The 72,089-nt window shown below is 37.0% G+C and overlaps 1 long non-coding RNA gene and 1 pseudogene across 1 annotated transcript; both read left to right on the forward strand.

Annotated features, from left to right (window-relative positions):
* The first annotated feature begins 14,669 nt into the window (after window positions 1-14,669).
* LOC149919894 (uncharacterized) lies at window positions 14,670-22,689 on the forward strand. Its single transcript, XR_016463744.1, has 3 exons — window positions 14,670-14,740; window positions 18,882-19,000; window positions 22,408-22,689. It is a non-coding gene; the product is annotated as an uncharacterized LOC149919894 (long non-coding RNA).
* Window positions 22,690-30,702: 8,013 nt separating this feature from the next.
* Window positions 30,703-32,139, forward strand: LOC149919895 (inositol 1,4,5-trisphosphate receptor-interacting protein-like 1; annotated as a pseudogene).
* The last annotated feature ends 39,950 nt before the right edge of the window (window positions 32,140-72,089 follow it).

The raw sequence follows: 72,089 nt of genomic DNA on the forward strand, positions 1-72,089 counted from the left end.
GTGCATTTTGCATGACGACATTAAACCAAAATTGACCAGATTATTTTGAGTGAGTGGTCTCTTTGATTCCTTGACACAAATAGCAATGATGAAACTCAAAAAAAAAATTCCCATCTAAATGGCGTTGTTGTCCAGCCATCTCTCAGTCAGGCCCTCTGAATTCGAGCTTTGCAGTAATACCAGATCCAGAGGTGCAGAAAGAAACCTGGTTCAAATCCTTTTTCCTGTTATCCACCTCCTCTTGAGTATGTCAAGACAGCCACTGTAGAGTTAGATCAAGTAAATTATCCTACATAAATATTCTGCAAGTAATACATTGGTTTTCCACATATCCCAATGGTTTCTTCATACAGGATGAGGAGACAAAAATACTGTCCTCAACATTAAGTGGAAGATAACAGAGAATATGCCATCATTTTAATGTGATAGTGCTTTGCTGCTAGCACAACAGACAAAACATGAAACAGCAAAGATATATACTCACAGATACACACAGCGATAGTCCAGCTAATTGAAAACTCAGATATTGCACATTTCCTCATTCTTTCTGTGCCCAAGTCCTGCAAATGTAGTTAACTTCAAATGCTGCAGTATTGCAGCAAGGAAAATGTGTCATACAGCTTCCAGGTAGTTTACCAGTGTAAGAGGGACAAAGGGCAAATAGAATATTTTCAAAATAAAACAAATATATGCAAGATAGTATTTCCACTACATATTTTTTCTTCTGTAAGAAAATAAATTCTCAAATATAAATTGAAAGTAACAATTAGATGAAAGCTACATAGCAGCAACACAGTAAGTTGTTCTGAAAAGAAAAAATAAATACAACATTAATTGCTTGCAGCTAAAATGTCTGTATTCCTGGATCTGCTTGAAAGAATGCTATTGAAAATAAGTCCTTTGCTTGACTTTGACTTAAGATGTATGGGCTAACAATTTTTTTTTCATTCCAAATATAGGAGTAGTTTTGTGGCTTGTGTGAATTGCCATGGGTCGCCAACTGTATAGAGCTAACACTACTTAATGCAGGTGACCTACACAATCTTTTGTTAAATTCAGGGAAATTTTATGCCTTCACTTAGTTTCATTTGGCATTTGGCAATCCCTGATTAATCTAGTTCTTACAATTTTTTCAGCCTTTTTTTTTTTTTTTTTTTTTTTTAAATACAAATATCCAGCAGAAACATTAAAAGAATGCTAGGGAAAAAAAAAAGTGTAAAGTCTGAGGGAGAAGGACACTTTTCTCCTCATGAGGTACTGCTTTGTTTGCTGTAATATGTCTGTCTTCTTGAAGAGGATCTTCAAGGATTATCTTCCTTAGGTCAGAGTAGAGGTTATCTTCACCTCCCAGTCATGAAAAGCATGGAGAAAAGGGAAAAGGTGAAAGAGAGGGGAAAGACATTTGCAAGAGGAGGAATGAGAGAAACTAACCTGAGGGATTTGTCAGGAGGGGTAATGTGATGGCCAACATGACAAGAGAGTAGCTATACAAGGATGCAGAAACAAGTGTTGAGCAATGTACATTGTACTAAGTTCATAAACAGAGTGGAAAGCATGAATGGAGTAAATTCAGAATATAAGATAGGTAGGTAGTACTAGTAGTAGTTGTTGTTTTGGAGGATGTATGGAAATCAAATTACTTGGTAAAGAGAGAAAAGGAGTAAGGCCCAAACATACAGGACAAAGGAAAGGAAAATTTGGGTTTGAGAGAAGTAGAAAACCACTAGAGGGGTCAAGAAGAAACAGTGTACTCTAAACTAAAAAGCAAAAGAAGGTATAGATCAAAGAAAGGATATGGCAGAGTTAGTGTTTCTTCTGTTTCTTGAGATGCTGCCTTTGTTCCACATGGAATTAAATAATTGCAGCCTATTATCAGAGATGTAGCTTAGTATATAGATGTATCAAACTCTAACAAGAGCCAATGTTTGTTTATAAACAGAAATGACCAAATCAAAAGATACCGATCTGTACAGCTTTCAGCATTTTTTCCTTAATTCAAGCCATCATATTAGTAACTGTGACACACTGTGTTCTCACTTCTATTCATTAATAAAAATGCTCTAAAATGAACAAAAAAAAATATTGCTATTATTTGTACATTTATGAAGTGAAAAGTACTTCCAAGAACATTTTCAGATGCCCTTTTACTTTCCATCTGCATTCTTCCATTTACACTATGAAAGATTTGAATTTCATATCATTGGAATTCTGGTTTCTGGGTTTGCAAAAATAGAAAAGTAGCATTGTATTCATAAAATTTCTTGAGCATAATGAAAAAGTTAACTTCAATGTAAATCTGAATATAAGAAAATTTTGCAGATTGCGTCTTAAGAATTGTTATTTTTAATAATTCCTATTATGCAAAATTATTTTTGTCTGCTTTATTTATGTTACTAGGAAGTATTCAGCTTTAAGGAGAACAGCACTTTATTCAAATGATTTTGGCTTTTACCTAATGATCTAATAAGTTAGCAACTGTTTGATGTGTACATATTGTGTTTCAGTGGGAAGTTGCCAAGACTTTTATTGAGTGGTAATATTTTCCTCCTGCTAGTTTTGGATTTCTCTGAGGGTCAGCAGTTAACGTAGCATTTTCTTTTACAATTAAATCGAAGTGCCAGAGATTTGTTTTTCCTTCCTTCAATTTTTTAAATTGGGTAATTCCTTAAAAGGGTATCTTAATATAGTAAATGCACTACCTCTGTGAATGAAGCATGCTAAATGATACATGGATTTTTGCCATTAAGGCTTTGTACAAAAGATTTCTTACATCAAATTCATATGCTGGCAGAAGTAGTAGAACAAACTCATCTGCTATTCACGAGTGCAAAGCTTGCCTACATAAACAGGAATATCAATCCATAACAGAAATATGTAGAAGATCTTTGATCTTTTAAACTCAGTGGACTGATCATAAGCAGCTAAGAACGGGTCCATCGTTTGATAACAAGCATTATATATGTCTATGCCAGCTAAAGGTCAGTCCTGTGCAAATATCAGTTTTAGTTTTCATTGATTTTGTTTCAGTCTCTTAACTACTGTAATAAATGGCAAGAAAAATTTGATTGGGATATTTTTATACCCTACTAACAGATTTTCAGTTATTTGAGTGTGGTGACTGTGACTTGGTGGGGCTTGTTGAAAAAAAGTTACTGGAACATTGATCTAGGTTAGCCTGAGTTGCAACTTGTGGTTAGCTTGTGTGTTGATTGTCTTCATGACTTCTCTGTCTGACAATGGAAAGAAAAACTGTAGACTGGTACCATCAGTCTTCATAGATTATCACAGAATCATAGAATCGCTAAGGTTGGAAAAGACCACTAAGATTATCTAGTCCAACCACCAACCCATGCCCATCACACCCACTAAGCCATGTCCCTCAGTGCCACATCTACACATTTCTTGTTTGTTCCAATGCCCCACTACTCTTTCTGAGAACAAATTTTTCTTAATAGCCAACTTGAACCTCCCCTTGCAAAACTTGAGTTCATTCCCTCTTGTCCTGTCACCTGGGAAAATAGGCTGACCTCACCACAATCTCCTTTCAGGTAGTTGTGAAGGGCAGTAATATCTCCCCTGAGCCTCCTCTTCTCCTGTTCTGTTTTAATACTTGTAGTCACATCTATAAAAACCAAGGTGCTAGGTGAAAATTTCAGTGTGCTACTAGGTGGTAATTAAAGGAATATTGGAAGTAATTAATATTTCTTGCTTTAAAACATGGTTATTTGTCTTGAATTTTTAATATTTTTTTTTTACACAAATCATGTAGTGTTTGTAAATAATGCCTCAAAAAACTTGCAGATAGGCACATGGAATCAATGTGATTGCTTACCAAGCAAAACTTTCATCCATAAGAAAGTGTGGCACACTTAAGTCTAAAATTATGGAAAAGGCATGTTTTTCATTTGTCTGCTTGTACAAAATTACTTTCTACTGTTAATTATGAATTGACTAAATCAGCCTTAAATATATTGATTTATTAAGCACTTCCAATTTTGAAAATCAAAAAAACTGTTGGCAGTCTTGTCAGCAAGAGGAAGCATACAGAGCAGAAATATCACTCACTCATCATCACTCCAGTGTGACCAATTAAAGCATCCTATCCAACTATTTAGTATAATTGAGGAGTCCAGATATTCAATTTATTAATGTTGCTATTAATTAGGTATCACGAATTGCAAGTGTTTTAAAATCCATTTAAGATGGAAAGGAAAGACTCAAATCCTTCTTTAAGAGCCTGTAGCATTAATGGAGACAGTTATGCAGACCCCACCAGTACCTGTCTGCAGCCCCAGAGGAGGGTGCACCTTAAAAACAGTCTGGGAATATCATTTGTTTTATTTATGTAGTGGGTATTCTGGTGACACAGAATTTGCAAGAGTACACAGGATGATTGATCATGTTGAAACCTAGGTATGTAACCTTACAAGGTTGGATGAGGCATGTATTAGAGATGGTATGCAAAGGTGTCTGAAGGAGAATTTTCTCTCTATTAAGCAGAATCCATTAGAAATTCACAGCTTCAAGAGTAAACTATGACCCACATTGTCTTTTTTATGTCACAATATTTACATAAGGGAGCTAGGAGTCTCTCCTTTCTGTAGGAGACTACAGAAACATTTGAGGCCTGTAGCTCATCACTCTTCAATGTATTCTTGCACAGCAACTGCAGTTACTTCCCCTGATTGCCATGAGTGCTTACAACAGTGAGTGCCGGAGATCAGATTCTGACTTAGTGATATTTCTCTAACTGGTACATGCACACACTGATATGTGTATGTATATTTGCTTTGCAGAGATGTTTAAGCCATGTGTATACCCAATTTAAATAAATCTACATCTATGTCTGGAAACAAGAAAAATGAAGTTTCTGAATTCCACTGAAGAAACATCTGAATTTTAAGCATAGGCTATTAATTCCAGTAAATCATTTGCCTACGGTACTGGACTTAATATTCACATTGGCAGAAGTACTTTTACTACAGGTGTTATATTCAAGTAAAACTTCTGAATTACTAGAATGCCATGCATTGAAATCTATGCAAAAGTTGTCCTTCTTCTGCACTTTCCATTACCAAATTTAGTAAACTTACTTGAGCATATATATTTTAGATATTTCTGTTCTAGCTCAAGTTTTGTGACAATAAAACATTTATTTTTAATTATATCCATCCTTCTGAATTCTTTTCAGCAATATGTATCAAAATGAAAGCAAATTACAGAGTAATACTATTTGAGATCTGTGTTACTTTAGAACAGTATAGAAAGAAATGAGAAATGGCTCTGAATGTGATAGCTGAGAGAATGCGGGATTCAAAATAAACAATCTAAACATCAGTATAAGGCTATGTTGCCTGTAATGTTACTAATTTTTACAGTTTCTAAAGATTTCACCTTATCAGGAGACCAGTAGTTGAAAGAATCTACTTAATTACTGAATATATTACTTATAGGAGAAACTATTCTTAAATGAAGACAAAGAACCAAGGGGTCTGCAAGACTATTTGGTTTTAAACAGTGTACTTAAATCATAGTAAGCAGAAAGGAGCCAAGTAAAGGAAACAGTTCTTTTAATAGCCTGAGCCTAGTGTTTCATCTTTATAGCACCAAGTATAAAAGCACCAGACCAGCAGGAGGTCGTAGTAATGTTTGATGCACGATGGAGAGTACTTTAGGGTTTACAACTATTACCAGGTAAAAATAATAACATAGTCTCTATTTATGGAAATTCCTTCTGAGATTCATTTTTCTAGGTGTATCACAGAACCACAGAATATCAGGGATTGGAAGGGACCTCAAAAGATCACTTAATCCAATTCCTCTGCCAGAGCAGGAATACCTGGACCAGGTCACAGAGGAACACATCCAGGTGGGTTTTGAATGTCTCTGTAGAAGACCACCCCACAACCTCTCTGGGCAGCCTGTTCCAGTGTTCTGTTACCCTCACCTCATGTGAAGGTTTTTTCTCATATTTATGTGGAACCTCCTATGTTCCAGCTTGCGCCCATTCCCCCTTGTCTTGTCACTGGATGTCACTGAGAAGAGCCTGGATCCATCCTCATGACACTCACCCTTTACATATTTATAAACATTAAGGAGGTCATCCCAAAGAGACCCAGCTCTGCCTTTCCTTGTAAGGAAGATGCAGCGGAGTGTACATCTTAGAATCATAGAAAGGTGTAAATCATAGAATCATGGAATCACAGAGGAAAAAGTAAGTACACTGTGGAGCATATGAGGGTATTTAAAGGATTCTTTAAAAATCCTTAAAGTCACTTGAGACTTTACAGTTCCTATAGGAAATATGGTGAGACATTATAGCAGAAGGAAAAGGTGGAGTGGTAGGTTAGCTCTTTTTATCATTATTTTCATTTCTCAGTAGTGAAGTTCAGATAGGAAATCTTTCTTTTTTGGGGTGAAAATTCCAGATCCTTTTTCTCTCTTCTCACAGAACGTACTGTGAATGTAATCAGCCTTATTTTAAAAGCTTGGTAACCTGGATGTTGGATGACCAGTTGCTGCACACTGGGAGAGGACAACAAGGATAGAGTGACAGTTTTCACAAGGAAGCTGTTAAGTATATTATAGATCATCTATATTCCTGAACTAACAAGGGGCAGGGCTCGAAAAACATGATTTAGTGGACAATATTGGTGTTAGGTGCATGGTTGGACTAGACGATCTTAGGTCTTTTCCAACCTTAATGATTCTATAATTCTATGATTCTAAGAGGTAAGACATATGATTCTAAGATGCACAGAGACCATAAAGAATGAATTAGAAACCTGAAGTATTTCTTAAGCCCGTGCATATATGGCAGTTAGAAACTCTTCCTTAGAAATTGTAAAATGAATGCAGGGTTCAGTGGAAGATACAGCATGTAAATATGAAATTACAACCTTGTAATGCATGTGCACAAGGAGGCTGAATTAAAATTACACTGATATCTTGTAGCTTTTGACTCCTTACCTTTAACATAGTTTTACAGGTCCCATTTGTGTTAGCTTAACTGTATAAGCATTCCACACTTCATTTATAAATTCTATTAGTGAGTTTTTAGATACTGTGCCTGGCAAATGATTAGGAAAAAAAAAAAAAGTAAATCCTAATAATCTTATTTCATTGTTACATGTTTTTTTTTTTCTGACACATATCACAGCAGTCATAAAAGAATGTTATGAAAATAAATTTTAAAAAGTTATATCTAAAGCTCAACATATCTTCTGAAAAAATCTGTAACCTGATTTTGTTTCTCATGTAAGATATATGAGTGCCTTCTTTTCCCAACAATGAAAACTCCTCTCTATGGAGAAAAGGATTGAAGAGCAAATCAAATACTCAAATCTGTTTAGTTTGCACAGCATGTTACACTTTATGAAGAAGAATCCACTTAAAATTCAAAATAGCACTTCATACTTAATCACCTTCCACGCTGTACAGGGTGTGCTAACATTTGTGCTTATGTAAGGAACATTTAGATACATGGGAATGAAGAATTATTTAACGCTTGCTAATATAAACTAATACCCATGTGAGTTACACAAGAATACAGACAAACGTAGGACCATCTTCTGTCTATAGGGATACTAAATTCCCGCTGAGTGCATCTGAAGACAGAACAGAGTCCCCCACTCCAAAGAGCTTAACTGACTGGCAATGTGCAAAAAAGTAGACATGATAGTTTTGTGTTGAACTGCATGTAGCTAAACTGATAATAGACACAAGAGAGAGAAAAATTAATTTGCCAACGCAATGAAGAGATAGCGATCGCTTAATTTCACTAACTTGGTCATAATATTGGATTAAGTAACTCAAAGGTTCAAAGTCTCTTTTCAGAGAAGCCCTAATGGATTCTATGGATCTCCTGAACAAAAATGAATTTGGACTGGGTTTATAAAGCAAACATTGCCTAAGCATGTGAAAAGAGTGCTTCCAACTATTTCTTATGATACGCATTTGGAAAAATAATCAGATGAATTTGTAACAATTATGTATTTTTGAATACATTTTTATAAATAAGAACACATTAATACACTTCTTTGGCAGTGGAAGATTGCCTTATATGCAGTACTTAATAGCATTTAATCAAGGTTAAATATCCAAATAATGGAATAACAGATAATTCTGTCTGTTCAAATATCTGGGCATTGTCCAGAATATCTATGTGCATTTTGTTAAGTTCCTCTCACTGTGTAGTTTTTGGTAATTCAACGAATGAATTGCATTTTCTTATATGCTTATTAAAGCCTCGGAGGAAAATATTCCTTTCATGCTGTACCTTATTGAAAGGCAAATATGATCTTGGTCTTACTGAAATCATATCTGAACTCCTTGGGATAATCTTTAACTCATTACAGATAAGAGGTTTTTTAATATAATATAGTCACTATTCTATTCTTTTTAATAGAAAATGTAAATGCTCATTCCTTATCCAATATGCCATTCATAGCATTTTCATTTAATTTTCCTGCCAATTAAATCTATTCTTTATGATTTAATATATGCAGTAATTATTTTGAGTCTTGATGCAATCATTCTGAGCATAAAGAAGTAAGAACTTCAGTTAAGTTTTTCACACATCTGTACATCTTTCTTTTTCTTGCTCTCCATGTGCATATTTCAGGTCCTGTGTGGATTCAAGGTGATAAGCCCTTGAGAAAACCATAATGTGATTATCTTGAAGAGAAGTGGTGGAATAAATAAGATTATCCATAACAAGCTTAGCCACTGATGAGTTCAAGCTGTGCTGATACAGAAAGTCCTGACACAATTGTAAGGTAATAACAGAAAAAGTATGTGTTTGCAAAGGAGAGAATACTGTTTGAACTATGAAACCTTCAATGATTAATGCAAATGCACCTTTTATAAAAACTTATAGCCCTACATTTTCTAAACCTCCTTCACAGAACATACTACATTTTCTAAACCTCCTTCACAGAACATACCACTGCAGAATGGACTTTAAGACTCTTCATGTCTATCAGCATCACTGATACTTAAAGTGTGCTAAATTTCCCTTTTTTTCTTCTTTTTCTTTTGCTAGTGGCTTTGAGGGTATTTAACATTTGTCTGAATTTACAGTTATCCCGGATTTGTGTTTGTGTGAATGAATAGTTTTGATGAATTGTGTTCATATGACCACGCAGGTCATAACAATTAACCAGAATATGCAGACTGTCTTCCTAGAGCATGAGGAGAGCTTCTACATGTTGTCCACACTAAATTTACTACAGGGACGGTCAGCATTACTTATTTTTTTTAGGAAAAAATTCATTTTTTAAAAAGGTTCTTATTTTGACTCCAATAGTTCACAAACCTTTTCCTCTCTTCCCTTCTCCAGTCCACTAAAATAAGTGGAAAAGTTGTTGCTATGAAAGGTAACCTAACTACTCAATTAACTTTTTTCTGGGGGGGGGTTGGGGGGGGGGGGGAAAGCATATTTGACTACTGTATGTAATAAACCAATGTAAAGTAATAAAGAAATTTATAATTGTTTTCTAATATTCCTCGTGAAAAACAGCATATGCAGAAATCAAAAGGAAATCTTCAGTATCAAAGGGAAGTATACAATTTTAGTCAATATAAAAATTTTATGGCAAGGTTTTCAAATTCTACGAATAGACACAGCTTGCTACAACTTGATTTCCAGAGGTTTAGTGTACAGGGTATTTTAAGACCATTGGCCATTAGGTCATGTCACAGTGTACATATGTACTAGTGTACAGATTTGGCTAAAGAATTCAGTCTTAGATACAGTTTAGAGTCTAAAAAGATATTCTAGGTCAAGATAAAATCAATTTTTTTCTAAATTATATCTGTATGGAAGCTGTATGATTTCAGGGACATTGTTGCCTTCAGCTATTCACTGTGCCAAAGAAAGAAAGCATTTCAATTAAAAGAAGCAGATTCTATAAGGCTCAGTTGAGTTGATAACAACAAATAAGCATTTATTATTAATATAATACAGATAAAGGAGCTGACAATCCTATTGTTTCTAAAGTGGTACATAAATGTAAAAGCCTTTAAAGAGTTTATAGTAGAAGACAGAACTTAACATATTCATATGTGTGTTCATATATTTTTGTTTAAAAACACATGCTGGAAATGATATGATGCAGTGATACCTTTGCAGTTAATTTTAGTGTGAGTGAGGTCAGAATCAGACTCCTCTTGTTCAAAGGAACTAACAAGTTGCTGTTAGTAGACCACTACTGAGGCTTTGGACAGCCTGTTCATTAGTGTCTGCAGAGAAATACTTGGCCATACAGATAATCGACATCCATGGTGAAGTTACATAGCTGCCACCTGGTACTCTAATGAGATTGAAGGCAATTAAAAATAATTACCACAGGAAACTCATTAAAATTCTGAAGGTTTGTTCAACTCTGGCCCCTCATAATTGGTGCCGAACATTTTAGTGTACCTAAAAAATTGCAGTGAAACTCAACTATAATATTTTAAATCAAGAACTGAAGGTTAATCACAAATATTTATTTCAAAGAAGATTAAGAAGTTTCTTAACTACAAAACACTGAATGAGAAGGTTAGCATTTACACATTATTGTAGTATTGGGGGTTTCATCACTTCACCGTATTTGAAAGTCTTTCTGTACATTTTTCCCAGGTTTAAAATTTTGGTGTGCATGTACATTCTTGTTCTTAGTGCTTTGAAAAGTAAAGCGATCAGGAACTTTTTTCAGTTTTCAAGGCAACAAACATAACAGACGTAATGAAAATGTTAAAAAAAAAAAAAAAAAGAAGAAGAAGAAGAAAAAATATGTTACTTACTATGTGATGGTTTCCATAGGATTATTTACTAGCAATGTGATGGGAGAATTCACAGCTTTTTGTGTCATCTTGTGGGAGGTCTTTAATTTCAGTTACTACAGGAAAAAAATTGCCTTTCCAGGTAGGGCCCTGCTTCTAAACAGCTAAGCAGTAATTGGTGTCACTTACATGTCAGGAATTTTCTGAGATCACTACATCTCTCTGGGGGTATCAGCCTTACACCCTTTTACAAATAATGCAATGGTGCGTTTATGAGGCTGTAACTGATTGGATTCTTTAAAAGCATGTAAAGTCATGTACAGGATCCCACTTTTATCAGCCAAAGTCACTCCTATACTCCATGTAAGTTAAACTAAGTAAACATAGTGTTTCTTTCTGATCTGAAAGAGATCGCCAAGTCTTAATTAATGATTTAGACTAAGCGAGCTACTTGTTTAGATTTTTCTGTATTCTTGTTCTAAATATTTTAGCCAGACAGGAAATAGAATACAGCATGCTTTATATAAAATACATATAGCATACCATGCATACAGGGTGAGCTATTAGAATCTTGCTTATGAACAGTACAAACCTTGTAACACTTACATAATCACAGTTTTGTAAACATGAATCATATCTGAAGACTTAGAAAAACAAACAATGAATTCATCCTCACAGTCAATAATCAAATTACCTTTACTATCTGGTGCTGTGCAGTAGACTGAAGTTCTGTGGCATCTTCTAGGAGGCATCTAATTCCTGACATAACTAGTGTCTGGTAGGATAAGGAACATTTGTGCAAAGGAAGCAAATAAAAACCACGATTAGAGAGAATAGGATTAGATTAGATTACAAAGGAGAGGAGAGGAGAGGAGAGGAGAGGAGAGGAGAGGAGAGGAGAGGAGAGGAGAGGAGAGGAGAGGAGAGGAGAGGAGAGGAGAGGAGAGGAGAGGAGAGGAGAGGAGAGGAGAGGAGAGGAGAGGAGAGGAGAGGAGAGGAGAGGAGAGGAGAGGAGAGGAGAGGAGAGGAGAGGAGAGGAGAGGAGAGGAGAGGAGAGGAGAGGAGAGGAGAAGGCATGGGAATTTTGCCAGCTTTAAAGAGGGAGGAGGCTGGCCTGCAAGTGGGACTTTACTGCAGTCTTGGTTCATACTTCCTGCATCCCCTTAACAAAAAGTATTGATCTTTGACCTTCAGTTTTCTAAAGATACAATGCAGATGCAGTAATAACCAACTAGAACATGAAATAAACTGAAAAAAACTACAGGAATAGTTCACACAATTCAACGTCCGCTACAGTATACTACCATAGTGCTGCTGTAAGTATAACCATAACCTAGGCAGTTATAACTGGGCTAGTTGCAGGGCTTAATACAAGAAATGTCAGTTTTTTTCAGTCTAGTTACATATTCTTATTTCACGCTATTTCACAAATACTGTATTATGAAGAAATGCTGTATCATAACCCAGAAGTTTAGTAAGGCAATATTCAACTCAAGAAATTTTCAGATTTTAATTCCTCGTTGTCTAAGACATAATTATCTTTTACATCTGCTTTCTCTTACAAAATACATGGAAAAAAAAAAAAAAAAAAAAAAAATCACGTGTCAGGGGACTGATAACTTTTCCTAAAGACTCAAATCTATTTTTTCCCTTCTCACACTACAATTATTAATGATGACAATACGTTTCTCATTTTCTTTTTCTTAGAGATGCGTTACTCTCCATATTAGCAGAGACAAGTCATCATACTGCAAAAGCATGCTGTCATTTGTCATTATGGATGACAGCAGTAACATACTATAATAACTGTCTTTTGCTATTGGTTTATTGATATTGGATATATGGCCTCTATGCTGGGGCAGCTAGGAAGACAATATAACACATTTTATCTTTGCATGAGAATGAAAATGCTCATCACTACAGAAACACGTACAAATTCAAAGAATGGAACTACCTTTTGTGGGTTTTCAGTATTTATATTTGAAATACTGCAGTTGCTGTGAGAGCACATGGTCACAATAGCTGAACACAGTTTCAGAGGTCTAATGAATTAGGTTTTTCCTTGGCTCTCTTGAAAATACTATAATCAGCAGTTTCAGCAATGGCAAACTTATCTAATTAAATTAAGTGCCTTAGCCATCAATGCCAAGAGGACTACATAAGGCTTACGCACTAAAGTTTTCTGATACTGCTAATCTGGCATACATCCCAGTGAGATGATTGTTGACATTTTAGAGAATGACTGTAAGATCATACAGTACTCCAAGTTGGAAGGGATCCACAAGGATCTCTGAGTCCAAATCCTGGCCCATCACAGGATGACCCAAAATTCAAACCCTGTGCCTTGAACTCCTTGAAATCTGGCAGCTCAGGGTCACTGACCACTGCCCTTGGGAGCATGTTCCTGTTCCTGGGTTTGACCACCCTTTGGTGAAAAACCTTTTCTTAACATCCAAACTGACTGTTCCCTGCTGCAGCTCCATGCTGTTCCCTAGGGTCCAGTTACTGTCACCAGAGAGATCAAGCACCTGCCCCTTTGCTCCCCTTGTCAGGAAGCTGTAGGCCTGATGTCTGAATGGTGTCCAAAATATCAAATCAGGGAACAGCTGTAGCCAAGTCGGGATGAGTGGGAAAAAATGTGAATGAGGACAAGTTGTTTATTTCAGGAGGAGGCTGGACAGGAAAAAGTCAGCTACCAAGGCATCTGTTGGGTCATTGGGAAGATGAGGTCATGGCCTGGGTGTCTGCTGAGAAAAACCATCATCGACACCACAGTAGCTCCGGTGGGTGTGTAGAGGCACAGTGTAGATGCTAGATGGAGTGCTGTGGGATTGTCAGGCTTCCAAAGGGTGACAGAACCGAGCGATAAATTTTGATGCCATAAAGTCACATCTCCAAGCAATGGAGTGTGACCTCACAACCCTCTACTGCATAGAGTGGGCTGACAGTAGAGCCTGCCCCAGCCTTGCTTGTTCCTGGATTCTGGCTAAGTGTGTTTTCAAGGCCTGGAGGCTTCAAGTGAAGCTCTGATTTTGCTATGGGGCAGCTATCAGCTGTACACAGTGCTAGTCCTCACATCATTGCCAACATTTCCCCAGCCCTGCTGGTTCAGTGAATGGCTGTGGCCTCTCCTTGCAGCATGCAACACCCAGTGGCACCAGTGAGGGGAGCAGCTCTTCACCTTCGGCTCCTCCCAGCCCACTGCACTGTGAAGAACACAGCTATGGAGGAGGTAAGTTCATGTTCCATCTGTCATGACAAGAACTGAGGTGACCTATGTGGCTCCCAGTAACCACACATTCTGCCTCAGCAGCATCCTCCAGCGACCAAGAAGGAACACATCTGCCCACTCTTTAGGAGGCATAGGAATTCTACAGCATTTTCAGTGAGGGCAGATGATTGTCCAGCGTGTCATCACACTTGTGTTAGAGTCCACAGCTGAGAGCAGTTAGCCTCCCTACAGGGCACTGTCACTCCAAGCCTTGGACCATCTGTCAGCTCTGCTGGTCCCAATGAGCAAAAGCCCCCCAGTTCTTCCAGTACAGCTCTTCCTAGGGAACTTGGGGGATCATCCAACCATATCCATCCCCAGGGAAATGGAGAAGCCCCATGGAGAGTAGTGGCAGGTTCTTCTAACCAGGGCAGCAGCCATAGGCCCTCCACTCCTGACTGCTTACTTAGGAAGCCCAGGCATCTCAAAAAGAGGACAGTAGTGCACAGGATACTTCCCAGCCCTGCGAGAGTCCAGTTTCCTGGTACCACTACCAGGGCTTACACTAATCTTTACTAGAAAAACAAACACAAGAAATGGTAACTATTCCACAGACATCTCAGTCCTCAAAGCTCAGGGCAGAGCACACAGGTAATGCTAGCAATTGGGTGTGGTGTTCCAGACTATGAGGCACAAAGGTTGGGGCTCAGAAGTCTCAAAGAAGTCCCCTCAGATCCTGTCGCTGTCTCTCATTAGGAAACGGTAGGCCTCCATAATGCTTTCCATCAGTCTCTTCTCTGGGCTGAACAAACCAAGGGAACTCAGCTGCTCCTCATACGTCTTGTCCTCCAGACCATTTACCATCTTCACAACTCTCCTTTTGATGCTTCAGCTGAATTCTAAAACCCATATTGTAGATTGTGGTACATCCTTATACTGTCATTCACTTGGGGGTCATGGAGGGTAACAGGAGAACAACTAAAAGTTAAATTTACTAAAACATCTTTAAAAATTGCCTACACTGACAGATGATGGAAAGTGGCTTGGCTATCACCTCTGCCAGCTCCCTCAGCACTCTTGGGTGGATCCTATTAAGGTCCCATGGATTTGCAGCAATCCAGGTGGAGTACTAGGTCTCTTAACTGTTTCCACCTGAATCATGGGGGTTTATTCTGCTCTCCGTCCAACACTTCCAGGTCAGGGGGTAGAGTGGGGTAGAGTATACCATGAGGATATAGGTCTAACTTAAAAACAGACGTAAAGAAGTCATTGCAAACCTCAGCCTTTTCCTTATCCTCAGTGGTGACGTAAAAGCAAAATCCAATTCACTTTTAAGGGACACTCAACACAAATTAAAATCCTAATGATTTTCAACATGTATTTGAGATGATCATGGCCAAATATAAAATAAGGTCTAGATTTTTCAATAAGGCAAAACTAAAATTCAGTGTTTCCATGTGGCACAGACTGTCATATCTTTATTGACATCAGCCGATCTTGTATCTCTGCTACAGAAATTCCTGTTTCTTTTCCTGAACCTACAGTGTTGTGCCAGCTGAAGTATGAATTATCAAATTCATTATGTTCTCATTTTGTTACTTACTTTGGTTGTTAAAAGTGGAATAGGCTTCATAATGTTTTAAATTCTAAGTTAATTAAGCCATTCTCAGTTTCATAAAGTCTGGTTATGCAGTGTTATTCCCTTCAGATAAAAACTGTGTGTTTTGATTGTATTCACTTGGTTCTATTTTTTCTTATTATTGGACAAGTTTATAAAGCAAACATTATATCTGCATACATTCCCTAAAGAGTATGTAACTTTAACAATTTCTCTCTTGATACATAAGTGATTCTTTAATTGCATCCTAGGTGGTATCATCCTTTCCAACTGTTTTAATATAACAAGCCAGTTTTCAACCCATATTTCCAAGTTGTTCCCATCTAAGTATCCTTTCTAGATGCTACTTACACTAAATCAGTCTCTCCCTGAAGTGATGTAATTCTCTTTTCCAAAGCAAAACTCCTTCTGACAGTCACTAGCTCTCAGTATCTGTGCAAGTCCACTTTCTCAGCCACAGCTTGCAGAAGATCTTGCTTAATTCTATAGTGATGATTAGATTCCTTCCAAATTTTCGTTTTCCAAAGAGATATTCCCTATTTGCGAACTTTCCACTGTTCTAAATACATAAATAAGTTTTTTTTCTAGCCACCCAGCATTCCTCTGATGTTAACACTAGCCTTGAGGAAATAACTTTGTTAGAAAAATCATGTTAGTATTTTCCAGTTACTAGATAATCCCTGTTTCTGTAAGAACATTGATATTCTCTCTGCAAATATCTCTGCAAGACACTTGCTGCTCTTCCTGCTTTTCTTCCCCTACAGCTGAAGCTGATCTGAATCCATGCAGTCTGTTAGATCACCAACAAATAGCAAAACTAAGACACAAACAAAAGAAATGCAGCAATGGATCTATGTAGGTAGTTCCACAAGTAATGTCTCCTGTTTACTTCCATGGAAACAACAACAGATACAATGAGCAAAATAACACTATTTGGTAGGGGAAATTTTCAACTACAAAACACCACCATTAGCCAATGGTGTCAATGAATATCAGTGGGCACCATTTTTAATGCATGAAGGAATTCAGTTCCATACCTTTGCTTCATCCGCACTTCCAGATCAGGTGAGATGCCATTCTGATAGATGGCCCTTCTGCTGCCATCTGTCAAACAACAACAAAATGTAACAGACAACTGGTAGGAAGATTCAACCCCTATTGCCATACCACCAATATCTGCCTCTGATGTTGTGGGCCAGTACAATAAAATGGGAGGTATTACTTTTGGAGCAGCCCTCCTACATTTGAAAAATGCCCCTAAAGATGATAATATTATTACTTGCACATATACTCATTTTGTAACTTGACTGTTCTTGTTGTCACATATTTATACATTGTGACACTTCACAGTTAAGATTTTTTTCTGTGAAGATACTGTGAATTAAATACAAATGTTGCCTCCTCTTTTAAAGAAAGCAAGACTATTTATTGCTCTTCTTACTCTTTGGTCATAGTATTTCTCAGACTGGAGATGGATAGTTCTCCATACATTTAAACACTGGTGAATAACTTTTATTTATATGTTGTAACTTCATTAGGTTAGTATCAGGGTGATTATTATGTCTGATTTCCAATTACAATAAGTTATATAATATAGACATTGGAGCATGACTTAAAACCTTATTCAGGAAGAGGTTTTTCTCAGTGACAATATGGAATACATTGCTATAATGTGCAGTTTTGTGTATGTATCTATACAGTAAGTACTCTATGTAGTTTGTTTCAACTACAACTTCTAGGAAAAGTTTATAACAAGATTCAGAAATAAAAAAGGACTGATCTTTTTTTAGTTGAAATAGCAATAGTAACACAGTAATCTCTATACAGGTGCTTCACTAACAAACAGCCTGCCCTTTTCCCCTCTCTTCCCCTCATCATCTCTATAGGCAGTAAATGGATAAAATTCATACTAACACAGAAATTTAAAATCCATTTTCAGCATCATATGGATCATTGGAGAAAATTATGCAAATCAGCACAGATGTGGTAATTTGCCACAGGCAGAGTGGCAAAGTGAAGATGACGTGGAAGTGAAAAATGTTATGCTTACTGTTGAAATAACACATACATGAAAACATACATACATGAATGAACTTTGCTTTTAGTTCCATGGTTATTCCAGGATACAATAATGGATATATCTAATATGATGAAAACAGAGAATGTGAAGGAATGGGATAAAGACTGAAATTGTGTCTGTCTACTATTTTTTTCCTTCCTGTTCAAAACTGAAGTAAATGGTATAGTGTCACTAACACGTTTAAGCACAATCCGTACCGTTCTGAACTAGAAACTCTCTGACCTGCTCTGAATAGAAGTTATGAAGACTATCCACTTTTTGCACTTCAGGCATTTCAGGTCCAGCTGTCTTTTCCCTCTCGTTAACCAAAGCAGAAAGATTTTGCCACAGTTAGCAATTTGCTTTGCACACAGCATTTGTAATGGCAGTGAGTGACTTCTATTGCTTGCCACCAGATGCCACTAACTTGTATTAGTCATACATAATCTTCCTGAAGCCATGAATTTAAAATAAACCTTGCCTTTTTAAATTTTTTATTATTATTATTATTAAGAGTTGGGGCTTGTCTGCAGCACAGTTTAATGTGTTCTTTCTCCTTTACTTCAAAATACTCAATTTTCCTTTCTAGGTCAGCACCAAGCTATCCAAGTACTACCATAACACGCTTTTGCTCCTCCAGCAAGAGGAACAACAACTGCATTTTACGTATTTGGCCTAACAGGCACACCAGTATACACCACACAAGATCAACAAGATCAGGTTGCATCTCATCCCTTTTGGTCTTTGTCAGTGACTTTCATCAAACTATCAGAATAAATAATAGGAGGATTAGACCTTTTCCTGTCATATCATCAAACAGTTTTACTGTTTTAAAAGTTAACTTGAAACTGTATACTTAACTTGCAATAAGAATCCTTTAAAGATTATTTTAAATTATGTAGGCATATAAAAAGGAAATTGCAAAATGCAACCTTTAAAAAGTGACAACAACCTCCTGGTTTCTTACAGAAAATTAAAACAGAGAAATTTTCTCCTTTGTTCCTCTTCTTAACTTCTAATTTAATTGCAGCAAGGCACTTCTCTTCATTCCCAACCCCTCAACCCAGTCACAGCATTATGTTCCCAAGCAGTCCTTCATTTCAAATGACAAATAGGTGATTTACTTACACGGTGATGTAAGACATCTCTGTCATCATTTCTCTTTGCTTGAAGAGCATTATTTTACTGAGGAAAGTACCCTAAACCTTCATTTATGGATGTTCTAGTTCAAAGGGAGTCTGCATCCTGCTGAAGCTGTCACACTCTGAATGATGAACTTATTAGCTGCAGAAAAAGAACAGATTACTATTACTCGACAGTCTAGCAGCTGGCTTCTCTTTCTTGGGTAAGTCAATCTTTTGCAATGAAAATTTTGCTCTTTCATAGTAAATATTCAGGATTTTGTAATGGAAGTAATAGTATCTTTGCACAAACAAGGAAACTGAAAGGCAAACAATGAAAAGCTTACTCTAGTTCCAAGGCTGAAGCAGCTTTCTCCCTCTCTGTGCTGACAGAAATTGAACCATTTTTGATCCAAGCATAATTTACATCATCGTAATGGCACCCCAGCAGACACTTGACTACCAGTTTTGCAAAATGTGAGAGGCAACTTTCATATTCTTAATCTCGCTCTCATAAATCTTATTAGCTTTTTATTCTTTGAATTTAAAGCCTTTAGTTTCTACTGCTTGATATACATTATGAATGCAGCAGAGACTGACATCTAGGGCTTTCCTGTACTTGTTCTGTTAGTAAATTTGAAAATTTGCTCTGTATTTAAGTATCATGGATAAATCTGCACGAGTGCAAAGTGCTCAGTTTCCTGAAATCTCTCTCATGTTATGCACAGACTCCAGGAGTTGACAACAAGCTGAAAGACAATTAGAAGTGTTGCAGAACAGATCCCACTTTCAATATGGGATTTGTTACAGGCTGCAAAGACAAAGATTTTGATACTGTAGATTTTGACATCCATGAAGGTAGTTCGTAGCTGAAATCAAGCTGTAGTAAGAAACCAAGTAGAAAAGTAGCATCCCAAAGAACCTTTAGTAGCAAAACAGTGATGTGACAGACTTGGGGATTCCTATTAGCAATTTCACAGTGTTTTAAATAATGAACAAAAACATAACTACAGGGATTTGTAAAAGGGAAGTTCTGAGCACTTCCAACACATTTTCTTGTTTCTTGACTTTGAACATAGACAACATACTTTTGAGGTAATATGTAAGAATCAGGGTATATATCCAGGGTATATATCCTAGCCTCACTAGTTACCTCCAATGTTCATGGTAATGATAACTGAGTCATTTCTTCCACATATTCAACTAAGGATCCACCCAAGCATTTCTACAATCATCACAGTCCTGCAGGCAATTGCCCCAGTGGCCTTCATCTGCCTGTTCTCTAAGAAATGCAGGTGTTTCTTTGTATTTCCTGATCAGCCCTGCTTGTACAAAAATGGGTCTCGGATATATCCTGTGCACTCTACTATATCTTGTAATTTTGGATTAATAATGCTGTTCTGTCTTCCCAACCAGAAGTGTCACAAGTCTGATTGGCTTGAAAAGTAAGACTGTGTCCACCACATAAATGAAATCTTTTTAGTTTCATTATATTCCCTTGGCAAGGCCAACAGAAGTGTAATTCTTATAGTCCATCCTGAAGGAAAGCAGACTGGGCTGCAGAATCATGTGGCAGTCAGCAAAGAAACAAGTCATGACCCTGCTTTTCAAACATGACATGTTACATGGCCCAAGTCATGCTACCCATCACTTAGATAACATACAGCTCAGAAAGTCTGTAACAATTGTATTGATTAGTAGATGTAAAGAGTGAAAAGAACCATTATTAACTCACAGTCTGACACCCTCTAATGGCAGTGGTTGTCAAACTTTCTGCAGTGACTCCTGCACAATGCTTTTTAGCATCCTTTGGCTGGGGCAGGGGGAAGAAAATTGACGGAGATATTCTTTTCCTCTTGAAAGCCTTAAAAATTACCCATTGGCTTTGATGAAACCAGAAATACTTTTTTTTTTTTCATTTTACTTTAGCTCCACACAAAAATGCCTATCCTTACGTTGCAGAATTTCTTCCATAGAGTATTCTACAGAATCACACTGATACTGCTGGCAAATCTGCACTGACTTCATAGAATCATAGAATCATAGAAATGCCTGAGTCAGAGACTTCCAGTGAGAGTTGGTATTTTATGCAGTCCTGTTCACTATATTTATAAATTTATATTTATAAATCTACAATTTTATTTAAGAAGTACCGTCTTTGCTTTTTGGTGGTTTTTTGTTTTTGTTTTTTATGTTTGCTTGGCCATACAACAGCTACTTGGGAAAATTCTGACTCCAGTTTAAGATGTGAACAATACCCACCGCAAACAATGCCTCTCCAAATCTCTAGTACTGATGTTATGCAATACCAAAATTATAGAATTTTATCCTCATTGTTCTCCGATTTCACACCAGTCTTACAGACAAAAGAATCATTCACAAACTCAGAAGCTGATCTACAGCAACTGTCTACTGTGAATTCTTTTAGCCCATGGCAAAAGCAAAATAAATTGAGTTTGTTTAGCCTTGTTTCATGCTAACTTGAATTAAGTTGCATTTGCCACAGGCTAAGAGCGCTCAAATAGATATTTATTGTGAATCTGCCAGCACATAGTAACTTCTTACCCTGTAGTAATGTGTTTGTGTGGTCTCAGGCAGAGAAATTCTAATGTTGCAAGTTTTCACATTAAGCAACAAAATTAATAAGCATTTCACGATTTAGTGCCAGATCCTGTGCAGGGAGGTGTGAGACAGGAGGCTGTATAAATTGGAGTCTGAAATTCTGAACTCATTTTGTGGACAGGGAACAGAAAAGAAGTCGGCAAAGTGGTATCAAAAACAAGTTCATTCTACTCATAAATCAAGGGAAAACAAACAAACAAAAAAATAGCTTTTCAGTTAGAAATCTGAAGTATATTCAGTTCAAGTATATTTGAATATTTGATGTAAATTCTGGACGTTTATCAAAAATTCTTCAAGATATGCTTCCTGAAAGTATGGTTGTGGTCCTTCCATAAACTTACTATTTTCAGATAGTCAGATACTTTACATCAGGATTTCACATATTAACCTCCCAGTTTTCTTTGAAATTGCTAGTTAATATTTGACTTCTATAGCCATGTGCATGAGAACACAGGTTTCATCATACAATCTTTAATCCAATAGCATAGTTGAAATGGCATAGCTGTGACAGCAATTCACTACTAATAAAAACACTTCTTACAAGAGGTTTGTTATCAGATTTATGTAGACTTCTCAAATTTTACCACAGTTTTTGCATTTAAACTCTGTTCCCCGCCAGTTATTTGGCACACTGGCAGGCTTTCTTTATACATAGAAGGACCAAGAGGATGGTAAAAGACCTTAGCTCCCTCCAGTCATGAAAAGAGACCCAAGGATAACAGCTTATTTTTCTTTTCTAACCTTCATATTTCAGTGGAGATCTAAAACCTGGATTTAAAAAAAAAAAAAACAACAACAAAAAAAGGTAAAGTAGAAATCCAAACTGCAGCTATCTCAGCATGTACTATATGGCTTCTGTTGTTACCTGTCCCCATACTACTTGTGTACCTTGCAGCTTGTGTGCAGTTAATGAACTTAATATTCAACAGAAATTTATATTTAAGACAGAAATTCATTTGCATCTTTACTTTTATTTTATTTTATTTTATTTTATTTTATTTTATTTTAGGGCTGGATGGCAATGGAGACAGTGCATGACAAGCAGCCATGTCCATTTCATCAGGAAAGTTTTACCTAAAGGAAAAGTGCTAAAACAGCTGAGAAAACATAAGGTGCTGAATGACTTCATCACCCAGCTAGGGCTCATCACTTGAAAATGCCTCCCACACTCAACTTTACATTTAGTGGCTGATATTTGATCAAGCCATTTTTTAATTTCATTAGCTTATGTGAAAACTTATCCTTCTTCCTTTTTACAGCCGAGATCTCACTTATGATAAGCAAATTAAAATTTAGCTTCTGCCAATGGTATTTCTCTTCTGTCTCTTTCGGCTTAGACTACAAGATCATCCTGTTCTGGTTTTATCTGGAATAGAGTTAATTCTCTTCCTAGTAGCTGAGCATTTTGCTCTGTTTTAGATTTAGTATAAAAATACTGTTGCTAACCCACTGATGTTTTAGCTGCTGCAGAGCAATGCTTACAAAGAGACAAAGACTTTTCTGTTCTTCATGCTGCTCTGGGAGCACCAGGGGCTGAGAAGAGACACAAGGTCAGCTGACATGGCTGACAAAACTGATGTACCATACAAAATGGCATCATGCTTAGCAATTAAAATAAGGAGAGTTGGCTGGGGACTGGCTGACACTTGTTCTGTATGTTGTGTTTATATTTTTATTGTTGTTATTGTTTCTTATTTATTAAACTATCCTTATCTTAGTTCATGAGTTCTTAAACTTTCCAATTTTCTCCCCCATCCCACTGAGGAAAGAGTGAGCCAACCGCTGTGGAAAACAACACTCACAATTTTCTATGCTTTGTAATACAAAAATTACTGCCATTTCCACTAGCCTGAAAAAGCAGTTATTTTTACATACATAGTTATGTATACATAACCATACCTACAGACATTGTATACACAGAAATGTGTAGGTGGATCTATATTCATTTTTCACAGATACACTTACATACTCTTTGCATTAATGCTTTCAATATTTCAGTTATGTCAAAATTATTCAACTCTTTGCTCTTGCGAAGCAGGAAAATTGGAAAGTCTTATTTTAAGAAATGCTAAAAGGAGCTGATTCTCTAGGAGAACTAACATACTTGGTAGCCTTGGATTCTCACACAGGGTGCCAGTAAGAGATTATTCTTTTTGCACCTTTGCCTCAAGGCTTGCTGAGGAGCACAGATGGACAAGACCAGGCAAGTCCTGGTCAAAGTTTGAGAAATCTTTTGTCCTAAGATTTGCAGACCAGGGACAAAGAGAGAGAGATGAGTAGCAGCTTAATGGCCAGGAAGCAGTCTTTTGCGTGGGCTCAAGTGAAATAGCGATACCTGCATGCTTGGGGGTGCTGCACATGATTCTTACCTCAGTGCCCAGGTGTGGGAATACAAGAAAAACTGTTCAGAGCAGAAGCTGTGGAGCAAGATAAACAGCATGAGAACCAAGGACACCTCTAGAAGAAGAAAGGATGTCTCACAGCTCTGATTGGATAAGCGCCTGTGTGAACGGTTGAAGAATGTTTTGTAGAATGCTCTGTTGACATGTAAAGGTGGATGGGAAAGCTAAAAAAAGAAAACTTGTGAAGGTATATAAGTGATGTGAGAGCTTGTAATAAATGATTTGGATCATTCACATCTGAGTCCATGCATCAGATGCTGCACCCAGGAATGCCTGCACATGACTCACCAAAGTGCCCAGGAATGCCATGTTGGCAGAAGAAGATTAAAAAAAATGGGACGTACAACCAAGAGGGTTGTGTCTGACATCAGATGCCTCATAAAGTGATACCTGCCAGCTGATGGACTCTCCTGGGTTTGCTACCTGAGACCTGCCTCTTTCTGCTGGACTCGCTGTCACTCTGCCTGCTTGCTGCCCAAGGACAGCCACTCTGCTGCTGCTCTCCCCTGTATTTTTGCTCCTGTACTGGCCTCGGACCAATGGAATAGCAAGCAATGGGACACTTCACCCTAATTCATAATAGTTGTCGGCCCTCCCTTCCTCATCTCAATCAATCCTGATTGATTAGGATTTGCAATAAACTGGTCAAACCAACATTTGAACCATTGGTCCCTTCCAACCCCTATGATTCTGTGATTGTTTCTTAACGTCATGTCAGGTATAAATATACCAAATAACCTCCTCTCGCTCTGATAATCGGGGCAAGACAATGCCCTGCTCAGATGTGGGCCTAAAGGACCATTCTCCTGACAAGAGAGAACCTTAATTGCCTAAGACATGTTTAACCTTAGTAAACAGTCCCCAAAAGCGCTTGCAGAGAATAAACGCTATAGGCAAAGAAGCCTTTTTTGATCTGATTATCAAGTTAGTCGCTAGTTGCAGGAACTGAGCCATCTAATAGCTACATAGTTGTAATGAAAAATCTAAAACCAATGGCTGCCAGGTGGAATAACTAGAATTAGTCATATCAAATAGAATTAGACTAACCTCTGTTATTGTCGCTTGTTTTCACTGTATAAAGACAGCACTATGGTGCTGAAGCCGGTCCTGCTCAGGTACCTCTGGCCATGCTGATCACCCTGCCACAGCTGCCTTCTCCTTAGCTCTGATCATCTTCTCTACACCCTTCTTCCTCATCTGGGAAGTTCAGGCCTTGCTGCCTAATGCCTCATCTTTCCCTTCTGGGCAAGAAGACTAAGCAACTTATTTGTCAAGGGAAGAGTCATTCTTGAACTAATCTGTCTGCTCATTTTTTTCCCTTAGTCTGCTAAACACTTGCTAAACAGTTTGCTAAATACCAAATACAGCTGTTAAATAAAAAACACTAGGGCCAGCTGGTTTTTTCTGCTTGTTTGTTTGTTTTTAAGGACTTGACAGGTGGAAGAAATTAAGAATTTAATGTCCAGGTGAAGAACAGTGATGTGTGACATCACTGGTCATGGGACGAGCACTATTTAACATCCTATTTAACATCTTTGTCAGTGACGGGGCAGTGGGATTGAGTGCACCATCAGCAATGTATGTCTATGTATGACACCAAGTTGAATGGTACGGTCAATATAATGTGTAAAGATTAAGGTGCTGGTGTAGATCAGACAGGGAAATCTGGAAATGGATCACGCAGGCAACAGAGACAGAGTAGTCCTCATCACTATTTCCCTAGACATGACTGCAGAATTTGTACAACATGAGAGAACAGGTGCTGCCACAGCAGGATTCATGATCACCAGCCAAAAAGTCCACTAAATCATTCCAGTTGACCAGTGATTACAGATGTGTATCCAGCAACTTCAGGGTCCCACAACATTTAAGATTCTGTCTGCAAGGTTTAAGAGATACAATACCATGTAACACTGCCAACCTTTCTTAGGATATCTCCACTTGAAAACTAGTGATTGTAAGTCTTTAACTTTTCTTACTTTCCAGAGCTGAACCCCTGCAGAGGCTTCCCGCATTTTCCTCAGACATACAGTGCTTCTGCAGATACGGTATGCTAATGAATTTCTATGGTGGAAGAAAATTGATTTATTATAGAGCATTTAATGGCTATCCACAAGTAGTTAAAGTCTCGACTACATTCAAAAATTCTGGAGAAAGCTGTTGTTCTTGAAGTAACATGCAGACATGATATACATATATATTTTTTTAAATCAGTGACATATTACATTCATGGCTCAGTTTTCTTTCTCACTTAAAACGTGTCCTCCTTTACAACTAAAATGAATGAATACCTTAACACCATATACTTCATATTATGCAATAATCACTTTCTTACACTGTAGAAGTGGAGGTTAATTTTAAAAGATAAGCATTTGAACTGGGACCTGACTGTTTAATTGAAGGCAGCTTTTCAGTAGCAATTGTTATTGTGATTGTACTTAATGATGATATAATCAGATACAGCACCAGAATTTTGAATGGCCAAGTAATTCAGGAAACTTAAATCCCATGAAGAAATATGACAAGTCTCATTCTGTACATTCTTACACACCAGCACTGAAAACAAGGACTTAATATGCAAATGATTTGTGTACCCCTGGGTAGGCACAGTTAGGAGATGATGTGTATGCCATACATCTTGGCTGCACTCCTGCAGAAATTGTGCACTTTAAATACAGTCTGCTAGATTGTTACCTCTCAAGAAGGAAAAATATTAAATACTACAAATTAATATATAAATGGAAACTGTCAAGATAAGCAATTATAACTTTTCAATATTTTCCTTGCCTTACTGATTCAGTGTAGCTGAATAGCAGAAACTCTTTTTCTTCACAAACTGTAGGGTGTCACACAGGCAGCATGAGCCTGTGTTTTGCTCTTGGTGTATTTTAAAATAAATGCTTCTAGAATCTCCAATATTTCCTTAGCAATCTACTCAGCAGAAATTATTCTTGCTGATGCTGCATACCATTTTATTGGTTTATGGAGTCACTGAACTTAATTTGAAATTCATTTCCACAGTTATGTGTATTGTGCAGAACACAAACTGCTGGTCCTACCAACTTGATCTATACTGTCTCTCCTTTTCTTACTACAAATGAGTGGAAATCACTCACAGCTACTTTGATGTGTTACACTGCCTGACATAAAAAATTCATTAAAAACTATTCAAAACTGAAGATTCAGCACACAGCAGAGCTAGAGGATCTCAGTATCATATCTATAGAAATGGTCATCAAAACTCAGAGTAACTATCAGTGCAATCACTCAGGTATTTATACTGCTGTCTAGTTTTACTTCAATGAACACCTGTTTTACAGCAAGTCACACTTGTGTTAGGGAAGCCGTGAAACAGTATAGTGCCAGCAGAATTTGGACATGATATTTCCTGTTGTTATGTGAAGCTTCATATCTATTCCACAGTATATCTATAAACTGAAAATCCTCCTTTCTTGGGAAAGGAAAACAAAACAACAACAACAAAAAAAAAAACTTCCCACAAAATACTGCAGAAACCACTATGTTTCATTAGGTATTAATATAAATGTTGTTTCTTCACATTTAGTTGTGGATTCAAGGATACAGTTACATCTCAGAGAAAAGTGCTGATGCTGCTGCAGCTGTTTCTCAGGTCATTACACATGTACAAAGTATGATGAGCTAGTACAAAAAAGGGCATTCAAAACTAAAATGCAACTTAGGATTTAGACTCTGATACCTAATCTGGGATACTGCAAAAGTCGGGAGAGCCATTTGTGGTTTTAGCTCCTAGTTACTGCTAGGAAAATAAGATTACTGAATCTAAATCTGTTCTTCAGATTTGAGTCAGAAGGGCAATAACTGGACTGTTTAGAGATACATCAGCTGACCTTACTGCTGATTAAACAAAAGGGCTATGGATCTCAAATGAACAGTGGTATCTCTCTTTGGACCAGGTGTGATGTATCCTGGGGAAAATCTTACTATTTCAGCTGCTCATGTTGCCCACATGTGCTACAGAATATAACCAAGGGAAGATCTGCACACTTTTTTACCCCCATCATCATTACAGAATCTCAAAATACTGAGGCAGAGTGAGCAGGCCAGAATCAGATGCCTGGACACTGAATTGGTAGACACCCAATTTTTAAGGTTTAAATAGCCCTGTACAAAGTAAAGGTTTTGTGCTGGCAGCAGAGACGTGACTTCATCAGAAGCAATGGATACTGACTGTGACAGTGTAAGCAGGGAGAACAATTGAATAAGACCTCATTCCTGTGTATGTCAAAAACTACTGGAAAAGCATGACCAGAAAACAGGCCTTCATTAGACTGCTCTGGGCCTTTCTGAAATAGTGTTGAATTTCTTCTAGTAGCCTCTATGGTTTTGTGTTCTGGAATTGTGACTGAAACAGTGTTGAAAACAAAAATGTTATTCACAGAATCATGAAGGTTGTAAAAGACCACTAAGATCACCTAGTCCAAGGGGGACCAACCTTTTGGCTTGCCCGGACTGTAGTGGCTAAGGAGGAATTGTCTTGAGACGCATATACGTAAGTTGCTCCTAACGTAATGCTTCCTATTTATTTCCTTGGAAACTACAACTACAAAGAGCACAGTAACACTGTTTGATAGAGCAAATTCTCAGTTACAAAATACTATTTTTCAACATAGTCTCCACCACTAGCTCTGTGTTTTCACCAGCAACAAACAAGAGCCTGCATGTCATACTCATAAAAATTTGCATCAGTGGAGGTGACCCACTGCTACCATGGCTGCAAAGCACCACCCACTACCTTTGCTGACAACACTGTGTGGTGTCCATAAACTTTCAGCAAGCGTCAGTGAATGTCAGTATATGCCACTTTTTCCAGATGGAGGAATTCAATGACACACCTTTGCTTCATCTGCACTTTTATATCAGGCAGCATTTGTCTGTCTGCCTATCTGCTGCCATCACACAGCAACAAAATGTAATGGAATGTTGTTGGGAAGGTTCAACCTCTACTTCCATACCAGCAACATTCACCTCTGATATTGTGGGCCACTATAATAAAATAGGAGGCATTACTTTTGGAGCATATATTATAAAAGAGAAAAACAAAAACATAAAACTAGTGGGATCCGTGACCTTATTTTTGTGAAACTAATCCATCAGCCTTGTTCAATGGCAGCAGTTGCAATTCTCAGTGTGCTCTCAACATGTTCACCGAAGACTTTTGACAAAATTTTACTCTTCCTGTACTTCATCCCTCACAACTGTTCACAAATTTGCATACTGCCAAAATGTGAGGACATGAATAAGGCATGGTTGTGAAGTGAAGGATATATTTCTCTAGTAAGAGAGGTCTTATGAGAGTCTGATCAGACATAATCAGATTTTTGAATTGAATATCTGATTGCAACCTTTTACAATCCATTTGAAAATATGCAGGTAATATATTTATACCAACTGAAAATTGTATCGCAAATATAAATTGATGTTTTTTTGCAATCCTAAAACCTATTCTCAAACGTCTTTATGAAAACAAAAAGCAAAGCTGAGTACTCTTCATTGTTCAAAGCACAGTCTTCAGCCAGTGTATCAAAATGCATATAATTATTTGCCACCACTTGAGTCAGCAATGCACAGCACTGCCCTCCCTGTGCCCTGTTTTCAGTCGGCAGTGTGAACAGCACTTGCTGAGCCATGAATGCGTACCCGGGGACAGTCCTTGAGAAGACCCACAGGGGGCAGTCTGTGGATGGCACTGCAAGCCATGTTGGGCTACATGCAGCCCACAGGCAGCGCGTTGGACATGTCTGATAGCTCAGCTATCAACCCATCAGCACCATGCCTTCTAAACTGCATCACTAAGCGCCACATCTACACATTTCTTGAAAGCTTCCAGGGATGGTGACTCCACCACCTCCCTGGGCAGCCTGTTCCAATGCCTCATCATTCTTTCAGAGATGTTCTTCTCCAACCAGAATTTCCCCTGGCGCAACTTGAGGCTATTAGCTCTTATTCTCCTGATGTTCAGTGGGAGAAGAGGCCTAGCCCCTCTTCATAACCTCTTTTCAAGTGGCTGTAGAGAGCAATAAGGTCTTCCCTGAGCCTCTACTTCTCTTTTTCCAACTCTGACCCCCAGCAAGTAGGCAGGGGGTGCACAAAAAGATAAAAGGGAAAACCCAAATGGTATTCCATGCCACATAACACAATGCTCTATCATAAAAGCTCAGGGAATGAAGGAGGAAAGGAGTATGTTTGCAGTTACGGCATTTGCCTTTCCAAGTAACCACTGTGCATACTTGTCAATAAATGAATAAAAATCTGCGTTCTGATTGGAAACACTGAATAAATCCTTTATTTCTCTTTAACTGAGCATGTAGCTTTGTTTCACTTATTAAACTATCTTTATCTTGACCCACCATTTTTCTTTCTTTGCTTTTCTGATGCCATCCCCATCTTGAGTAAGCAAGCAACCTGAGTGGGTGCTTAGTTTCTGGCCAGGGTCAACACATCGCAGTGACAATTTCTCAGATTTGTAATGATTTTTAAAGCAACAATACAACAAGTATTTTGTTAATCCACTATTTTTCCTAAGAAAACCTTCGAAAGTTTTTTAAAGGCTCTACATGAGTCTTTAGATCAGACAAGCACAAATGTGAGCAGATAGAGCAAACTGACTCAACAGAATGTTAGTTTTGCAGAAAACTAGGCTTCGGCTTAAGAAATACGAGGTCAGGGTAAATAAGTGTAAATACCATTAAGATGAAAGAAAATTTCTATTTATCAAGCAAAAAAAATTTTTTTTTCAAGAGAAAAATTACCTACATTGAGGGAAGCCAGTTCGTGTCATCTTTCCAGGAAGGCCACCAGCAGGAAGCTTCCCTGCATGCAGCTGAGCCATTGGTGAGTGCAGCATGCATCTTCTGCAGGCTATGACTCAGGTGATCTTCCTTTCCCTGTTTGTGCTGGGCATCACCCAGAAGCCACAGCTGAAGGCTGGCCACGTAGACACAGACACACAAGTGCATGCAGCAGTGTGCAGAGTAGCTGAGACAGAACATGGCTCAGGTGCTGCATGAGATTGAACAAATGAGTCAGGAGAAAAGTGCATTGGCAAGAGGTGCCTTACTGCTTGCTGTCCTGTAACAGTAGCAGTTCCGGGCCTTTGCTGGGCTCACTGTAGTGCTCTTTGGTCTCTGCCAGCAGCTTAGGGAAAGGAGCTGTGAATTACAGAGCAGCAGCAAGCAGGGCAGCTTCACAAGCAAGGAATAGGACAAGGATGATGGCAAGGCAGAAGAAAACAGTGACTCAACACATGGGATCTGGGCATAATTTCTGCAGATCATCTTCAGTGCCCAGTGCCATACACAGCAGACAAGTGTGAAGTTATGGAGGAACTACTGGTTGGTTTTCTTGGGACCTGCCAAGAAACACCTTCAAGCCATGGTTGCAGTTGGTTGTCACTGGCTTGCGTCCCAGAAGATCAGACTGCCTGAGAAGACAATACCCTCTACTGCCTGCTCATGCCCAAGGCCTCCCTGCAGGCACACCTTCCACCAGGAGCTGGGTGACACATTTGGACACACTGGTGAGGAAGTCCTTCCTATGTGTGGCACTGGAGTCAACCTGTGTGAGGGAAAAGCTGCTGGCAGGCATGCTGTGCTTTCTCCACCACATACATAACAATCTGGGAGGAAAACACGAGCCCAGCCTCCCTGACACCTCCTGCCAGAGCTCCTACCTGAACACTGAGGAAAGCATCTCTTGGTTCCAAACCTTGGTGAAAGAAGCCTATGAGGTTCTCCTTCAGTCACATCACTGCTGACTGACTGTGCTGCTCTCTCACCTCTCCTACAGCAGCAGGATGACCCGTGCCTCTATTAGTGCACTATCCATTGAGATAATGCTTGGGGTGTGGCTCAATGACTCAGATACCTTCCCTGAGCATGGAGTAGGTCACAGTCAGATTCACCAGCAGCATAGTGTGGCCAGAAAGCTTTGCTGTGGCAGAGATGCAGTTTGTTGGACACAAAGCCAGGCACGCCCAGCACCATAGCTTCCAGCTCAAATGTCTGCAGACATGCACCCATCTACTGGTGACCAGAGATTTTTCCCACAAGCCTTGAAGATGGCTGTAATTCACCACCTGATAACTCTGCTTAGCCTGGAGCAAGAAGGGACTGCCCCTGAAGCTGGATAATATCCTGTGGTACTTCTGTTGCAGCCTGGAGAAGAAACGCCTCAACCATTTCCTCCTAGGCAATGACAGAATGCCCAAGGAAATTGCATGGTCCCTGATCTGCCAAATGGCAGACCACTCAACCTCTTCCAGTACTTGGCACAGGAGACGGCCATCCACACAAGTCTGAGGAGCTTCCTCACTCATGCTTTTCACACAGAGCTGTGTTTGCAGGGCTCACTGCTGGTGGCAGATGATGACCAGCTACCAAAAGGAAGAAACAAACAATATGTGGGAGATGAAAAGGAAAAACAAAGCTCTGTGCCATCCTATTGCCAAGAGACAACATTTTCCTCAAGAGGTTTCCCCAGTGCATCATCCAATGATGACTGCAGTACTGCAAATTGCACAGTCATAAATGTTCACTCTTCTCCTCACACAACCTTCCATGGCCTAGGTAGTCATTTTCAATGGTCCAGACATTCCCCTTGCAGCTGTGGTTGCATAGGCACAAAGGGAAAGACACTGCCAATTAGCCTCAGTGTTCTTGCCAAGGGCAGGGTGGAGAACCTGACATCCCAGAAACTCCCTGGACACTTGTGCCCCAGGACAGAGCACATTGGGCACACAGAAGATGCTGCTGAACAGACAGTGGGAGATACCTCCACACATTTTCTTCACAGCTAATCCATTGTGGGGAGATGGACCTCATGCAGATGACGAAGATGTTGCATGGAATCCTGCAGTAGAGACAAGTGTTAGCATCCAGGAAGTGACCATCCCAACTGCTGGAGAGTCCACTTCCCTGGGAGATTAAGCACGCACATGAGGAAAAAAATCCTTAGTGACTTCTTTTTATGACAAGGTTACCCATCTAGTTGACCAAGGAAAGCCAGCTGGTGCCATCCTTTCGAATTCCACAAAGCTTTCAATACTGCTTCTCACAATTATCCTCCTGGGCCAACAGCATATAGCTAGATGAATATGTAAAACAATGGGCTAACAATGAGCCTGAGCTCAAAGCATTGTTATAGTAAATGAGTTTATATCAGGCTGGCAGCCAGTCACTGGTGGGGTTCCAGAATGCTCCATTTTAGAGCCAAATCTCTTTAATGTTTTTAAAAATGATCTGGAGTCAATACTCAAACGCATGCTAAGGAAGTTTACAGATTATTCTAAATTAGGAGGAGCTGTTGACTCCCACAAGCATAGTGAGACTTTACAGAGAGGTACTGACAAATTAGAGGGATGGACAATTACCAGCTACATGAAATTTAACAGTTCCAAGAGCCAGATTCTGCATCTCGGATGGGGCAACCCTGGATCTGTGTACAGACTGGGCAACATAAGACTGGAGAGCAGCTCCGTGGAAATTGATCAGGGAGTTCAAATTTTGGCTTGCCACCCTGTAGCTCATCACTAGCAAGCTTGCCTTTTCATACTTTATCAAATCAGCCCTGCTAACTCCTGCACAAAAATCCATTTTCCTCTCTGAGAAAAGTGCATCTCACAAGGTGCCTGCAGGCCTGGCATTGTGTAGACCATCCCACCATCAAGAAACCCAAAATTCTGCCAATGACACCAGCCTTGGAGCCGCATCTTGATCAGCTCGGTCTTCCTGTTCCTTTCAATGTATTTCCTTGCAATTGGAAACATTATTTGTGCCCTGACCCTTTAACCAATCATCTCAAGGCCATGAAGTATTTTTGGATATCTCTTAGAATCACAGGATCACCAAGGTTAGAAAAGACTTCTAAGATGATCCAGTCCAGCCATCCACCTATCACCAATATTTCCCACTTAACCGTGTCCCTCAGTATGACATCTAAACATTTCTTTAACACCTCCAGGGACAGTGAGGGACCCATCTCCCTGGGCAGGTCGTTCCAGAGCCTGAACACTGGCTTGGAGAAGTGTACTGAGCTAGTGAGATTTTTAGTAACACCTCTTACCCAGGTCCCAGGGAGATTACAGAGTTCCCTACAGGCCAGGTCTGGCCAACATATTATGCCCTCTGATTCCCTCCAAGAGGTCACCTATGACACCTCTTTTCTCCTCAGAAAGGCCACCTATGACAACCTCTCTTTTTGTCTCGATGGATGTAGTCAGGATGCAGAGGGCAGGCGGACTAGCTCTAGGTGACTCTTCCAACCCGGACGGGCCTTCATCCACAGTTCTTGTGGCTGGAGAGGTCACAGAGCAAACGGCTCTGTACTCCCCATCCCTGGAGGGACAGATGCCCCATCCCTAGAGGTGTTCAAGACCGTATTGGATGAGGCCCTGGACAGCCTGGTCTAGTATTAAATGGAGAGGTCGGTGGCCCGGCATGTGGCAGGGGGGTTGAAGATTCATGATCCTTGATGTCCCTTCCAATCCTGGCCATTCTGTGATTTTGTGATTCTGTGATTCCCTGCCCCCAGCAGCTGCCTGTACTGCAGGAAATGGCTGACGCGCTGCTGGCCCCAGCCCGCTCTACAGCCACTGTTGGAGCACTCCCGGAGCCTCCCTGGCACAGGTGTGGCCCTGCGGGCTGCGAGAAGCTGATCAAGTTGCGTTGGAGTTAGGCGTATGGCTTACATGCAAATTTTCAGCAAAACCAGGAATCTGTTCCCGCTCTACTCAAATTAGAGCCATTTAAATTGATTTGCTCACTAGATAATAGTATTTGATGTGCAAAGCTTCATATAAATGTAATAGTATTTATTTTTAAAAACCTTTGGAGAATAACTGCTCCTATGGCATCATTGCAATGCCAGAGAAGTCACCTACTGAAAGGCTTGCCGGTGAGCATAAGACTGGATAGTTTCTGTACATTTTTTGCAGTTCAGTATCCAAAATTATTTAGTAGTATTTAACAGAAATGACTCATCTGTACTCTGTATAAACAGGCAGTGTTTTCAGTGGAGAAAGGGATGAAAGAAATTGATTAAGACGTACCACTTTAATTAGCAAAATGTCCCCAAGAACAGGAATATAGAGCTGCTTTTGAATCCCCTTCTGATTTACAGTCTGGAGGGGATCGATAATACCTGCACAAACAAAAGAGTACCATAGAAAGTGTCTCTGACAGTGTCTGTTGTTTGTGTGTTGTCAGTATGGGTGAGTGACTGGTTGCTGTTTTGATGTGTGCCTATTTTCCAGCAGATTGAAGCAGCATAGGTTAAGAGTCAGGTGTACAACATATATCTATTTTAATGCATGTCATAGTTCCTGATGGATCTGAAAGCTTTTCTTTACCACTACAATGTTTTGCAGTGACCAGAGTGGAGTAATACATGAATATTTCATGTATTTCATTTTATATTATTAGGATCCAAATACAATTAGTTGAAAAGTATAAATGAGTGCAGTTATTCCGTTAGACCATAAGCTGTTGGCCATCTGGATGAATGTCAGGGCTGTGGATTTGCATTGCTGCCACATTTCGGGATTGCAGTGCTGTTAGTATTAGAGACAGTGTATTGCCTTCACAATCCCTATTATTGTCTCCAGTTCAGTTCCAAAATCTATTTTAACATTTGGGTGGAGGCTGTAGCTTGATTTCCCTGCTCAGAATTCTCTGTGGACTGCTCATTGACTGAAAGATGGGAAATTAACCTTGCTGAACTAAATTAGTCTTTGTGAACATTGCTTTATTTCCACCGTCCTTCATCCTACAGCCATAGCTTACAGATAATCTAAATGGAATACTCAGGTGAATGCAAAATATTATTTTTCCTTCCAAACATGATAGATGCATACCGAGGTACTGCTCTCTGTTTTCAGTAGGGCTGTAAAAATAACTGGCCCCTAAAGAGGCATGATCTGGAATGTAACAGTCCCTTTCAGACTGTGATTTCAGTTAAGAGTACCTCAGAGTTCTGGTCAAAGTATATTAGCAACTTGATTAAATTTCTCTCCGTTTCCCTCAGACAATGCCCTTAACCGCTTCTGTTGTTTCACTGTATTAAAGGCTCATCAGAGTTATGGCTTCTGACTTAGAGGGTATTAATCACCACTAGAGAGCACCACCAGGGTAAATTCACAATATTATTGATACACTTCTTCTGCCATGTTTTATGAAGAAGGTCAGTATTACAGAATCAAACGATCACAGAATTGTAGGAGTTGGAAGGGACCTCTATAGATCATTGAATTTAACCCCTTGCTAAAGCAGATTCCCTACAGTAACTTGCAGTGACTAAGTTTATTGAATTCTAAGTACTAGCTCCATTGAATTGGCATTTGTAAGACAGAAGTTCTAGCTTTTTGAAGTGTCAAGGACCTGTTGCTACTAACTGGATATGTGATGTCAGTTTCAAACTTTCCTGCAGGTCTTCTTATTAAGATATATAAATGTCATTATTGTACCTGTACATGATCTGGAAAAAAAAACAGTAGTTTCATAGGTCCATTAGATCATTAAAAGTGATATCACTATTAACTATACACATTTTATTTTTTTGTTTCATTTATATTATATTGGTAAAGCCATATCTACTGATACAATGGTAAATAAAAAAGTACGTACAAATAGCAGCTTGATATTCACATGGGGAAAAAAGCTGATATTGCCCAGATTAGACCTGCGTAAACTCTATTTATATTTAATCTGACGGGACCTATAGCTGCAGAAATATGAAGTTAATGTGAAAGCAGAGTCCTGGGTTATGATTATTAAAGCAATAGGTGAGCAGACTTGACTGATTAAATTGTAGATGTGCTGCTTCTACTAGATAGATTTCTGTCTGAAGACAGGTAAATGTTACTAGCTATTCCTGTTTAATAACATAGTATTAAAAATAATTCTTAGATGTAAGCCTTCAGAAAAAAAGGGTATGAGAAACTAGTGTATGGTTATGGAATTGGAAAAAATGATTTAGTCTTGTGATTTTAGATACTTAAATATCACTGTGAACAACAAAACTTCACCTACTGAAAGTTGTGCCAATGAGTTTGAGGCTGGCTAGTTTCTGTACATTTTTCTACATTTTCCCCCCTGTCTTTTTCACACTTCGTTTATCAAATACAGTCATATATTTAATGATTAATCATTTGATATGAGCCAAGGTGACCTTTTTAATGAGCAGTAGCACTACCTGTTTTATGCTTCAGGATGGTAGGTCATTTTTTATTTATCATTTACTTTCTTAGTAATGGATTCAGGAGAGATGTTTATCAGGACAGTAACCCTGGGGTTCTGTTGAGTAGGAAACAGGCCAGAACAAAATTATAACATCCCAGCATGCTTTTGATCAGCTGCAGCATTCTCTCCATGGACTCGGAGAATATGCATCTTTGCCAAGAACATCTGGCTTTTGAAAAGCTGATAATAAGTTTGGGATTCCTTTAAGAAAAACAGAAATGAATTGTAAACCCAGGAGTAACATGTAGTTTTTTCAAAGTAGCATTAGTTTAATTTTGCTTGGGGCTGAAGAGCAGAATGATAAGGACTTACCAGCAAAGCTGGCTCAAACAAATTATGCAGTAGACACATGTAGTTCTGCAAACACCAGAAAAACCCCAGAAGTTTCAATTTTATCTTCAATTTGCAAAATATGTTGGCACAGTATGAACATGAAGAAGTGAGATAGATTTTTGGATTTTTGAAAACTTTTTTCTTTTTCCAGTTCTCTAGGGGTTGTCCTAATTTGGAGTTTATGCATGTCTAATTCTGAAAACATGATTAACTTCAAGGAGGGTTTACTCATTTGATTTAAGTCCAGCGTGTCACTAAAGTAATTTGAATCAAGGTCCGCATTCTGTGACAGCAAGAATACCCATACTGTTTCCAACTGTAATGCAAACATTGTTAACTTCACATTATAGCTAAGAAGTCTTTTAGTTTAATTCACACTGCACTGAGTAGCTACCAAAATCTAATGATCGTTTTTTTGTTGTTTGTTTTCCAAATAATAATTAAAATTTTTAGACCAGTATTAAGTATATTTTGTCTTCCTTGATGTAGAACATATTGTTTTCTGATTATTATGCTTAAATTTCCCTGAAGTCCAGGCAAGCAGAAGATAAATGCAACCAGAACAATGGAGTAAAGGTTGATATTGGTAACACAGAGATTCTCATTTTCCATACCAGTGAAATAAGCACTAGAATGACTTATCAACCAGATGCATTTACTTTCTGAATTATCAGTAAAAGAAACAGACTAAAATATCATCTGTGCATACAGATGAGTAATTCTGTAGTTTTGAGGTCCTTTATTTTGCACAGATGTATGCTAAGCAGCAGTATCATAAGGCCTCAGTGAAAGGGAAAAGTGCTCTTTTTCTATATGAATATATAAGGCCATCCTTGCTATATCCTTCTGCCATATGCCACATGTTTTTTTGGAGAGCAGAATGAAGGCTGACTGGAAGCAGGTCTTGTGTGCTGCAGGAAAGCTGAAATTTTGCCATTCAGTCCCAACATGCTGCTACCTGACAGGACGCAGGCTTGTGTTTTGCTGACAAGAATGAAACAGGTAGAATTACATACATTGTCATTTATATGACAGTAATCCAGTTCTTGCTTGTGTGTGAGCAGTACTTCAAAGACCTCAGTGTAATCAGTAGTCAAATAGCTGTTGTAAATTAGCAGTAGCTTGTGAATGTAGATGAGACTTTTGTTTGTTTTATATGTTCATTGGTAGTATGATTTTAACATGAGCTGTTTGCAGTAATTATGTGCACACTGCATTTGGAGAATTTTTAAGACTGCTAATGTTTTGAACAAGTGATAAATTTAACCTGTATTAATGGGATTTATTTACTATCCAGAGATAATTTTATTTCCTTGCTTACCTTCTTTTTCCAAATATGCAAGAAGATCCAGTGTTTTTGTGTTTTTCCACAGAATCACGGAGTGAATGTCAGTGAGCTAGCCCTTTTTTAGAGATTGGTATATTCTTAATTTACATAATTGAGTGAACTATGGCTTGTGGTATTTTAGTAGGAAAAGATTATAAAGAATATTTACATATTGAGAGATTTGAAGAATTACAATCAACATCTAATTAAGTTTCATAAGAAATGTTATATTCTGTGATGATCATAACACCAAGTTCCTTAATACTACATTCATACTGTAATTGCTGTCATTCTGTTTGCATCTCGTTACCTTTCACCTTTCCCAGAGTATGGGTCTGTGGGTGCCCCCACCACGTTAGTCATGGAACCAATCCGAAGTGGGTCAGAACCTGACATTATCTTATTAGCTGGTTGCACTTCAGCTCTTATAACAACCCTCCCCATTCAACAGTATACACAAATATGCAAAGTTTTCCTCATCGTGTTGGAATGAATGACTGGCTTGGTGTCTTTAACTTAACTTTTTCATCAGACCCTTCTAAGGAACCTAACCAAGTTTGATGTTTGAAGTCCTGACCTGGGACAGCATAAGTCCACTGGAAAATAGAATAGAATAACACAATCTGTGTATATAATCAATAATGCAGATTAAAAAAGGAGTAGGAAAAAAGAACACAATATCAAAGATAGGGTGATTCTGTAATGCAAATTTAACCAAAGTTCTGATTTTTCCTTTACAGAGGATGGAGCAGTCTATAAAATGGTCTTTCTTAGGCAACATAATCTGCTGGCTCTAGCAGAATACTGATAAGATTACAATTTCAGGTTGTGGTTTGTTTGTTTGTTTTCCTTTACCCCACAGTGGTTAATATAGTTGTTTGGAAAATCACAAATTAGGTCAGGATACTGATTTTTTACCTCAACCTTTCATTCACATCAGATTTATTAAGAAAGAAAGTTAAGAGCCTGGACATGGAGAAAAGAATGAGAAGTGTCAAGTAAAGGAAAGCAATTCATTACAGTTACTACAGAAGATACCCACAGTGGCAAAGAAAAGGGACAGGTTTTTTTGCTTTAATGTTTTCATTTCATCTATCTGTGATTCCTACTCTTTGATTTTTTAAGCAAAATTTAAAACCAGTGAAGAAGTGGAAGGATATTGTGTGTCTGTTGACAGCACTAGGACACAAAATACATGCTCCATCATCACGTACTCCTTGCATCCTATGGAATATGGCTTCTCAGACTGGTACCACCTATCAGAGTCATCACCATAACTGGCGATTTTCATCAGAGTGTAAGAACATATGGATTGCCACATTAGGTTAGCCCAACCAGGTATACCTAGGACTGTCTTGTGTCCAGCAGTAGGCAATGGCAAACAGTTAACAAAGAGAGGATCAGGATGGTATGATACCTTCCATAAATACTATTTGCAGTTTTCAGTAGATTGCAATTCAGAAACTTCTGGGAGCATAGGTATTTTTGTATTTAAATGCCCTAGATGTATGGTACTGTATGATGTTTGTCATTTTTGTTTTGATGTACTACACAATACCATGTCTCAAGACCATTACGAAATTAATCTTGGGTTCAGCAAGTTAGAGCTAGAAAGCTAATGCCACACTGTGGCCTTGAAATAATATCTTTGATAGTATTTTTATAATGAAACAAAAATCCTTTTAAGGTATACCTGTATCAATCACTGAAGGATACTTTTCATATTTCATCTTAGCAACACTTGTGTCTGTAAATGAATATTGTAATTTAAAGTGTATAACAACAATAGACATAGTATGTAATAATCACATATGATTAGTTTATGATAGAAAAAAATAAAAATAATGAATGATAAATAATAGTAATATCAAATAAAATAAACAAAGGCATTCTCCCAGATCTTGTACACCACCAGTTACACTTCATATTGTGAATCTGCAGAGGGGAAATATTTATTCTTCCCTGTCTTTGCTGGTATGAGGGAAGTCAGCTTTTGTGATTCTCGGAGCAAGCGACTGTTAGCATCATCTAAAGCCAAGTATAAATCGAGTGGCTGAAATGCAAGCTGCCACATGCAGTTTACCAGTCTGCTGCACTGAACTATTATGCTCTGCTACAGCCTTTTAATAGCAGTTTAGTGATTAGAAATAATGTTATTTGCTGCACATGCGGTGGCACAGTGGCTTTGTCTAATTAAGGCAATATTAAAGAACTGTTCTCTTGGTTAGTGGTAAATGACAATTTTCAATGTGGAGTGTTCCCATCTTCAAAAAATACAGTGGAAAAATGATTCTACCTCTAGGCACAATAGCTTTTTCTTTCATTAGGCTCACTGCAGTTGGACATACTTGGATTAAACTGTTGGAAGTTTTCTGTGGGAACACTGGAAGAACTGCAGGGGCAGTGTAAGGAGAACAGCGTTTGATAGCATCCCAAAGCTCAGGCAGATGGGAATCTACAACTCAAGGCACCATACTGAACCCACTTCAAAGGTCACGAGAGCTCTTTGTTGCACCCTAGTTTAGCAGATAATCCATAGCATTCCAGAAACCCTAATTTCAGGAAAGAGTCTCCATTATTTTAAAAAATACAGCATGTCCTCTTGGGGACTCAGTATTGAAAATGACTGAGAACACAGTGAAAAAGTCCAACTACAGTATGAATCATTTACAGTAATATGCTAAATTCCACAAAACTTACTTCATTTGCGAACCATTTTCTTCTGGGCATCTTCAGATTTGCATTGTATCCCACAGCTGGACTTAGTGAGTTAAGAAGCAGAAGCCTTATATACAGTTTAGAATGAGGCTGTAAACCTTTGCTGGGTGTCTGGTCCTCATTCACCTGAGAAGTATTAAATCTTTAAATAGCTTTCCTGTGTTCCATTTTTCTGCATGTCACAAGGTTTGTATAAAAGAGAGTATTAATGTCTACATTATTTTAAGGATAATATTGATATGTTGTTCTTTCTTTTTAACTATACTAATATCCTTTCTAATAGTTTCTTATTAGAATCAAGTACTTCAGTTAAAGAGAACAGAAAAATACTACAGAAACTAACTGTACCAGTGATTCTTCCACATCTATTGTGTGTCACTTCATTGTATTTATAGAGTGCATCCTGATATTTAAAATGTACTATTTTAGGACTTAATCTCCATTCTCCAAATCCTGCAATACAGTCGTAAGGTGTCCTGAGTATATTACACATTCTCTCAACTTTATATTAAGTTGTATTTTTTTTTCATGGTCTGGTAGATGGTTGTTCATTTGTTTGCTTTCCCTGTATTGCAAGACTTCAGGTCCAGGAGATCACTGGCCTTCAGTTCAAGGGGGATTTCTAGGGAATATTTTCTATTTGTGTTTATATATATTGAATCCGTGCTTTCAGATTCTTTTTGTCCTCTGAACACTTTCTTTCATAGGCTTGCATGTATTTCTTCCATTGTAATAACATACTTCTTTGAGAATAGAACCCAATGGGACATGTACAGCTAAATAGCAATTTTCCAGTAGAGAATAGAAAGCAAACAGAAACTTACTAAAGCAAATCTTGATTTAGATGTTGCTTGAACTACTTCTAAAATCAAAGGGGAAAAGACTTGTATTAAGTATTTCCCTGTTAAATTACTTGAAAGTCTATCTGCAGGCTCAGCACAGATTCTCGGTAACAGTTGAGCAAGCTATATTCTATTAATTCTCTTTTTGAAAATATTTCTGGTGAAAAGGAACATTCAGAAACATTAATACAAAAACCACAAAAACCACTGTGATGAGGTTATGAATGATTTAGTGAAATAGTAAGTTGCTGTGCTGTGAGTATCTTTGCCTTCTCTCATACAGTATAAACTGGAGCAATTTCACTGCAGCCTAGAAAAGTGAGGAAATGTAACATGTAAATAAGCTAGTAAAGTAGCATACCTATACCAGCTGAGCATTTAGTGATTTTTTTTAATATGGAGAGAGAAGCCAAGTTTGTCTGTGCATATAAGAAGTATAGATTCTTTGGCTTTTTTTTTTTCTTTTTTTTTTTCCCTCTTTATGTTTTTTCCCCCCCAGCATTGTCATATAGGTTCTGGTGAAGAGTCCCTAAAACATAATTTCTTAGTTAGAAACAGGATGCACAAAGATTGTTTGTGTATGCTTGGAGATCATAGATCAAAGAGTAGCTCCATCTTAGACAATCTCATCTCCTATTGATCTGTGGCCCTTTTCTTAGATTATGTTCATGTTCAAGAGTTGACTTGTAGGCATCTTTTTGCATACATGCGTATATCACAATTCATTGCTACCTGAGTGTTGCACACTTGAAAAATTCACCCATCATCATGGCTGTCTGTTCCAGAACAGTGACAGAAATTAGTATTTTTCATCAGCTGATACCAGAAAAAAAAAACATAAGTATTTCCAGGGTAGGGAAGCTGAACTGGTAATTTATTCAAGACACTAACACCAGTATTTCACTTGAAAGTATTTTAGCAGGAAAAATAGTATGTACAATAGACTGAAACCAGTAATCAAATTTCTGGATGTCAAAAGGCCTTTTAACCAATATCACTGACTCTGATTTTAACACAGCTCAGAGTTGTTGTCAGATTTCAGCTTTTATTAAATCATGGTGTCTTTGAAATGACTGGGCTCTTTTTGTTACCAACCTTTTCACTGGTTGAAGGTTTGGCTTTTTACTCAGTCATCTGCTCAGAACAGTTTGCCCTTAACCATCCATAATAGTTAAATAAACTCCAGGAGTGCCATTTGCACATTAACAGGTTGCTTTTGGATTCTCGGTCAGTATTTTAATTCACTATTTTCTGTGATAATAGCAACGATAAGAAAATCCAGTTTTTCAATAAGAAAATCAAATTGCCTGCAACATTGTTTTCAGAGATAGAGGGATGAAAGTGAAAACATCGACACATGCACATCTCCTGCCCCAAACTGTGGCACTGAACCCCAGTGTCACAACATGATGAGAAGCTATGTGCTTACACCCTTCTTTCAAAATAATTCAGCATATAAAGGACATACAGAAATATACCAGAGCTATTGCACTTGCACAGGGCAAACAATTAGCGTGTACACAGTGAATCTGACACATTCTGATCACAGTTTGACTCTGTGAATAATCTTCTGTGAAACAAAGATACTCAAGGGGCTCAAGTGTGTTATTACATGGAGATAGAACTGCACCAGACATACATGGCAGGGCTGGAGCACTCTGGCACATTTCTGTGCACATGCTACTCATTTGAACTCTGCCATCTGTTTAGGACATAAGGGCCTTGAGCAGGTTTTCCAAACATCTGGAAACTTTGGACTAAAGGACTGAAGCGGATGGTGTTAATAATAAAGAACTACAAAACCCTTAGTCTTTGCCTCAGTCTACAGAATTCTATGCCTCCACACAAGCTCAAAATGCTACATGAGTTTGATTGTAAATGAATAGCAGGTGTTTTCTTCTGACAGCTTACAAGCATTTCAAAAGTCATGCTACTTAAAAAAACAATGCATGATTTATAATTCATGGGGCGTTACATCTCATTATTCCCTAGCAAGATGCATGAAGAGACCAAATCCTCTGAATGAATTCTGCAGCGGAAGCTAAAAGGATTCCATTTTTTTTCATGGATAACCTGACCTAACTCCTTCCTAGAAAACAGTGATTTGTATTCATCAGCAGAAATTTTTAAAGTCTATAGATAGATTCAGATGTTCAGTTTCTTTTTTCTCATTAAGTTTACAAGATGCCTAAGTCTATGGAATGATGCTAATTTCTCTTAATATTTTGCTGTATTCCCATCTCAGTACAATTAAGAAACATAGTGTTTTCAAATCTTCTCTGGTAAGAAGTCTTTTTGTAAAAATTGTGTAAGATTCTAAGTGAGACCCATATATGTATAATATGTAGTACTGATGTCCCTAGATGTCTCAACTCTGTAATGGGCCTTTTGATTGCACTCAACGGGTGAGTTCTCACAGTTTTACCACTCCACAGTTCTCCCCCTCATCCCACTGAGAAGTAAACAAACAGCTCAGCTGCCAGCCATGTTAAATCACCATGGTCATTTTGGTGTCCAGTATGGCCTCTGAATCCATAAACACAAGGCCAAGAGTCACATGCTCTACTAAAAAAATATAGAGCACTTCAATAATTTGCATGTCATCTTAGTGAAGGGGCCATTCTATTTTTCTTTTCTAATCATTCATTAGGTTTCTTTGGATGATTCTACAGTCAAGAATTTAGAGTTTTGGATTGCAAACACCAGGATCTTCTGGAACTTAATAGATGAAATACAGATTTTTTTTTTTTTTATGTGGGAAGGGTGACTAAAGTCAATTTAGTGAAGTAAGTTAATAAGGAAACAAAGTTTTTTTGCTTGTTTGAAACAACTCTTTTGTTTACGCAGAATTATGTATAAACAATTGCTTTGAGGAAATTGAAAATTCAGTGATGTGGAATAGATTATTTCTGAGGTTTCTTTCAATTTTTAAGCCAGAAAGGCCCCCAAAATTCAGTTCATATCTGATATAACCCACTGACTTACTAGAAATGCTTAACAGTCTCCACTTGATGGTTTGATATCCAGGGAGGATCCACAGAATTTACCTAAATTTTCACATGGGAAACTTGGCATGCCTTTTTCTCCTGAGATCTTAAGGGAAGCCAAGAGGATTCAGCTTTCTTAATTCCAGCCAGCTGGACCACTTGGCAGCTTTGTGCTTGCTGGAAGCATTTACTAGAAATTTACCCTGTAAGTGAGTAAAGGACTGGAGTCACACCTCTCGTTTTGTAGAACATATCTTTTTCATGGCACTTAATGAATTTTCTCTGCTAGAGAGCACTTATCTTAAGGTCAGAAATCCAATTTGATATGATTATTCAATAAATTGGATCTCCAAAACATGCTACTGCTTAAGAGAGTTTAAAGAAATAAGTACCGTTAACAAGCATCTATCTGTAAGACTGATTGCTGAATTGAATTGAGGAGAGGAAGGATGAATGTCTAACTTTTCTCTGAACTTGAATATGACAATAAGTATGTTTGGTTATGAAGCAGTAGCATGAGTACTGAATTGAGTTTTGCACAATAGAATTCAGTGAAGCAGATTTTTCTATGGGGAAAATCAGACAACACACAGATTGTAAATTACATAATTATCTCCTAGATAATGAGACTGTTAAAACATAAGCAAAACAAAGTAAAACAAAAAATGCCCACTTTAAAAGACTGCTCTCTATAGATAGGCACATTTAAAACTCATTTGTGAGGGATTAAGAATTATTGAAGCCCTGAAATTTATTTAATGTTTTGTTTAATCTTCTGATGGTTTATATAAATAGATATTACTTTTATTCTGAAAGGTAGTTTGTGTCAAGTTATCAGAGATTGGAGGGTAATTTCTTTATTCATGTATTCTTAGATACAGCTGTATCATTAAAAGCATCTAATCAATTTCTATAAGATAATTATAAGGAAAAAAAAACAACAGAGTATACTCCGGAAATACCAATGTATATGCTAGTACTAAATTTTGTCATTCTCTAGCTGTTTTGTTTGCATAGCATACATGCTTATTTATTTCCATCTAACTTTGTTTCTTTCCCATTCTTTCTAATTCACGCTCTGTTTTGTGTTGCAAATCTATATAAAGCAAATCACATGGCAGAATCATTCCAGTATTAGCAAAATGACTTGTCTTCTACACATTTCTCTGACTTTGTTTATAAAAGTGAACTTCATATCTGTAAGATATTTGTTTTTCAACTTTGGAAGAAAATATTTAAGGTAAAACATAATTTCTGATGTGGAAATTGTCTACTGCAGAATTCTTCAGGCATTTCAAACAGAAATAAATTTTTTGTTTGTTTCAAACTGTTTACTGTGCAATCCATACAATTAAATATATTGTAGCAAAAGCTATTTATTTCATACATTTAATGCTTACATATTTATACTTTTTTAATTTATTTTTAGTATAAGTACACTAGTCATTTAATATCCTAATCTCACCTCGAAATTTTGCAGTACCTGAAACAGTTTTTGATCATTATGAAGTTATTTCTATTAAATGTCAATAATGTGACCAGTTTAAAATTATGAGCAATATGATGACATTAATATTTGTTAAGTACCTAAACATAGTTCAATTGCATTAAATGGTGTTGCATTAAAACAAAAACAAAAACAAAAACCTACACTGTATTTCTCTCATGTAACTGCAGACAAGAAGAGGAGCTTAAATATGCATTTCTTTACAATTACTAGTGTTTATTGTTTGCCTTTTTTGCAGCATGAGTAAGAGAAAGGCAGCAATAGTGTCTCATGTAAAACTAGAGGATGTCTTCATGATAATTTTCTCTGTTCCAGGTGAGCTGTTGGAAGCATAGACCTAGCTCTTTGTGGAGGAGAAAATATTTTGATAATCATCTAATATACGGATGAAACAAGACAGCAAACTGGATGTAATAGCACAGCAGAAGTTTATTCTACTATATCCTTAAAATTCTTTTTCTATCAAAATACTTTGAAACTATGCAGGTATCCTAATGATTTCCTATGATTTCTACTAAACCAGTAGATGGTTCCGAATTTTGAACTGAACGACATCATGAGTATTTTTCTTGGAATGTACAGGATCTATGGTATGCCAAGAAATTTGAGACTTTCTGAAGATTGTTTTGTTTCTATACTTTTGTTAGCAATCATCAGTAAAGTCTGCATGCAGTAGCTAAAACTGGTTAGTTAGAATTATCTGTTTAGCAAACATAGGCCTATGGAGCTAAGACCAGTTAGCCAGTGAACATCTGTTACACAGGCGTGTACATGTCTGTGCATACAAGCACACATGCAGATACTGTTTCTAAAACATTTGTAATTAAAATATATATGGATATTCATTACGTTTCAAATATGATAATGTTTTCCAATCCTATTTTTGTAGGTATATAAACAATTTACAATATTTCTACTCAGAAAAGTAACCTTGTTGATTTGTCATTCTAGCACTTTAATGGATGTGATAAGCAATTGCATATGACAGTTTTTCAGAACAGATTTTCAAAAAGCATGTATCTAGAATTCATTGATACAGAGAAAAAGCAGTAAATAACCAGATTAAAATAAAGAACATTTTGAAATCATAAAGCATGGGTACAAAAAAGAAATTCAGGAGAAACCGCAGACAGAGGGTGGTCATCAATGGCTCTATGTCCACGTGGAGGCCGGTAACGAGCGGCGTCCCCCAGGGGTCTGTCTTGGGACCGGTGCTCTTTAATCAATGACATTGATGATGGAATCGAGTGCACCCTCAGCAAGTTTGCTGACAACACCAAGCGGAGTGGCACAGTTGACATGGTTGAAGGAAGGGATGCCATTCAGAGGGACCTCGAGAGGCTAGAAAGGTGGGCCTGGGTGAACCTGATGAAGTTCAACACAGCAAAGTGCAGAGTTTTGCACTTGGACCGGAGGAATTCCAGGCATCTATACAGACTGAAAGGAGAGGTCCTTGAGAGCAGCCCTGTGGAGAAGCCCTGTGGGGGTCTTGGTAGATGAAAAACTTAATATGAGCCAGCAGTGTGCCCTTGCGGCTCGGAAGGCAAATGGGATCCTGGGCTCCGTGGCTCCATCAAAAGAGGGGTGGCCAGCAGGGACAGGGAGGTGATTGTTGCCCTCTACTCTGCTCTTGTGAGGCCCCATCTGGAATACTGCATCCAAGTGTGGAGCCTCCAATACAAAAAAGACAGAAAGCTGTTGGAGAGGGTCCAGAGGAGAGCCACAAAGATGATCAGGGGACTGGAGCACCTCCCTTACAAAGACAGGCTGAGGGAGCTGGGCTTGTTCAGCCTGGAGAAAAGAAGGCTGCGGGGTGACCTCATCGCAGCATTTCAGTACCTAAAGGGAGCCTACAGAGAGGAGGGGAATCAACTCTTTGAAAGGGTAGATAACTGCAGGACGAGGGGAAATGATTTTAAGTTGAGGGAGGGGAGATTTAGGTTGGACGTCAGGGGGAAGTTCTTTACATAGAGAGTGATGAGGTACTGGAACTGGCTACCCAGAGAGGTTGTGGATGCCCCGTACCTGGAAGTGTTCAAGGCCAGATTGGATGGGGCCCTGGGCAGCCTGGTCTAGCATTAAATGTGGAGGTTGATGGCCCTGCCTGTGGCAGGGGGGTTGGAGATTCATGATCCTTGAGGTCCCTTCCAACCCTGGCCATTCTGTGATTCTGTGATTCTGTGTGAGAAATCAGGCATCAGAAGTCACAATTTTGTTTTGGAAAATGATCTGTTAGACACTGTCTGCCTTAACCTTACAAGGTATAAATCCAGCTAACTCCAGGCAATAATAGAACCATTTCAATCTGTCACAGCTAAAGAGCTAGCTCTAAATCTTTTCAAGCAAATTTTCCTCTTTTAAACTTGTGCTCTAAGTGCACTTTTAAATATGACCGTCTGAGCAAAGTCATTTCTCAAACAGAATAGGTTTTAATTATGACAGCTTAAATTAATTGCCTAGCTAAATTAAAGTCTGTGCTTAATTCCGAATAGTTTCCTGACTCAGAACCATTTCTACTTCATTCGAACAGTTCTTTTTTTTCCTATTTGCCATGCACCTAGGTGATATTTAATATTTTGTTTGTCATCATTAAGAAATTTCCAGAGCAATGCAGAAATCATGTCCTCTCACTTGTTACACACAGAAGCCCTGAGTATTGATCTTGTTCTTATCATGTAGAAATGAACTCTGACAAATTAATTGTGGTGCATCTTGCTCCAGCACTGTAGGATGAATACATGGCAGACTTTTCTGGTGGAGATTACCATGCTGGTGGCAGAGCTAGGAAAGGAGACTTTGTGCCTATAGTTCACGTGCTTTTGTAAGCAGCCTTTGAATCTTCTGTAATTTATTCTATAGGGATACTCCGCAATCCAACAAAAATAACTAAGTGATAATGCACATGGCACACTTCAGGCCACGTCATAACTGCAATGTACATGCAGTCTTCTGAGTGAAAAAAAACTGGATTAGTTTAATGGAGAGGTCTTTAAAATTGGTGTTTGGAGGGGCTTACTACAAAATGGAAGAAGACAGACTGTTTTGTGCATGACTTGGAAACATAAATAGTGGAAAGAAGGAAAATTTATGAAAATACATAAAATTCAGAGCGAGAGGCTATGGAGGTTATGGAATAGTCATAAAAAAAGAAATGACAAAAGCTGCCTCATTTGGTGCTTTAAAATTAGATTTTACAAGATAATAAGGAAGGGAAAAGAGGGAAACTGATAAAAGGAACAGTGATTCTTTAATCCTGAGGCTAGCTGAGTTTCATTTATACATCTTAACAGCAGTCACCTAGGCTGATCTAAATTACGTTGATAGCAACAGCTCCCAGAAGACAAGAGTTATGCTCCCTACATTGCAAGACTGACAAAAGGAACAAAAGATTTTGAAATGAATGTTAGGTTCAACTAATTTAATTCAAATAGATTAGCCATTTGAGAAATGTTTCGCTCTCTGAAGGAGACAGGAAGTACTGGAACAAATTTTTTCTTTATTGTCCTTACTCTCAGTAGAATTTTATCAAATTTAAATTTGGAGTGCACCAGTGCAAGGGAGCAACAGAGTTCTCACATTTTTCACTGCAGTGAAGCACTGAGTTTGCTCAAGTCATTGCTGGATTAGAGATTACTTTTCAATTTATGTGAATATATTTTATGATCTATTTTTAATTTATTCTATTCCGTTCTTTCAAGAGTAACTTAAAAGAAGTTTTATCAGAATCTAGGGAAGTTTGCTAAATCCCATCAAAAAATGAATGGTTATATTTCCATGACTGTTAGTTTTCAGAAGGCCACCCCTGCTCACAAAAGAAAACTTTGTAGTATATACAGTCTAAGAATATCTTTCTGCTCAGTGAATTCAATGAATAGTTAGTATGGTTTCAAAAGAAGTTGTGATGAGTTATCATGCTTCATTGCTTACCTAGAATATTTTGCAGAGAGAATTTGATTGTTTTAGAAAGAAAGAGGATACAATTTACCAAACTTATATTTTCAGAAGATAAACAATTACAGCAAAAAAATCAGTGAAAGCTATCAAACAGCCTTTATTAAACTAGACATTATTTTTTTACCCAAAAAAAAAAAAAAAAAAAAAGAAAAAATCATTTTGAAGGATTGCTTCATAAATATGAATGGAATCTGTGAGTTCAGTAAAAAATAGTGGTCTTTTTAAAAAATGTTACTGTCAAGGATACAGTACTTTGCATAGAGGAAATGGTAAGAGAAGACTACTTAAATAAAAAGGATGGAAAATTCACCAATGAATCTCGATAGGGAGTATGAGCCAAAGTAGATGAAGAATACTGTCAGCAGGTAAGATGACTGGTGATGTTTTGCCTTCTGGGGCCTTAATAAAATGCATAAAGAATGTGCTAAAAACATATTAAAATATCTTGAATCTCCAAAAGGTCTTGTTTTTGTTTTTTGTTTTTGTTTTTGTTTTTGTTTTTTATGCAAAATCCAGTTTCAAAAGTGATCCTTAACAATTTAAGCTCATAATTGCATTTGTACAAAAACAATCATTTTTTCCTCATTCTGAATTTGGTATCACTTTCTGACATGTTAAGTGGAAAAACAGGTATTGAATTGTACCATATGATCCCATTTATTTAATTGTTACAGTTCAAGGATCAGACTTTTAATCAAGGACAAAAATATTAATTTTGATCAGCAAATATGAATAATAAAATAAGCTATCAATGAAATGTAAGTCACACTTCATTTCAAAGGTCAGCCTTGAGTAGTGAGTAGTTGATACTACCAATATAAAGAGCAAAAGGCAGGTGTAAAAATAAGTAGGAAAAACGATAGTTAGAACATAGTCAGGTATTCTAGATATTTTCAAATTATACTGTTTAATGCCACATACTTGAGAGAAATTACAAGATTAACTAAAGCAGGAACTTCTCAGGAATTCTGAAAGACTGTAAAATTGCAACTGTAACCTGTTCAATATTGAAGAAAGAAATTAAATCCTCAGAATTGTATTTTCTTCATCTTCATTTTCTGCATTTAAATAAACTTCTATCACTTAGATTGGGCCTAGACGATGAATAAACGTTACTGAAAGCAAATGATGTTAAAAGCATCCAGTGTATTTTTGTGGAAGCACATAGGACTGTCAAGAAGATGAGTACTTGCTGTATGTCTTGATTTCTGTGAGGCTTTCATAGGCTGAACTCATTAGAAAATAAGAAAATAAGACGTAACTCAAAGTATCAAAAAAAGAACTGGAAAGGAATACTGGAGGAACATTTGATAATGATATGTTATCAAGCTGGAACAACATGTCAATAATTCTTTAAAAATCTGTTCTGAGCCTTGCTGTGTTCGGTATTTTTATGGGCTGACTGATGGAAGACCATAGGCATATTCTTTTTACAGATACCAACCATTTTGGAAAAGTGGCCCCTTAGGAAGTGGGTTCAAATTAAAAAAAAAAATAAAAAAATCCTGACAGACTGAAGAAATTAGTTGGTTCAGTTTAAGAAGTATCCCTTTTGCATGTAGAAGAGAGGTTGAAAGAATACTAGGAAGAAAATAAAAGTACAGAATGGGCCTTCTTGGTTCTTCTGCTAAAGAAATATATATGTTCTGCACTCATGAGCTGTCCTAGAACTCTTCAGCACTTCAGAAACTCTGGGAACTGTGAATTTCTACCAACTTTTTCCAAACTGAGGGATTAAACTAGTCATCAAAATCTCACTTCTGTTCTAGAAAGCATTCTTCTTCCTGCTCAAACAAACAAGCCTTTGTTTTCAGAGATGGAGAAATATGTTTCAAGAATCCTTTGGACCATAAAATTAATTTTTTCTGAGATTACATGTGACTTGAGACACCTTCTCTTGTGAAAAAGAAAAGTATACACATACACACACACACACAGAGCTAGATAGCTAGCCAGCTAGATAGACTTGTCATTTCAAAGAAGACCAAATTGTGCAGAAGGATTATGTACATGCAGTTCCTGTCTCCAAAGTCAGTAGAGATGTGACCAAGTGAGACTTTCCAAGATAAATATGCTGTGAACAGTTCCTCCGGAAGTAACTGTAGCACAGAAAACAGAGAGAGAATTTGGTAGCATTGTGGTTACTTGTGATACTTGGCACAATACAGAAAATTTTAGTTCAAAGCACGTTTTTAAAGCCTTTGGCTAATCTAATTTAAGGACTTCCTGAAGAAGAACATTTAGAATGTATTCAAAATTAGAAAAATTAGAAAGATCTTAAGTATATATACATTTTCTAAAAACAATAATCTCATATTTATCGTTCCCTTAAATTTAAATACTTTATTGGATACTTACAGTAGTAACTTAAAATGTAAAATTATACAGTAGGATTAACTAAAACACAGAAAATTTGCTATTCTTTAAAATGAGAGTAAGATAGAGACAATCTTTTGCACCTGCAAATAGAAGAGTTTTCTGTTAGCTCAAGGGTTCATAGAAGATCACTAAAAGTAATGCTTCTCAAGATCCGTATTTCAACTGGAATTATGTTTTCAGGAAAGAGATGCCTGATAGTTTAAGAATATATAGTCTTGAGTGCTCTTACTGCAAAGATAACCTGGGTCTTGCAGATCTTTCCGGACTCTGTTAGTTTCATTTGCATTAGAATGCATATATTTCATCACCATGCAATTGTAAATACATCCTTCAGAAAAATGACCTACTGACTATAATGTGTAATTTAATTTCAATTTCTGTCTGAAATTAATTATAAGCCCTGTGAGACTTAATAGAAAATAGCATTTTTTGTTTTGCTTTTTTTTTTTTTTTTTTTTTTTTTTTTTTATTAGTGGCAATAAATTCATGCTTATTCTTCTTGAATTATGTTTAGGCTTTACTGATATGAAACTTTAACTGATAATCCTAGAGAGATGCCAAAAGTAAGGTGAAATATACATGAATGCACTTAATCATGGTTTATGATTAACCATAAAAAACACTACATTTTTGAGCAGCTTATCTTTTTCTAATGTCCTTTACTATGTCTCCAAGGCTTGGAATTAGGTAAAATATATGCTACTCTTACCATGAATAGAAATTAAAACTACAATTTATTTACAGGACATTTTTATAGCATTATGTATGTGTACTGCTGGTCATAACCTTGTATGAGGCTGAATGAAAATGATTTCACCTTAAAATATGTTGCACCTGATATCATATAGTTTGCTGCAGTACTGTGTAGAATGCATAAAAACAGTCACATACAATGGCTTATATATAATGGAATACATTTCCATCTATATAACTGTTTTCTTATTGCATTTTTTACAACCTTTATGTTAAGAACTTGGACTTCATAATGTGAAATGTAATATTATACTAGTTTGTAAATAGCTTTTGTTGAGCTTGGTCTAATCTTGGAGCTTTCTTTTTTATATTGTCATAGACTGAATAAAAAATTCAAGGTCAGACTTCTCAGATTAGGTTATTTGACATTGCATCCAACATCTGATATACTTAGATACTAGAGAAGAACAAGAAGAACCAAGCTGCTAGACTTTCAAGTTCTATAATACTTGAAAGAATGCCCTTAAGACAAAAACCAGAGTCAAAGATGTTAAATCTGTTTTGGATAGGTGGAGCAATATCCCAGAGTTACCAATATAGATTTAATTAATAAAAATATTAGCTTCTTGTTCTGAATTGGAATATTATCTCATGATCTCTATCAAGAAAATTAACAGCAAAAATTCAAATTGCAACCTTTATTCAGAACATATATCTGCTTAGAAAACGAGTGTCAATATTTTCGGAATTTAAAAAAACAATTTTCCAACAGAAGTTACTTCTGAATGGAAAACCCTCAGATGCTGTGATTTAATGTATAAACCATAGACAGGTGAGAAGTCATACCTACTACTCTTTACAAAGCATATCCTTATTCTGCTTATCTCCTTCAACTTGATGGTCTGAGACATACAAAGTAATATCCAACTTCTTATGGAAATTGATGAATTTCTGTTTGTCCATGACAAAACACTGATCCAAGAAAATAAATAGGTAATAATAGATAGATAGATAGATAGATAGATAGATAGATAGACAGACAGACAGACAGACAGATAGATAGATACCATGTTAAATTTATCAACACAGATAATGTTGGAATGGAGTCGATGATCGAGAAAGAAATTTCACCTCATATAATGTCCGTTAGGCCTTTCTCAGTCTTAGTGTTCAGAGTACCAGAAAACTATCAGAGCAAAAGCAATTGCAGGCAGATTTTATTTTTTTCTTCTTCTCCAGCTTTTATACTGTCTCTAACTGTAGTTATCTTCCTGAAATTCTCTTTCTTCTGCCTTTGTCTTCTCTGTTTATTAGGTGCTTTCATCATCAGTTTAGTTTTACTTTGTCTATTCCCTTCCCTTACTAAAAATTTTGTCATGCTACTCTGTCATGTTGAGTCGTTCAAGAACCATAATCAAACATGTCATCACATTATACAACTGACTAAAATTTCTGGAATATGATCAACTGTTGCAAGGCACATTTTTTATATTCTATGAACATCATCTAGTTGGTTTACTAAAGATATTTTCATATACAAAAATATGAATTTCTATTGATCTACTCTCCTCCTTTTTTTTCTTCCACAGATAAATACATATTTTTAGTTCGTATCAATAGCAACTTCAACAGTGGACATTTCTTTGGCTTAATGACCCTTTTGAGGGCTGTGGATCACTGGCTCCCAGGAGGTTGTTAATTCTTAGAAAAAGCCCTGTTCTTCTGCTTTTATTGCTTAAATATATTGTGTGTGGAATTGTTTACTGCTATATAACATAAATTTTGGAGAGAAAAAATAAGGCAAGTTTGCAGCTGAGCAGAACCAGATATGACTCAAACTGACTATCTTATGCTAAATGACAGTTGGATATTAGCAAGCACATCCACTGCTCATCCCTATTTTAATAAAAATTTCAGGATAAAAGACTGCCATTTACTTTGTCTTTGTAAAGGACCTGAAGATGAATTGCTTTGAGAGCAACAGATGCAAGTTTTCAATCATAAAATGAATAAAGCCTGAAAAACTTGTGTATGTTGCTTCTAATTTGAACCCTACAAAAAAAATTGCATTATAGCTTTTGTTTGTTTGTTGTCATGCAATGATGTCTTTCTTTCCTTGTAATTTGTATCACCACTACCAATTTCTACCAGGAATAGGGTAACCAGAATTAAACCATTACATTAATTATAGCCTCAGTTGGATTTGGTGTTTAAAATATTAATTACAACTTTTGATAGGTGTTTTTTTAATGAGTTTTGTTGGGTTTATTTGAGCCTATATCTAACTGGCTATTATTAATTTGAGAAGGTGTGTCCATGTCTATGCTGCATAGATCACCAAGTTGTTAACCTACACCTCATGGAACACAGCAGATAATTAGGGGGAAATAAGGAATCATTACTGTTACAATTTCAAAGCTGCCAAAACTCACTCTGTTCTATGGAAAAAAAATTGTTGGCATAGCTGATAAACCTCTGTAAGCAGAACTGAAAGCATAGACAGGAAAAGTGATATTTATCAATTATTTTTTGTTCATTGCAAATATTGTTGTAACTCTCGCTGTGTTTGACCAGTTTTGACCTGTCATGTTTTCATTAGCTTGAATACAAACCCTTACTTAAAGTTTTATAAAAAATGAGTAAGCTGAAGTTAGAGTCCACTGGAAGCCAGAATGCCAAATGAAAGGTTACAGCGATTTATTTTTTTCTAGATTAATATTTTCTATACTAAATTTTTTTTTAAGTTTGACTGCCTTTTAGACCATCTCTTCACTTTCTAGAGAATGATAATACATGCAGAGACAACTAAATCATTTATTTATATCAGAAGCATCATAGGCCTTCACCAGCTGAGTGACCAGCCAGAACTGTTCTTCAAAGCTAAGTCAATTGCTCTGATACAGAGTGAAGAAGTGTATGAAGTCCCCAAAGCTGCATATTCCATGTAAATTATTGTTCCACATTTCTACAAATCACTATTATCTACACTGAAGCTACCGTGCAATGCCAAGTTAGACCAGATAAAGAATCTGTACACAAAACTCGTAATGGTCAGAAAAAAAAATCTCCTTGGGGGTCCCTGCAGATGTAGAGCTGGATATGAGCCAGCCAGCAGTATGCTATTGGACTCTTGGGCTGCATCAAAAGAAGGGTGGCCAGCAGGGAGAGGGAGGTGATTGTCCTCATCTACTCTGCCTTTGTGAGGCCCCATCTGGAGTTCTTTGTCCAGGCCTGGGGCCCCCAGCACAGGAAGGGTGCAGAGCTCTTGGAATGGATCCAGAGGAAGAAACGAAGATGATCAAAGGGCTGGAGCACCTCTCCTATGAAGAAAGTTTGAGGGAGTTGGGCTTGTTTATCTTGGGGAAGAGAAGGCTCTAGGTAGACCTCATTTTGGACTTCCAGTACTTAAAGGGAACTTACAGGTAGGAGGGGGACTGACTTTTTAAGTGGTCTGATAGGGATTGGACAAGAAGATATGGCTTTAAATTAAAAGAGGGGAAAGAGAATTAGGTTAGATGTTTGGAAGAAATTGTTTACTCAGAAGGTGCTGAGGCATGGGCACAGTTTGCTCAGAGAAACTGTGGGTTCCCTATTCCTGGAGGTGTTCAAGGCCAGTTTGGATGGAGCGCTGGGCAGCCTGAGCTGGTGGGGGGGCAGCCCTGCCCATAGCAGAGGGTTAGAACAAAGTGGTCTTTCAGGTCCTCTCCAACCCTTATGTAATTCATATAATATGATTCTGTGATCCTTGATGGTGACAAGATATTCAGTATTGTATCTACACATAATGGAGACATTTGAATCTTAGAAAATGGTTGTTTAAAGGCGTACATAGCATGTAATTAAATTGATCTCTAACAAAACCCTAAAGCAGCTCATGTCTGATCTGAGACATGCTTTAAAATTCAAGCTCTTCAAGTGCCCAGTGTTGTGCTTTTCGGTGCAACTTCCAAAGCCTCAGCTTCTCCAAGCAGTTAAATGTCTAAGTTCTACTAGGAAAACCAACTAATGCATATTTTGCTTCTCCTGAAATGCTAAATTCAATGGATCTTCTGTGTCTATTACAGAACAGAGGTCCCATAATTCATGACAATAATTTAGTTAAATACAAAGGTTGCTCTAAAAGTAATGCCTCCTGTTTATTTCTGTGGAAGATATATCAAGACCACAGTAACACCATTTGATAGAGTAAATTCTCAGCTATACAACACTACTTTTCAACATAGTTAACACCATTAGCCACGCATTTTCACTAACGATGAACAAGAGTCTGCATGCCATACTCATCAAAATTTACACAGCAGAAATGATTCACTGTTACTGTTGCTGAAACACACCACACACCACCTCACTGTGCTCACACCCACTATGTGGTCTCCAGAAATATTCAGCATCAGTGTAGGGGAGATGTTTTTTTTCCACATGGAGGAATTCAATCACACACCTTTGCTTCATACACACTTCCACGTCAGATACCATTTTGACACTATCCCTCTGCTGCCATCTGTTATACAGCAACAAAATGTAATGGAGTATCGGTGGGAAGATTCTACCTCTACTGCCATACTGCCAGCATCCATTTCTGTTTTCATGGGCCAATGTAATAAAACAGGAGGCATTACTTTTGGAGCAGCTCTCATAGAAATGTGGCACACTACCTTTTCATCCCTCTACTAGTCCCTCTTAAACAATAGCATAGTTGTTTGTTTTCTCTAAGACTGTATGTGTTCATTTTCATTCTCTGTCTGACAATAAGCAAAAAGCTAGTTTCTGGAAATTCTCTCAGGCTATGAGGTGAGGTTTTAGGTTTGGAAAAGTTCAAATCTCCTACTTTTGCGACTAAAACAACCTAGCTGCATAACTTGATGTTTAAATGCTTTTTTTTCTGTGAGAGACGATGTTTAGCTGTTCCCAAATCCACATTTTCAGATGAAGGAATGAGAATTCAGGGCAATTTTTGCAGAAACTTTTCAAGTCTTTAATCCAAAAGGGTACCTGGAGGGAAAAATCGCACATGCATCTTCATGTTTCCTTCCCAAATTTTAATTTTCTCTATATACAAAGCATTTCAGCGTTTACTGCTATACGTTACATTGTGACGACTTTGATCACTCACCACTATCCTTCAGCCTCAAGTCAGAACTTCCTGCTTCAGGGCTTGCACTTGTTTGGATGACCTCCAGTGGAGGTTAGCTGGGGAATAGAAACTCAGTATGAAATCAATTAAAAATACTATTTATGTGAACTAAAAAGGAACTACAGAATTCAGACTCACCAGAATGTTGCCAAAATTGTTGTTAGAAAGCAGGGAGGGAATATTAGATGTTTTCTGTTTGAATTTATCAGTACAAAAAATAGAGGTAAAATTACAGTATAATATGGTGGATGTATAATGCTGACCTGAAGTATAGAAAAGATCTCTGTGCTTTTCTTTATTTTGATGAAAATAATGAATATATTACTGGACTGGTACAAGTTTGTCACTGTATTCTACTGATACTACCTTAGCGGGTGAATCATTTGCCCAGAAGTATTTCTATTCATATACATAGATATATATATTTGTTCTTGGTTTTGTTCTATTACTTTCACAATACAAATGTGGGCTTTGGTACAACAGAACTTATTTGTAAACTTAAGACGCAAATGCAGTCATAGTAAATAAAGAAGAATTCTTACATGAACTGTATATTCTTTAGAAGGGACTACAACAAGGGTTTATATTAATATATTTCATATGAGAAGCAATATGGGACAAAAAGTAATGGACATGACTGCATTGTTTTGGAAGATATACAAAGTAAAAAGCATTAATCAGTCTGCTCACGGAACTACTTAAGCCAGAAATCCCATTAAGTGTTTAAATTGATTTACTCTTCCTCCTACAAAATAATAAAATAAAATTCTTCAAGTGTCTATTAAATCAGACAATAAATAAGGGTAGGTAGGCAAAATCCTTGGGGAAAAGGGGGACCATAAGGCCATCTGATTCATATTTCATATCGCTACCATTTCTCCATTTTTTTTTTTATCCTTGTTGAAATTCATACATACACAATGTCATAAGCTAGTGTTGCTTTAGATTCAATTTATTTCTAAAAAAAAAAAAAAAAAAAAAATCATGTGAACTGACGCCAAAATAGTCTAGTGATATAATGTGTTTTTTTTTTTTTTTCATTTATATTCAGTGCCATGTCTCTTCACTGAAGTTAATGCATTTTCCCTGAAAGGTAATTTATTTCAATTTAAATCAATACAGTATCTTTGAACTAATGCCTCCCAGAAAGGCCATGCTTGAACCAACAGTAGTATGTTTGTTTAAGTTGCAAATTTTGTTGGTAACTGCCAACAAAAAAAGGTGCTCAGGATAAAAAGTTTTGCTTCTAGCCATTACAGAGCATGAACATGCAGATATTATTTTATTCCAACTTGGTATTCAAGAGGTTTATGATCTTTGGCATAAAGAAGGAAAGTAAAAAGCTACTTCATTTATCTGAATGTAACCAGGTATAATTCTTGCCTAAAACATGAAGTAATACTTCCATGACAAATTATTTGGGGTCAGATTTAGAGGGTCACTAAGTCATCAGGCTTAGTGTTATAAATTCATAACTCACAATCACAGGGACATACACCAAGCAGTCATCTAACTTTTCCGGAGGCTTCAATGTTTAAGAAGATTAGAGTTTTTCCTGACAGCAAAGCACGATGAAGAGCTTTCCTGATAATTTTTAAGTGGAATACAAACTACAAGAGTTCATACTAACATTTGTTTTGTCTGTCTCTTAACTTTGTAGCTTTCTAACAGCAGTGTTTTAGGTACTTGTTATTTTTTGAAACCTCACCTAGCAAAGCAAAATGCCTCTCCTCAGAAATGCTTCAGTATTATTTTGTAGGTATGTGCAATGCCAAGAGACTGGTTGCAATGCAGGCAGGGGCAGGGGCACCGCTTCAGGTGGTGATGGCCACAAGGTAGTGCAGTGCCTCCATCGTGCAGCCTTAGCAAAGTGACATGGACCAGGCTGGGGGTGGAGTCCAGAGACAGCCACAGCCTCACAGACCTCTCACACCTCCACGAGCTCAGGCCTGGCTGGGAAGGTCAACATATTAGAGTTTGAGAATTTCCACGGGTAAAACATTTGCTCTAAGATATGTGGTGTGCTCAGAGCAGCTTAGCCAGTACCAGTCTAAGCATGTAAGACCTGCAAGAATCTACCTGTAGACAAGGCAAGAAACCTATACATGAAGTAATTTCTTTTTATAAGATTATAAAGAGAAAAGAATATGAAGATAGATTTAACTACCCCAGTTTAGTGAATAGCTCTAAATAGGTTAGATGGAAATTAAATTAACATTTTCTGATACCTAGATAAGAGTAAAAAGACAAGAATAGTCATATTGCCTGCATAACTTTTTATTTTACTATAATGTAGGTGTCAGTTGTCATAAAGGCCTTCCATGCCAATATTGTTCAAGATAAAATGACCCAAACAACGTTTTGTAAGAAGATCGTACAGCCTTATATTAGGAAGTGGCTGTTTATCCGCCCAGAGTCTCAAATATATGCTTAATCCTGCTTTTTTCCATAAATCTTCTTTAACTCATTATATGGTCATCATTTTTCCCAAAGAAAAGAAAGGAGGGGGCAGAAGGGTGCTGATGTGTTATAAATTTAAGAATATCAGTAAGGTGTTGCTTTTTTTTTTTTTTAATCACTTTATCTTTTTGTGTCCAGTTCATTGTGTGCATGGGTCTTTATCTTTAAACACAATACCTCCAAATCTTTCTGTATGCTTTTGGCAGCTCTCTTATTTATTTATTTATTTATTTATTTATTTATTTATTTTTCTTTCTTTCTTTCTTTCTTTCTTTCTTTCTTTCTTTCTTTCTTTCTTTCTTTCTTTCTTTCTCTTTCTTTCTTTCTTTCTTTCTTTCTTTCTTTCTTTCTTTCTATTTGATTTTTTAGAATCTAGGAACACTTAAAATAGTTCTTCCTTGAGATATCATTAAAATATGCTAAGTAAGATAAATGTGTAAGAGAGAGGATGCAGACATTTTTAAAGGTTATGATCTACGACAATACTTATTAGCTTTAGAGTTAGTTTAATTGAATTAATTGTAGCACTGAAGAAGCTGAAGAACAAAGAGAGCTCTGACTCTGAATGTATTAACGGAAAATATTTGAACTTTTCAATATGTTCCATTTTGATTGGCACTCCTTTTTAGTGTAGTTCTCTTAACAATTATTTCTTTATATTTCCTCACAAAAATAAGGTAGGTGTGTCAAAGAGCCAAAGTACAGCAGAGATAATTGGAAAAAGCCGAAATGAGAAGCATGCAAGTATATATGTACACAGTCTTCCATAATTCACAGAACATTAGCAATGGGGTTTTCATTCAGTTGGCAAAGCTTTTATCAAAAAGAAAACAGCAACTATTTTTTTTTCCAATTAGAATGCTAATTTCAGACTTAGTTTAGTTTCCAGAATCTGAAGGAACCCACTCTTCATAAGTTTTTATCTCTGCTAAAGCCTATTCCCTGCTATACATGAGAATAGAAAAAGGTTTTTTTTTAATGTCATTCATATTATTTCTTAATAGATCAGTCTGAAAAATGAAAGTACTTTTTTTTTTCTTGACACATTTTTAACTTGCTAAGATAAAATTGGTTTTTCTGAAAAAAGCAGCAAGAGTTTCAGTTATTATGACATTTACCCAGGATATAGACATTTCTTTTACCTCTTAATTCTTCATCTACATTACTAGATACATGCCGTTCTCATCTTGTATTTCACTGTGTGTATCCTGTCCATCTCAATTGCCCTGTATTTATGCATTGCTCATTCCAGAGTTCATTGGTGTTTTCAAATCTCTTCCTCATGGTTATGTATATCATACAGAACTGCTCTAAAAGCAATAACTCCTATTTTATTATGTTGGCCTACAGCATCAGAGGCAGATGTTGGTGGTATGGCAGTGGAAGTTGAACCTTCAACCAGTATTTCATTACATTTTGTTGCTGTATGACAGATGGTAGCAGAGGGCCAGTCTCACAATTTCATGTCTGACATGGAGGTGCCTATGAAGGAAAGGAGGAAAGGTGTGTAACTGAATTCCTCCATGCAGAAAAAATGGCACCCATTCATTGATGCTTGCTGAACATTCATTGATGCTTGCTGAACATTTCTGGAGACCACACAGTGGGTGTGCGCACATAAGGTGATGGGTGGTGCATTTCAGCAGTGGGTCTCCTCTGCTAGTGCAGATTTTAATGAGCATGTCATGCAGGCTCTTGTTCATCGCTAGTGAAAATGCATAGCTGATAGTGGTGACTGTGTTGAAAAAAGCACAGTTTGTAGTTGCAGATTTGCTCTATCAAATGGAATTATTGTGGTTTTTGTATCTTCTATATTTTCCAAAGAAATAAATAGGAGATATTACTTTTGGAGCTACCTTCATATATAAAAATTCAGGTAAGTGGCACTTTATCAGCCTAAGAGTGATCTCTCCAAGAGTTTATACAGTCTTGGTACACTCTGAAGACTTCAGGAACAGTTCCCACAGTATTCTTACAGTGGATAAGGGAAAAATACCAGGTGGTATTGTCTGTTCAGTCTGTACTGATTCCAGTACTTAGCTTTTACTGGAAAATCTGTCTATTTTGTTTTTGTTTAAAACAAAGAAAATGAAAACAGGTAATCTATGATTTACTGATGTTCACTGGTTTATTGAAAATACCCAATTTCACTTTACATGCAAATCTTCTGTAATCCCTCAGAGGAGAAGAAATGTGTAATTCTACACAACCAATATCTCTTTCTCAGTTCTGTAATTGTATGCAAAACCAAAACAGAAATTGTTTTTCTCATATAGATTAAAGCATGCTCAAGGCAAAAATCTGGGCTTAGTTTCAATTGATGAATAATTTTTTGTACACTACCTAAGCAGCATGTTTCTGTACTGCTGTTGTATCTCCTTAATGTCCTTGTAAATTGTTTAGGAGCAAAATACTGATTTTGATCTTTAATAGCTGATTGGTATTTTCCTTGTGTGAAGTTAGAAAGCCAGTAAGTGTTTTGGGCTGGTTCCGCGTAATTAACTGATTATTTGTAATTGTCAAAACATTCACAAAAAATCTCACAGTGTGCCTTTGCCATTATAGGAAGGATATGTTTTAAATAACTTCCTACTTCTCATTTTAAATTCCTGTTGACTTCAGTTTTCTGTATAGAAAAACACTTCGCATTCAACACATCACCAGATCACTTTAACCTCTTTGAAAATACATTTCAGAAGCCTTGATGGATCTTTTGCTCAGCAAGTGGCCTTGGGAAAGTGTACTTTTTATGTCATACTGAGTGTCACATGCAATAATCTGTCAGAAAGTGAGCAGAAAATGCAATAGAAGGCTGAAAATGATCATTTAGCATTGTGACATTATTTGTGCATTTGACACTACAAGAGATATTTTTGTCATGCATATGGTTGATGTTGATCTGAGTCTGTGACTGGTGAATTGGTCATATATCTGGTGTCTGAAGATTTCTGAAGCATGACTTAACCTGCAAGTTATTTCAGCCTCTCTCCATAATCTTTGAAGACTAGGACTGATAAGATCTCCCACATAAGGTGCTCCACTGAAGTGAAGCTGAATGGTTGTGATGCGTTTCCAATTGCCTACAGAACAATTTTGTAGGAACTTGCTTCACTTTTATTAACCCCAGAGGTATTGCCATTTGTTTGGCTTTCCTAGTCTGTGTCTACCTTTTACTGTCCAGCTAAATTGACAGAGCATGGTCCTGTTTCGTATAGCATGCTTCTTTTTAAGAATCCCTTTAAAAGCTCTAGCACTTAAGAAAAATCAATAGCACTCATGATGTCTTGCAGGCATCCCCTCTCCTGCCCACTAAATTCTTGTAAACCCATTATTAGCCTGGCTTGAGTTACTGTTGGAAAAGGAAAGTAAACATTACATCTTGAAAGCACTCTTTTGGCATTGCGCTTGAATAACGTTTTCCGTCCTTCTTAATGAATTTAGTGGAGCTGTGTTGCTGTTATATTTGGAAGGAGAATGAACTGTTCAAAATGCAATGCAGACACAGAGCCAAGTGTATCTATTATATACAAATCCACTGAAATAAAATGAGCCCATAGAAATACTCATATTTTACACAACTCTTTAAAACATCAATGATTGTGAAGACGATAAAGTATTTTTTTCTCAAGATTTATTTTAAAATCCCTGAAATATCAACCTGTAATTTATTGCAGGGAAAAACAAACAAAAAACATAGAGATAAAAATGTGCAGTGAAAAAAAGTGAAAAAACAAAACAAAACAAAACATGGCTGAGCTACACTTAGAAAAGAATTTAGGAAACAAAAACACCAAATACAGAAATACCTAAGTTTCAAACATACAGTCTACAGATGCTTTCACATTGTTCCTAGGCCTGTATAGTCTCTTTGTCATAGAAAGAGATCTGAAAGAATGGAATCTGGAGCCATCTAAAGCTGAATGGAGGTCAGTAAGAATAACAGTTTGTCTTTAATCTTGTTCCTTATAAGAATGAAGAGAAGAAGAGCATACATCGGGGACTGAGTTGTATGCTGGTTTACTTTACTCATTATTGGCAGTTTAGATTCTCTTGTTCATCATGCACATCCTATGTGGTTCTCTGGGGATTATGGATGTGATTGGCTTCTTTTATAATAAGAAAGCATGGAATCTGGTTTTGTTTGTTTGTTTGTTTGTTTGTTTTAATGGAATATTCCAGTGGCTAAGATAGCAACATAAAATATCTGCATCCCAGTTTCAAGCTCCTTATTTTCTTAATGAACTATTAAGATATTCATTGCCATAGAGAATGGCTAGTATACCAGGGTGCTGGCTAGTTCAGCAGTATTTCTACACCTATTAAGGGAGGATGAGGAATTTACTGTTTCATGTGTTTTAGTCTTTTTCCTTAAAATAAAAATATTAAATATTTTTATTCCAGAGTGACAGTGTGAGATTAAGTATCATTCAGTATGATGATGATGATGACATTTCCTGGAAAGAACCCAGTTTTATTCATGCAACATTTATGATTTTTAATTAATTAATTAATTTTTGTAATTAGGCATAATGATTAAGTAGCCTCTGGAGATTAGTTTATAAGCTGAGTTCACATCTTCTCCCAGAGTGTGCCCTGTACATCATGTTGTAGAGATACTATCACTTATTGAGTCTTGATTTTCTTTACACATTTATTTTTCTTCCCAGAGAACTGCCATTTACCATTCCCCAAGCCACCTTGGTAGTCACACCATGTTTTGCCAGTGTGAATAGGGTGAACTTAAAATTCACTGGACTTAAACGCAATGTCTTGCAAGGTGAGTGCTGTCATAGTAAAAGAGAGACCAGTCTGTCTCTACTGAGTTTTACGACAAAATGTTTTTCTCAGGCTTTGAGTGAATGCAAAGTATGTGCACATCCTCACAAAAGAAAAGGAAAGGAAAACCTATTTTTCTGATCCATATTGGTCTTTTACTTGTGGCACAAAATACTGGATGATGCCCACATCCAAACTATACTGGGAGTCTCTCCATCTTCTCTCTCCTCATGCTTACAGTACAAGTGCACTTTGTCCCTTTATCTTTAATGTGGATATAAGATGTATTCCATGTTCTAAATTTGATTGCTGACATGAAAAACAAGCAAGCAAATAAAATCTAGAAAAAGAGACATTTAAAACAGATTGCAAATATATACACAGCTAAGTGAAAAATTTGTGGAAATGGTCTTCTCTATGGTAAAAAAAAAAAAAACAAAAAAAAAAAACACAATGAGTCGGCTTTGCAAATAAAGAAACTGTGAAGTGAAATGACACCTTTGGTTTATTTATAGCCTAAATCTTGCATATTTGCTGTCAGATCCATTTAGGATGAATTTTCTCTCATAATCTGCTTCTTTGGAGGAACATATTTTTTTCTCTGATCTATTCTAATGTTACCATCAACTAGTCTTTTCACCCTTTTGAACACAGAAATGAGTGGCATTTCATACCTCGCCTGCAGAAACAGTGGGTTTGGCATCTCCTATGCCCAACAGGATAGTGTGAAGCATGCCCAAGAGAATTCTAGATTTGTAGCTACAAGGAGTGTGATCTTTCTGTTTTCTGTCACTTTTGCTGACCAAGAGACAGGAATACTTTGCTTTGCCTTCAGTTTAGGTTGAGGTTCTAATTCCTTTATCTATAATTTCATTATTTCATACCTAATATATAAACTACATAAACCCAGCATAATTTTTTATCTATCTGTATCTAGTATACAAGAGCTTACAGTGTTCTTTTCGCTGTTATGATATACTGGTGTGGGAACATCTCAGATTTAAATATTTAAATAAATCTAAATATATAAATTTAACATATTTTTCTTTATAGTGTTATTTGAATTGTAAACTCTGATAGAATATAAACATAGTAACATATCTGAAGATGTAAACTAAACATTATAATCCAGATAGCGGGATAGAGCTGGAGAAAGGAAGCTGGAAGGTTTTGCCTTAATCACTGTTATATGATAGCCATAAATCGCAAAATAATTCTCTCTATGACTTAAAAGAAAAGTTTAAGACAGTTTAAAAAAGTTTAGGACAGTGTAAAAGACAGTTTAATTTAGCATATAAGACAGCCTTTTCAGCAAATAATTATATATTAAAATTAAGGAAAGTGGATTGCAAAATCTTAAGCCAAAGTTCACTGTGATTAGTGAAGCCAACTTTACCAGGAAGAAGTGAACTAATTATTTTGAATACCAAAATTCCAGTATATGTTTAAAATCTGTGCTACCTAATAGTCACTTAGATATTTTCTTTTTATATCAAAAATTCTGTTTTTATTCCAGAACTAAACCTTATGTAAACAAGAAGAGAAAAGGCACCTCTCAAATTTACATCATCACTCTTTATAGAATTTCACTTTTTTTATTACTTCTAGCTCCAATTTTTCGGCATAGTCCTCCTACCCTCAAAAAACGTTCATTTTCCAAGAGATGTTAAGGAAGTCTGATTTATCTTAGGTCAGACTATGTAACCAGAAAAAAAATACCTCTCTTCCTCTGTATCATTATGTAATACTTACACTATGAAAACATGTGATCTTTTCTTCATTTTTAGTATTTTATGGGTTATTATGAGGTAAAGAGTTCTTCAAAACTCATCATCTTCATGTACAAGAATCAAAACCAGTCTGTCAGCTTACCATGGATTTATTTATTTATTTATTTATTTATTTATTTTAATGATGTATGGATAAATACATCTACAGAAGATTAACTGTTCCTCCCTCTTGAAATAATTTATCCAAATTAAGCTCAAATCAGAACATGAAATAGGTTTGCTTTGCTCAGACTGATAGACAGTACCCATATCAGCACACCATTTAACGTGATAGGTAGCCTTGGCTTAGGGAAAACAAGCATAAAGCTCAGGTGTATGAGCAAAGCTGTTAGAATAAAATTTGCCAGTGTTCAGTGATATCAGCACATCTTTTGTAGTTTTAAAGGAGTAGTAGAGGGAAAATTGTAAATCAGAAAAGCAAGAAGAAGCTGCTTTCTCATTTATGACACCAGTCTCTGTTCTTATTGCATTCAGTGCATAATCTGGTTAAGGTCAAAGACTGTCAGTTTAAATTTTGTGCAAACTGGCAAACTGATTTAAAAGAAAGATTACTTTAAAATCTGACAAGCAGACAGAAGGCGACCTAATGCATCACTGGACATCATCACAAACTGTGACACGAGATTGCGTGAAGGAGTAAGCCATGTATTGTTTTCTTTGATGTTGTGATATAACATAAAATGTACCTTTCAGTCATCTCAGTAATACTGGAACAAGCAGGTCTTATTTTTTTTTCCAGTACAGATAATGCAAATTCTCAAAATGGCTTTTAAGAAGCCATTATATATTTATATAAGCCATATATACATATATATGTTACAGTAAGAATGGCAACTTATCTCTTAGTGATAGTGCATTTCTTTTACAAATGCTTAGGTTAAATGGAAGTTATTGACCTTTATTCATCCACATATCTTCTAATCAGGTGAAAGACTGACCAACCTCCCCCCCTACTGCCCAAACAACAAAAACAGAAACAAGAAAAGTTCCAAATAAATACCCGGCAGCAAGGGAAAATGAAACCCTGTGGGAAAATCTTGTTTGTCATCATGTGCCAGTGTTCTGCCCATTCTGATGGGTAATCATTTTGCACAGTTTCTCCAGATATCTTTTGCCCTGTGGGAGAGATGACAGTGCTTTTCATCCTGTCTCCAAACTAGGAAAAATTGTGGTCAAATATTCACAACTGCCAACTTCAAAGCAATTTTTCCATGGCAACCATACCTCAAAAGCCTGGATTTGCAGAACTTGCCAATTAGCAACTCCAAAGGGGGCCATTAGCTCCTTCAAAAACATAGCGGACACTGTGTTCAATCACCATTTTTTTTTCAGCCTTACAGCAAACACTAAGCAAACACTATTCATACAAGTGTAAGACTAACTACTTAGAAAGAAGTTGATGATGCATGAAAAGAATAACACATATTGTACTCTACTTTTTAATAAAGAATAATTATTCTTGGTAAGTCATCAGAGCTATTTTATTGTTGTTTAATTAAAGCAAGTTGTATTTTCTCATTATCACCAGTGGTAAATCATGCATAACAGCAACAGAATTTGCTGTTAACAGATATTTCAGCTACATTTCTGAAATGAACAGGTACCATAAAGTAAAGAGGATAAGCATAAATATGAACCTGTAAAAGGAACTGTCCAGCTGTCAAAAGGTTCTGAGAACGAGGGAGAAAATAAACATGTAAGAAACAGGAAATATAGAAATCAAGTACATTGGGTCCTTTGCTTGCAAAATCACTTTATCTTCTTTGAAGTATGTGGAAGGCTGTTACATTTTTAGCCATGAAGTCTAGATCTGTATTTAGTGAGGATTTTTCTATACTTAGAAGGAAAAGAATAAACAACAACCAACACCATTTATAATAATTAAAAAAAAAAAAAAGCAATACAAAACAACCAACTATATTTGCTGTTCTAAAGTAATTATTTCTTTATGACCATAAATGATGTGCCATGTCCCTTCGAGGTCACAATATGTCAGCAACATAGTAAGAAATACATGAACTTTGCCCATTTATTTAAATAGGATGTCATTTGTGAAGACCAATTATTCCTATTACCATTTACACTGTAATGCTCCTAATTTATCACCTACTATCCTATCATAAAACCCTCGTTAGCCAGCTCAGCTTGTGTTTCTGGCTGTGTTCATGCCACTTTGACATCTGGTGCAGTTGAGAGGAAGATCTGTGTAAATTTTCAACACTTACCCAACTTAGGGACCTCTCCAAGCAGTTGAAGAGAATTTTCTTTTACATAAAATCAGTATCATATCAGAAGAAATGAGGCTTACAAGGTTTTATACGAAACCTATCTCGCTGCCTGAATGCTGATGTGCAAGACACTGTTTTTAATCTGAAAGAGTAGGAAGTGTACTGGGTTCAAGTGACAGGTGTTGTCCCAGACATGTCAGACCATGAGACTAAGTATGGGACTGCCGGTTGTTGGCTGAATTTCACTCCCTGAAGGCCCTGCGTGTCATAGTTTCACAGGGCATCATAGGCTACAATGATCAGCAGTGCCATTGTGCTGCTGCTTCTCCATGAGCCTGTATAAAGCAGCTTAGACTTTTTGTCAGAAGCATGAGAGATGCAGGCCATGTTAAGAGGCCATACAGTGAAGGCAAACTCAGCAAATGCCAAATCAGAGTACGAGTCTTGACAGATCAGGAGAATAATGGCAGCAAAATAAAATCACATCTTAGCAATTTAAAGCCAGATTCTGACAGGCAGATATTGTCCTCTCCAGTAACAGGCTTAGTGAACTCGTAGCTGTATTTTTTGTATTCTAACCAGATTGATGTTGCTAATACATCTATTTGAATTATTTCAGTCCCTTAAAATGTAAGTAAATCTGAAGTGCTCTGTAAGGATGAAAATCAAATAATACCTATTACTTGCATCTCTGTGAAAGCCAGGAAATTTGGGTTTATAAGAGTCTCTAAGATATTGTTACATCTGCAGATACATGCCTGATGTATCTGCAGATGTGCCTTTTCTCTGAAGCTGATATCTGGTCCTGGAGTCAGCAGAGAAGGGAAAGGATGGATATCATTGCAGTATGTAGACTGGCTCTGAGCAGCCTAGTCTAGTGATTTGCAACCCTGCCCACAGCAGTAGGGTTGAAAGTAAATGATCTTTGACCTTTTCAACTCAGGCCATTCTATGATTCTATGGAAATAGATGCCTTAAATCCAGGACAAAAACATTAAGGGGAAATGCTTATCTGCTGCAGATACAGAATATATTTCCTCATTAATTGTGTGATTTTTGCTTATCTGCACTTGTTGATAGATCCTAGAAGGGCCCTTGCCATGCAGAAGTTGGAGGAAGACTATTTTGAGGGAAAAGCACAAATGGCCTCTCAAAGGCTTTCACTTATTTTCCTAACAGATGTGATCTAGTCACCCTGAGAACAAATTAAAGAAATTAAAAAAAGAAAGAAAGAAAGAAAGAAAAATGAGACGAAATAGATCATTTCCATTTTTCTCCTCACGTCTTCATGTTTGATTTTCTTTGAATGAGCAATTTGAAAAAGACAAAGTAATGATTTAAAAAAAAATAATAAAATATCATGTAAATTGATATGTACAAGATGCTTCTAAGATAGTCATGAATGCTTGCAAACCAACAAAGCCAAATTAATAAAAAGTATTTTCCCAAAGGTATGCTTCTTACATAACCAGTGATGCTTATGGATGTCTTCAACAGGCAGTTCTGTGTTGCCCTATTGTTCTGCTTCATACATTACGTTGCTTTTCTTCTACTGTGGTTGTTCTTCATACCACATGGGAGCACTGAGCAACTGAAGTTATCAGCATAGGCTGACGGGATGGGAAATAGATATTTCTTTTTCTCTATTTCAATATTGGAAGTCTTAGCAGTAGTTAGTGCCCAGTTACTTAGAATTTATTTGCTCAGTGCATACCATTGGGAAAGTACTTTTGCTGTGAATTTTCACTAAGTGCTAAGAAAAAAGTATAAGAATCTATCATTTATTAATCTGGTTTTGTTGGTTTTGCTTCACTTCAAACTCAACTTTATCTTCTCTCTATATAATAAGGTAGAAGCAAAGCGGAGTGAAAAACATTCAGAGAATGT

Source organism: Phasianus colchicus, chromosome 1, assembly GCF_987193195.1.
Source record: "Phasianus colchicus chromosome 1, bPhaCol1.hap1.1, whole genome shotgun sequence".
Taxonomy (NCBI): Eukaryota; Metazoa; Chordata; class Aves; order Galliformes; family Phasianidae; genus Phasianus; species Phasianus colchicus.